Source organism: Rhinopithecus roxellana, chromosome 14, assembly GCF_007565055.1.
Source record: "Rhinopithecus roxellana isolate Shanxi Qingling chromosome 14, ASM756505v1, whole genome shotgun sequence".
NCBI classification, from domain to species: Eukaryota; Metazoa; Chordata; class Mammalia; order Primates; family Cercopithecidae; genus Rhinopithecus; species Rhinopithecus roxellana.
Window position 1 is genome coordinate 61,577,409 of NC_044562.1, and position 72,089 is coordinate 61,649,497.

The following is a 72,089-nucleotide window of genomic DNA, read 5'->3' on the forward strand; positions in this document are numbered from 1 at the left end:
AATGGTCCAGTTCCTCTTTCATTTAGAATGAAATCTTTTCCTGCAGCTCCACCCAGGAGAAAAAATCATGATTCACGTTCAGGATGCACATATGCGGGTCAGGTGGGTGCACACAACATGCTCATTCAAGTCCACTCATTTTTTAAAAAGATGTCCAAAGACTCCTGGCTTCCTGCTATCTCAGTTGACCCAGGAGAATGTCATCAATCATTTACATGAAATAAAATGTCCACCCTGGTTTTAGCTTGTCTTTAGATATTTGAATACAACTACATAATCTTTTCCACTAATTTTGAAAGCTTCCTTTACTTAGAGAAGCAACAGATTCAGAGGAAAGTTACTGCTTTGCTCAGCCACAAATGTGATGCAGATTACTCAAAGTTATCGACTCTAGCAAAAAGGCAAACCCTTACCTTTCTCCAACTGCAGTGATAGCAAGGATTCTCAGGTGAGAGAAAATCCAGGTATGGCGTTTGTTAACAAGGAGGTACTTACTCCACTTCATAGGCTGCCCAGCTAAGAGGCAATAGATGCCTTTCTTCCCCTTGCTTTTCACTGCAGAGTTTAATTGTGGGTTGTTGTAAAAATCCCCCAGACACACTAAAAGCTAGAAGACTCGTGGAAAACTGCTAATCTCTCCAGGAGGTGTATTGGTCCTTGCTGCTATCATTTGGGTGGATGGGGGCAGAGGGGATGAATGCTATCAGGTGAATTCCGTTCTTCCTGCTTTTGCTATAAAAGGTGGAGATGAGTAAGGGGAGGGGAGTCCCGGTAACTGTCCCTAACATAACCAGTGCCTGAACATTCCTTCAAAATCGCCTTGATCAATGGTTATTGAACTTGGCTTCAATGGTATCTGACTGATGGGATCCTCACTCTATCTGAGACCATCTGGACCACCACCAACTGATAGGCACAAGTCGTGTGGCTACTGAGCACTTGGAATGTGGAAGTCCAAATGTGGCTGTGCCACAAGTGTAAAGTACACATGAGATTTCAAAGACATAGTATGAAGGAAAGAATGTAAAATATCTCATTAATATTTTTGCATTGATGACATGTCGAACTAATAATATTTTTGATTGGCTAAATAAGATTGTTGTTAAAATTAATTTTATCTGTTTTTATTTTTCTCCTGTTTACTGTGGTTTCCAGAAGATTTAAAGTTACATATGTGGTGTGTCTTCTAGCTCCACTGGAAAGTGCTGGTCTAGGCAGTTAGATAACTCTTCTTTGTATTGGGTCAAAACTGGCCTTTTCTAACCTTCTTGATCTTGCCTTCTGAAGCAATAAACAAAATTCTTCCACATGACAGTTAATCCAATATCTGAAGACAATCATGATCCCCACCCATCTTTTCTTCTCATGCTTGAACAGCTTTTCCTTTTGCAAACATTCCTTCTAGGACATGTGTTAAAAATTATTTATCCAAAACTTGGAAAATATCAAAATGATTGCTGTTATCTTTCTGAACAATTTCTTTAATAAGCCCAGTTGACCTTCATTGAGCTCTCTCGGGGAGTGTAACTTTGATTTTACAGGGCTGTAAAACATCTGGTTCCTTATCAGTTATGGACAGTTGCTCTGAGTTTCACTTGCAAAAGGTAGAGAGTGAGAAATGTTCTTAGGACCTGAGATGAAAAGCAAAAATACTGCAAATAGATCTCTGGGAATTATGGTGAGGGTGTTAAACTGAGCTTCTTCTCATGCCCCTGCATCTAGCTGCTGGGGACCCAACTCCATATTGGCTGTGGTTCAGTTTAGTGCATATTCCATCACTTGGAAGAAAGCATCCCAGCCAGTCATGCTAGTACAATAGCTGAGCCTTGAATAAGCCATTCCACCATTCTATTAAGCTAGATAGTTCAGTGTAAGGAGAACTTAAAATCAACGAAATGGTCATGCACCCATTGTCACGTTTCCTTGTTCATAAAATGGGTCTCTTGGACTGAGGTGATGCTCTGTAGGATTTACGGTTAATAGATGAGACTTTCATATGTTCTTAGAAGGTGGTACTGGAGAAGGCACTCACAGTTCATGTAAGGCAAACCCATACCTGGAGTAGGTGCCATTTCCAGTAAGGATGTCACGCTGTTCCTATGATAGATGGGGCCAATATAACCAACTAATGGTATCTTCAGTGCTGCCAAGTGGTATCTAGTTTCCTTCTGGAACAGAGTCATCGTTGATAGCTTCACATCACTCTCCAGTGACTCCAGGTCCATCGAGAAAGAAGCAAGATCAGCCTTGGTGATGGAGAACTCACGCTGCCTGGCCCATGAGGCCCTAAACCCCATTCCTGCTACTATTATGACTGTTTATGGGCCCATTGTGCCAACACAGGGATGACTGAAGACAACCCGGCCCACAGGCAAAAGACAAGTTAACTTGTCCACGCGATAGATGACATTTTCCTGTCTGGTGAGTGTTTTCTGGTGGGCATTAATGTGAAACACATAGATTTACTTACTGTGTGCCCACTCCTACAAGTCCATTCATGATCTCTTTCCCAGACCTCTTTGTTTCCAATTTTCTTATCTTTCTCCTTTCAGGCCCCCGATCCACTAGCCTAGCCACTTGCCACTATCTCAAAGTCCATTCTGCTGGCTGCTACTATCTCTGCTCAAAGTGAATGACCAAAAGTATGGCTCAAAAATCCGTCCACTTGGAGTATTTCCCCTCATTGCTATCTTTTATGTCCACCACTGACTGGGTTTGAAATACGTCAGCAGTGCATTTTTTGGCTTGTATCAACGTGTCAAGCTGACCTGTTTGTGAATCAGGCCTGTGTGTTTGCTTCCTCCATCAGCAAGTCAGAAGAAATCTCCCGTAAAACTACATATATGAGTTGAGAGAGAGGTGTAGGTACAACAGAGGTATGGAAGTCTAGGTCACCTGGTTAGCTGTTTGTCATTGTACCTGCTTGGATCTGCTATTAGATTTACCATTTTCACTGACCAATAAATTTCTGCTGCACCCACAGACTTTTAAATCTGAAAATAGCCAGTTATAGCCCACCCATTGAAATCTTAATTTTGTTTTTCTTTGGGAGAAATTCTAGTTAACTCTATTTCATATATGCCAGGTATGTTTTGATGTCTCTTGCTCACTCTTCATACTTTTAATGCCTTGACTTTTAAAAATATTTTAAAAAATTATTTAAACAAAAATTTAAATAGTTTCAGTAAAATGAACATATTGTTAAACATGTTTTAACATACTTAAACATATGAAACATTTTCGTTTTATAATTAAAATTTCACACCCAACATCTTTGAGGCTTTAATTCTATGGCTTTTAATTTATGCTGATTCTTATTCATAATGGCTTACTTATTATGCACTGTTTAGTTTTGGATTGTGAACTCATCTTTCTTGGAACCCTGTCTGTGGCAATTCATTCAGGCATTGAGCTAAATATATTGCCAGATATTTGCTTTTGCTTCTGGCCAACTTTCTGAAGACAGACTTGTGTACTCATATCCCCTTCCCATTACTTCTTACTTGCTCCCCTACTGCAGAATCTTCTGGAAGGGAAGGATTTTTCTCTAGTTCATCTTTCCAGGGTGTTATCTTTAAGATGTACTACTGTATGTGAGTTTACTGATCTTACTTACCTCATCAAACATAAGGTTTTGTCTCCTGCTCCCTTCATATCAGTGGCCCCAAATAACAGAGGTTCTAGGCCATCAAAATTGGTAGGTGCCCCTAGAACAAATGCAGTCTACAGTGCTAGAGTATAGTTGTTTCTGGCCTTTGAGAATGTCCCTATTTTACTGTCAGCTCATCAATGTATACTTAAAAATAACTTTAATACTTCAAATAGCATTTTAGTTGTTCTAGACTGGGACGTTTTCTCCAGACATTTAATTAACTATATTAGCAGAAACAGATGTTAACCTTACATTTTAGCATGCGCACTATTTTAGCATGATCAACACTATTACCTGAGTCTAAAATTAATCTGCATCTTTCCCCCTACATGAACGTTTCAAAGATTTAGGATTAACATACTAGACAATAATAGTTACAAGTTTGGAGTCATCTTGTTTTTAAATGGTTCTAATTTAATAATTATCAATCAAGGGTAGGGATGATGAAAATCTTCAGAAGACTTTTTCAAGTGTTACTACATGTAATGAATGTGTCATATATGTTAATAATATGAAGGCCCAACAATGTTAAGAATTCAGTGTTCTCATTGATGAAATCATCTTCTTTTAAAATTTATTTATTACTGACCTATACATCCAACAAATATATATAAATATATGTACAAAATTATATATATGTATATATTCTAAATTTAGTTTATGTTCTTAAAGGGAAATTTTCTTTTATAACCACAGTAAAATCAACACAATCAGGAAAATCAGCGTACTATAAAATGATCTCATGCAAAGGCTGGAAAACTTTCTATATAGGGTCAAATAGTAAATATTTTAGCCTTTAAAGAACATGTAGTTTGTGTTACAACTACTGAATTCTACTGTCGTAGTGTGAAAGCAGCCACAGAGGATGCATAAATCAATGGGTGTGGCTGTGTTCCAAAAAAAATTTGCAAAAACAAGCATTGACCTGGTTTGGTCCCACAAGCTATAGTTTGCCAACTCCTGATCTAATCTACAGAGTTAATTCTGATTTTGCTAATTTCTCAATCATGTGCGTTATAGCATTGTGTTGAACTGTGCCTCTTTACTTTCCTTTGATCTGGATAGTTTTTCAATCTTTCTTTGTCTTTCATGAAATTGGCATTCCTGAAGAATGCAAGACAGTTGTTTTGTAAAATATCCCTCATTTTGGGTTTGTGTGATGCTTCTTCGTTATTAGATTCAGGATTTACATTTTGGACATGGATACCACAGAATTGAAGTGTTCTCTTCAGTGTTTTGTAGTAGAAAGGACATGATGCTGAAGTGACTCATTACTGTTAAAGTTAACCTGGTTAAAAGGGTCATCCACTAAAATTTTCTTCTTTAGAAAATACTTGTGGGAAGGGAGTTTGGGTCTGTAAATATTCTTAATTCCCAAGCCTTAACCCACTAGTTTAACATCCAGTGATGAACCTTTCCTGTATTAATTATTATCATGATGGTTTCCCAGTGGTGACATTGCAAGTCCATTCATTCTATATCTGTTAGTTGGAACTGTTCTTCAGCCCTATTTATTTGTTTACATCCATATGGAATAATGAATTCTTATGTAATTGAACAGATTATAATCTTTAACTATCATTTATTTTGAAGCTCAATCTGTCACTAATTTGGCCAGAGGGATCCCCTTTCAAGCTGGCTCTAGTGTCCTGTTAGTATGTCTTCCAATTCTTTAAGTTCCTCCTTGCTTTCTGGCACAAGCTGTTTTAAGAGGTTCTCTACTTACAGACCTGAAACCAACCATTTCTCCAAGGAGTCCTGTGTCCTTTGAAAGAAATAGGCTTGGTTTCATTGATTTTCTCTATTATTTGTAAGGTTTTTATGTTGCTTATTTCTGTTCTCATCTTTTCATTTATCTGGGGCTTACTTTGCTCTTCTTTTTCTAAGTTCTTAAGATAGAAGCTTAGATAACTGATTTTACATTTTATTTTAATAAAATAAGCATTTTAAAACATGAATTTCACTCCAAGTAGGGCTTTAATCCCACAAATTTTGTTATGGCTGTTTCGATTTTCATTCATTTCAAAATATTTCCTAGCTATGCTTGTAATTTCTTCTTTGACCCTTGGGTAATTTAGAAGTACATTTTAAAATTGTTGACTATTTGGGGATTTTAAATATATCTCCTGCTATTGATTTCTAATTAAATCCTCACATAATGCATGATTTCTAACCTTTTAAATGTATTGACACTTGCTCTGTGACCCAGCATATGGTTTATCTCTGTGAATGTGTATTCTGCTGTTGTTGGGTGGAGTGTCGATTAGGTCTGCATGGTAATAGTGTTGATCATGTCCTCTATATCCTTATGTATTTTCTGTCTAATGTTCTGTTAATTACTGAAAAAGAAGTATTAAAATCTCCAACTATAATTGTGGCTTTGTTGGTTTCTCTTTTTGGTTCTATCAGTTTTCGATTCATGTATATTTGAAGCTCTGTTGTTGGGTGCATATACATTCCAGATTATTATGTCTTCCTGATGAACAGACCACTTAATTGTTTTGAAAGGTCTGTCTTTATCCTTTGTAACATTCCTTGTCCCAATATTGACTTCATCTGATATCAACATAGCCACTCCATGTTTCTTCTGTTTAGTGTTTCTATGACATATAATTTCATTTATTTTACTTTTAACCTCTTTTTAAGTATAACAGGATTCTTGTACACAGAATAGAATTGGGTCTTGCATTTGTAGTCAGTATAACAACCTCTTTTTGGTTACAGTGCTTGTTGATAGTTGTATGATAGTTTTAAATCTCTCATTATGCTATTTGCTTTCTGTTTGTTTCATCTTTTCTTAGTTCCTTTCCTCCCCACTTCTTGCCTTATTTTGAATGGAATGTTTTTTAAATTATTATTTCATCTATGTCCACTATTGGACTTATTTGTTATATCTATGTTTTCTTTATTGGTAGTTATTCAAAAGCAGTGAGGTCCAGTAGAACTTTCAGTAATTATGGAAATGCTCTGTATTTATGCTCTCAGATATGGTAGCCACATGTGACTAATGAGCATTTGATATGTAGTTGGTGCAACTGAGAAAGTGAATAATTAATTTTATTTCATTTTCATTAATTAAAATTTAAATTTAGTCAGTTGTGGCTAGTGGCCACCATATTGGACATTTCACACTAGGCTTCAATATCTTTACCTTATTATAATTTAACTTTACTGTATTTTACCACTTACTATATAAGACCATTACAAAAGTATATATCTATTTCCCTCTTCAATTCTTTGCACTATTGTTGTCACATATTTTACCTTTACATATTAAAGATCCTACATTATTTTTGCTTCAAATAGCTATCTTTTAAAGCAATGAAAAAATAAAGACATGTTACTCACATACTTACTATTTCTGATGTTCTTTATACATTCATATAGATCTAAATTTACCTGATCTGATTATATTTTTATTTCAGTTGGAAGAACTTCCTTTAACATGTATTTCAGTGCAGATCTCTTGATGATGAACTCAAAGTTTATGTTTGTCAAAAAAAAAAGAGGTTGTTTTTTTCCTTTGATCTTAATTTTTCAGGACGTTTTTACTGGCTTTAGAACTCTAGTTTGACAGTTGTTTTCTTTTAGGCCTTTAAAGATGTCATTCCATTATCTCATTGCTTGCATACTTTCCGATATCTGTAAATTCTTATCTTTCTTTTTATGCAATATATCCCCCCCTACTCTAAGAGACAGCAACTTCTTTAAAATTTTTAAAAAATTTTTTCTTTATCAGTTGTCCAGCAATTTTATCATGTACTTTTGTACGACATATGTTTGTGTTTATTCTAGTTAGGGTTGATTGAACTTCTTGGATCTGTGAGATTATGTACTATTCATCAAATTTGAGAAATTTTTGGCTAATTCTTCAAAAAGTTTTACTTCATATTAGCTTGTGGATACTCTAATCACACTTGTATTAGGCCTCTTGATATTAATCTACAAGCCCACTCATTTTAATTCTTTCTTTTCCTCTAAACTTCATTTTAGATATATCCTGTTCCTTATAATTCATTCATATTTTCTTCTGTAGGATCTATTCTGACATTAATATAGTGCAGAGAAATTTTCATTTCAGATCTTGTATTTTTTTAATCTGTAAAAAAGTTCCACCTTGATCTTTAATATCTCTTATATTTCTCTACTCATTGTGTTTATGTCTTCCTTTACATCCTTAAACACTTAAAGTATAGTTATCATATCTGTTTTCTCATCTCTGTTTGCTATTTCCATCGTTCCTTTCATTTCTGTGTCTGTTTTTAGTAAGTGATTTTTCCTCCTAGTTATAACAATTTTTTGTTCACAAAATGTCTAATAATTTTTTATTTGTTGATGAGCATTGTGAGGTTAGGTTGTAGAATGCTGAATTTTGAAATATGTCTTCAAAGACTGTTGTACTTTTTCTGGCAACCAATTATGTAACTTGTGGATTTAGCCGTTTTGAAGTTCTTTTAAACTTTTGTACAGAAGCTCTATATTTACCTTTAATTTAGGGCTAATTTAGCCCCACTCCTAAGGTGTGGCCCTTCTGGAGTCTCTAGTGAACACTCCATTTAGTCAATGAGGTCTTCTTACTATAAACGAAGGGAATTTGAATGATTTCTAGCTCTTTGTTAATTTTTTTTCTCATAGTTTTCCAGTAGTTGTTCTGTCCTTGGAAGCTATTCTTGCCCACCTCATGGGACTTCACCCTACACAGGAGCAGACTGGTACTCAACCAAAGACTCAAGTAGATGTCTACGCAAAGATGTACAACTATTTCTCTGACTAGTCCCCCACCCTTTATCAAACTCCACCCATAAACATCTTAGCTCCCTCAGCCTTTTGAATCTATGCTCTTCAGTTAGTAAGATTGCCAGGCTCTATTTGAGTTCCACTTCACTGAGCTGCAGCGTTATTTGCCCCCGGGCAGAAAACATAGAAAACTGTAAGGCTTACCTTCTTTGTTCCTCCTCTCTCCAGAATTACATCTAGTATTTCCAGTTGTCTAATGTCAGAAAATAATCATTTCCTATACTGCATGCATTTTTAAAATTTACAGCAGGAGGACAATTCTGAATCCTATTAGTCCATCAGGATGGGCACCCATGGCCATATTCCACTGCAGCCATTCCAGTGCCAAAATTACTGGGCTCTGCGTAGACTTGAGCTGTCTCTGCTGGTTCTCAGGACAGTTCTCTCTGCCAAATCAAATATCCATAGGGGTTGTCAGGTTTTCTGCAGCTAGAATTTCAGAGGTCTGTGGTGAGATCAGGCTGCTCCAAAGTTATTTCACTCACCCCTTCCTTAGGAGCCATTAAGGTCCAGGAAGGAGTACTAGCACCCAGCAGCCATGCACAGCTTTCCCAGCTTCCTCCTCGTTCAACTGCAGTGTCTGCATTGTCTCTCTATCCCTTCTCAATGCCTAAGAAGGTCTATTTGGAGTATGCCAGTGTACTTGATATTAATGATATTCTCTCTCATAGGAGAAGCTCTTCCTGACTGCGTCTAGTCAGCCACCTTGGATCTCTCCTGGTTTCACTTTTCAGTGTTAAGATCCTTGATCCATTATAATTTTTTTCTCATTGAATCTAACTTTATATTTTTCCAGTGGCTAAGGTTTTCCCAGAACCATTTATTAAAACCTACCTGCACCCCAGTGATTGGAGGTACCACATTTATCATGTAGTACATTTGTGTATTTTGGGTCTATTTCTCATCTCTTTATTCTATTCTATTGGCTACTCATGCTCCAATGCCATGCTGCTTTAGATTATGTCTTGTAGGACTCGTGACCTACACTGTCAGCACGTTATACCTTTTCTTTGCTTATTTTTTCACATGAAGTTTATGATGAGATGTTTTAGCTCCATGCAAAAGCTAAAATGCTGTTAAATGTATAAATTAGTTTAGGAAACAACTGACATGTTTATAATATTGAGTTATTCTCCTCAAGAACAAGGAATGTCTTTCCATTTTATCAAGTGGCTTTCAGGAGGGTTTAGAAGCTTTTCATATGGTTTTACATATTTCTTTTAAAATTCATTCTCTCAGATATTTTACCTCCTTTGTATTAGTCCGTTCTGACTCTGCTATAAAGAACTACCTGAGACTGGGTAATTTATAAAGAAAAGAGGTTTAATTGACTCAGTTCCACAGGTTTAACAGGAAGCATGACTGGGAGACCTCAGGAAACTTACAATCATGGCAGAAGGTGAAGGGGAAGCAAGGCACATCTTCCCATGGTGGAGCAGGAGGAGAGAGCACGAAGGGGAAAGTGCTATACACTTTAAAACCATCAGATGTCGTGATAACTCACTCACGATCCCAAGAACAGCAAGGGGGAAACCTGCCCCCACGATCCAATCACCTCCCACCAGGTCCCTCCTCCAATTTGATATAATATTTGGGTAGGGACACAAATCCAAACCATACCAGTTTCTATTGTAAATGAGGTTTTCTTTATATCACATCACTACTCATTTTTTATATAAATGAAGTCTATTTATTTCTACACGTCAATTTATATCTTAAATTTTACTGATTTTATTGTATGAGCACCTCCTCTTTCAAATAAACATTTTACTAAAGTATAGCAATAATATATTACAGATGAGTGTAAATATCACAAGGCTACAGCTCAAAGAACCTTCAAAAAAGAAACACAACAAACAGGTCAAGAAGCAGAACATCATCAGATTATCAGCACCCTAGAAAGAGTTGGTGCCCCTTCCAGTCACTACCTGCATAACAGTATACATTATTTTGACTTCTAATACTGTATTTTAGTTCTGTTACACACACACACACACACAGACATGCACACATACACACACACACACGAAGTCTGATAGTATTCTTTTTTGTCTTTTATTCATCATATTTGTTATGTTCATTCATGTTGTCATTTTTGGTCGCAATCCATTAGCTATCATTGCTGTGGTATATTATTCTATTTTATAACCATACTACAATTAATTTGTCCATTCTAAGTGTAATGGGTTGTTAATAGTTTGGCATTTTTTTGAATAATTATCCCTGAATATGCTAATATATGTGTTTTGCTGATAATATGTAGATATTTCTGTTGAAAATATCCCTAAGAGTTTCCAGGTTATCGAGTATGCATATGTTAAACATACATTTTCCAAAGTAGTTGTATCAACTTACTTTGCCCCCAGGAGTGCAGTGCATGAGTTCCAGTTGCTCCATATCCTCATAAACAATTCATATTTAATATCTTTTTAAATTTTGGCTATGATAGTGTAGATTGTGGCATCACATTAAGATTTTAATTAGTATTTCCATGATAGCTATCGAAAATTAATATTTTTATATATTTATTGGTCATTTTTGATATCCTCTTTGCAGGGTATTCACATCATTAACCATATTTTAAGTTGTTTTATATCTGACTTAAAAATTAATTTGTAGGAGTTCTTTATGTATATTTTCTATACATAAACACAGTATTATCTTCTATATCTATTGAAATTTTCTTCTCCCAGTTGGTAACTTGCCTTTTTATTCTATTAATGGTAGGTAGCTTTTAATAAGTAGTTATGATTAATATAGGCTAATTTAATCTTTACTTGTATGATCAATGTTTTTAGCATTTATCCTAAGTTTGGAAGAATATTCTCCATGTTTTCCTTAAAGGGTTAATAATTTTATGTCTATAATGCACTGGAGTTTAAAACAAACTGTATTTTCTAAGAGATACCAAATTAAATAGCATAATTTATTAAAATAAATAATCCTGTCCCTCCCTGCTCCCTGCATTGCAATGTACCTTTGAAAACAAAGGTCACTTCTGGTGTGACTTTATTTGGGGTCTGTTTGGATCTTTCTATATTCCACTGGTCGCTTTGTTTATCCTTATACCAGTACCAAGGTGTCTTCACTAATGTAGCTTTAAAAGTCTTGATCTCTGGTGATGTAAGTCATCTAATGTCCTTTGTAAAGATTGCATTGGCTATTTGTGGTCTCTTATAGTCATTAATAAATTTTAAATTCAGTTTGTCAATTTCCAGTGAGAAAAATCCCTTTGTAATTTAAACAACAAACACATCAAATATTTAGATCAATATTTGAGTAAGACTTAGGTGTCTTTAATTTTCTTAATGTTTGTAGTTCCTGTGTATGAATCTTGTACATTTCTTAATTTATTTTTAGGTATTGATATGTTTGATGCTACTGGAAACATTATTTTTGTTTCATCTTATATTCATTCATTGTTGTTATATAGAAATACAATGACTTTTGCATGTTTATCTTATATCCAGTAACCTCAATACATTTCATTTTTAATAGTTTGTTAGATTCTTTAGGTTTTCTAAACACAAAATACCATCTATAAATAATACCCAGTTTACTTCCTAATCCCCATGCCTTTGTTTTTCTTACCTTAATGAACTAAGATCTTCAGTACAATTTTGAGTACTATGCAGCTATAAAAAAGGATGAGTTTGTGTCCTTTGTAGGGACATGGATGCAGCTAGAAACCATCATTCTTAGCAAACTATCACAAGAACAGAAAACCAAACACCGCATGTTCTCACTCATAGGTGGGAACTGAACAATGAGATCACTTGTACTCGGGAAGGGGAACATCACACACCGGGGCCTGTCACGGGGAGGGGGGAGGGATTGCATTGGGAGTTATACCTGATGTAAATGACGAGTTGATGGGTGCTGACGAGTTGATGGGTACAGCACACCAACATGGCACAAGTATACATATGTAACAAACCTGCACGTTATGCACATGTACCCTAGAACTTAAAAGTATAATAATAATAATTTTTAAAAAATTTAAAAAAAATTTTGAATACAGGTGATTACAGCAGATAAACCTGTCTTGATCTCAGTACAAAGTAGGAAACTTTCAGTAATTCACCACTATGTGTGAGATCTGCTGTAGGTTTTCCATGGATACTCTTATTAGATTAAGGACACTGTTTTATTTTTATTTAAGAAGAGTTTTTCTTTAAATCATGAGTAAGTGTTGAATTAAATGCTTTTCCTGCATCTCTTTAAATCACTGCATGATCCTTCTCCTTTTTTCTGTTAATGTGGTGAATTACACTCACTTTCTAATATTAAACTGCCTTTTAAATGCTGGAATAAACTCCACTTGGTCATAATAGTCTTTTGAAATATTGATGGATTTGATTTTCTAACATTTGGATATGGATTTTTACATCTATCTTCATGAGTATATTGTTCTGTATTTTTCTCTTAAAATTGTGGCCTCTTTAAGTCAGCTGGCAATTTTTCTACTGTATTCTATTAATTGGAATAAATTGTGTAAAATTATTGCTCTTTCTTAAATGCATGGATAAATTTATCAGTGACCCTATATGGGTGTTGTGTTTTGGAGAGGATTTTAGTAACCAAGTCATTCTCTTTGACAGATAGGTGTAGTCAGATTTATTTCTTGGTTTTATTTCTCTAAGTTGCATTTTTCAAAACATTTGTCCACATAATTTTTTTCTTGGCATAAAATTGCTCACAAAATCCTATTACCAACTTTTTTTTATTTTTTAATTGGTGGGGGGATGAAGTCTCGCTCTGTTGCCCAGGCTGGAGTGCAGTGGGGTGATCTTGGCTCACTGCAACCTCTGCCTCCTGGATTCAAGCAATTCTTGTGCCTCAGCCTCCCAATTAGCTGGGACAATTAGCTTGGGATAGGTGCACGCCAGCATGCCCGGCTAATTTTGTATTTTTTCTTTTATTAGAGATGGGGTTTGGCCATGTTGGCCGGGCTGGTCTTGAACTCCAGGCCTCAAGTGATCCAGCCACCTTGGCCTCCCAAAGTGTTGGGATCACAGGCAAGAGCCACCACACCCAGCCCTACTACCAACTTTTTGCTTTTTCACTACTGCTGTGTGTAATTTGTGTTTTCTCCCTATTATTCTTGCTAGAGACGTAACAATTTTGTTTCTTTTCAAAGCCCCAATCTGTGGTTTTGTTGACTTATTTCTATTAAAATTTTATTTACTATTTCATTGATTTTTGGTCTTAATGTTTCCCTCTAACTTTATTTGAATTTGATTTGTGATTATTGGTTTTCAGCCTCTTTTCTAGTAATTGCTTTTAAGTCTATATGTTATCTCCAATCTTAGCCTTGGATGAATTCCTTAAATATTTCTAATTTATGTTTTCTTCTGTGTCTCATAGGTAATTGAGAAGTATACTACATAATTTCTTTCTTTCCTTGGGACAGGGTCTTACTCTGTTGTCCAGGCTGGAGTGCAGTGGCATAATCACGGCCCACTGCAGCTTTGACCTCCCAAGCTCAAGTGATCCGCCTGCCTCAGCCTCTCAAGTAGCTGGGACCACAGGCATGCACCACCATGCCCAGCTGATTTTTTTTTTTTTTTTTTTTTTGAGACGGAGTCTCGCTCTGTGGCCCGGGCTGGAGTGCAGTGGCCGGATCTCAGCTCACTGCAAGCTCCGCCTCCCGGGTTCACGCCATTCTCTTGCCTCAGCCTCCCGAGTAGCTGGGACTACAGGCGCCTGCCACCTCGCCCGGCTAGTTTTTTGTATTTTTTAAATTATATTTTTGTAGAGACAGGGGTCTATGTTGCCCAGGATGGTCCTGAATTCTGAATTCCGGGGTTCAAGAGATTGTCCTGCCTCAGCCTCATAAAGTGCTAGGATTATGGGTGTGAGCCACCATGCCCAGACAACTACATGATTTCTAAGCAGCTAGAGATTTCCTAGTAATCCATATGGCTTTATTGCTTTCTAGCTTCATCCCACTGTTTTCAGAGAATGCACTCATTTTGATGTCTACTCTTTGGAATGTATTAGGGCTTTATGGGCCTTTATGTCTCCAATTTTGGTAAGTGGTTTACACAGCATAAAATGAATTACATTTTGTCATTGTTGGTTAGTGTTTTATGTATCCCAATTAGATCAAGTCTGTCACCTTTTCTATATTCTTTGTGATACTGTCTGTTCATGCCATCAGCTAATATGAGTGGTATGTCTTCCAGTATGACTATAGATGACTTTTCTCCTTTTAGTTCTGTCAACTTCCACTTGATTATATTTTGAATACTGAATTGCTACATATTCCTGTTGCCTTTTGGACTGATCTCTGTAGAATAATGTCTATATTTGAATATTACAAAAATGTCTATATTCGAATCTGTAGAATCTCAGGTTACATGGGAAAAGGAAATTAAGATAGCAGACAGAACTAGATTGCTAATCAGCTCATCTCAAAATAGACTGATTATCCTGAGTTTCCAGGTGGGGCCAATATAATCACAGGGGTCCTTCAAAGTGGAAGAAAGGAGGCAGAAGAGAGAACCAGAGAGCGAGCAGTGTGAACATAATTCTACCCAATGTTGCTGGCTTTGAAGGTGGAGAAAGAACGGCGTGAGCCAAGAAATGTGGGTGGCCTCTAGAAGCTGGAAAGGGCAAGGTAACAGCTTGTCCCCTAGAGCCTCCAGAAAAATATGCAGCCCTATTGACATAAGCCCAGTGAGACCCATTTCAGATTTCTGAACTGCAGAACTGTAAGGTAATATATCTGTGTTGTTTTAAGCCATTAAGTTTGTGGTAATTTGTTACAGAAGGAAACTATATGCAACCTTTTTCATTAAAAATCACTTTCTATCTCTAATAATGCTTCTTGCCTTGAGGTCGACTTTGTCTAATACAATCACCCTTGGATATTCACAGGGGATATACTTGGCTTCAAGACCGCCGAGTATACAAAATCTGTAGATGAGAGTCCTTTATATAACAGTATTTGCAAATAACCCATACACATTCTCTTGTATACTTTATCTTTAGATTTAATACCTAAAACAATGCAATATATAATTGTTATGCTGTATTTTTTTTAATTTCAAATATTTTTGAGCCACAGTTGGTTGAATCACAGATGTAGAACCCACAGACTTACTTTCAAAGATGCACCAACTTTCTTTTGGTTAGTATTTGCAGTGGTATATCTTTTTCCAACTTTTAAATGTAAGAACACAGGAATATTAAGAGTATCTTTTGTATACAATAGTTAGGATTTTATTTTTCTTTCAACATGTTGTAAATGCCATTTCACTGTCTGGCTTCACCACTACTTCTTTGAAGACAATGCCCCCCCAGTCCTTACTCTGTGCTTTTAATATATTCTCATTGTCTCTGGATTTCAGTAGTTTTACTATTTTTGTCTGGGTGTGGTTTTCTTTGCATAGATCTTCTGTGGGGGTTTTCTGAGCTTTTTGAATCTGTGGCTTGATTTCTCTCATCACTTTCAGAAAATTCTGGGCTGGTACTTCTACTTTTCCACTCTATATTATCTCTCTTCCTTGGATTCCAATTAGATAAATGGTAGATCGCTATGCTGTGTACCACACGTCTCCAACACAATGGCCAGTTAAGTTTCACTGTTTCATTTCTGTACTTCAGCTTAGTATTTTATATTGACCTGTTTTCTAGGAGCAGTTTTACTAATATTCTACTTCTGGTTTATACTTATAAGCAAACACCTTCCCCCATCCACCAACCTGTTTAATGGAGCGCTGACACAGCAAGACTCCAGGAAAATGGAATTGTTTCTCAAGGTTTTTGACTTGCTTTTTGGACTCCCACCCTAGGCAGCTTAGAAATTCACCAAATGTTTTGAAGGGTAAACCGTGTGGTTTAGCCCTCTCAAGTCTCCATTGTTATCACCCCGGCCCTTTGAAAGTGCCCAAATTCCACAGGTGGTTATTCAGCAGCGGACCGCTCACCAGGCAAAGCTTGACTCTTGCTGTGCCCAGTGGAATAAGCAAACACCCGCCACTGACCTGCAAAGAACTGCCACAGATGACCTCATTGTAGCACTCTCAAATCTTAGCTCCGCATTCCACATTGATTTAGGGGCTGATGCCTCTCAAGGGATAAATGTGGGTATCCACCTATTACAGTTATTGACACAGTTCCGAGTTGGCCTCAAGGCCCTTCAACCCAGGAGCACAAATGCTCATATTTACCACCCCCTGACTTTGTCATTTATTTTTCAAGCAAACTCACTAATCCTGTTAAATTTCCCACATTCTGGAACTGGCTGATTCTTAGTGGGATGTTTAACTTGTTCCATTAATTCTCACATTTTATGTAAAGTAGCAGATCTAAAGCTTCAATTATATGTATATATATATGTGTGTGTGTATATATGTATATAATTAAATGCAGGTGCTTTCAACCTGATTCATGTATTATACATTTCCCTTTGATTTGATTAGGTCCTCGATCCCCGCCCCGAGGCAGAATAGCAGAGGTGTATACAGGTATGCAGACAGATCACTTCTGTTTATCTCTGGGAACAAGAGACAGGGAATCAGGAAAAGTAAAACAAGGAAGGAGGAAAAAACAATCGAAGGCTGCGTTAGAGAGCTTATGACCACGGGACACCACAGCTCAATCTTTTTGGGGTTCTTTTTGAGGAAGTAGGTATAGAGCACATCGGAACTAGTCTGCCCTGAGACAAGGAAGAGAGTGTTTATTCCGCGTGTCATGTTCACAACTGCTGAAGGGCTGCCCATGGGGCTAACGCTCTCTTACCCAGGTCTGTGTGGGCATCCTGCTAGTAGTGCCAGGGTAAGTCCCAGAGCAAACTTGTAGAGATATTCAATGGATCCGAAGCACGGTGCTGTCAGGCTATACTTGTACGCAGATTGCTGGCTCAGAAAGAGCCCGAGCACAAAGATAGGCTGATGGATGTACCGGACGTATTTTATGCTCAATCTCATTTTCTTACTCTGTGGTCTCAACAGCACTGATATATATTTCCACGATCCCTTCTTTGTTTCATTCAGAGCTGCAAGTACTGGTTTTCTAATTTTTATCTTTATTAGGTGGAATTTTCCAGCATGAGCTTTTTGACTACCCTACAGGTTCAATTTTTGTGGCTTTAGAGATTGGTAGGATATCAATTTGTCCTGAAAACTGGTAATAAAGGGAAGTGAAATCAAGCACTTAGCTTGCCTTTCTTATACAGTGAACAAGTTATTAAAAATAGACACATATACAAATATTTCATGCTCAAACTGTCTTATTTATTTTTTTTTGAGGCGGAGTCTCGCTCTGTCGCCCGGACTGGAGTGCAGTGGCCGGATCTCAGCTCACTGCAAGCTCCGCCTCCCGGGTTCACGCCATTCTCCTGCCTCAGCCTCCCGAGTAGCTGGGACCACAGGCGCCCGCCACCTCGCCCGGCTAGTTTTTGTATTTTTAGTAGAGATGGGGTTTCACAGGGTTAGCCAGGACGGTCTCGATCTCCTGACCTCGTGATCCACCCACCTCGGCCTCCCAAAGTGCTGGGATTATAGGCTTGAGCCACCGCGCCCGGCCAAACTGTCTTATTTTTACATGGCCTGTAGAAATCCCTTCAAGCTGGCTTGTATAAACCTTTGACAGAATCCCAAGTCTTTAAGAGCTTCCTTGAATCCTGGACGTCTTGTAGCAGATATGAACCTGTATACTTACTGCCGTGGACCTATTCGCTGTCTTGCAAATCAGTTCTTATTCCTTTTAATCGCAAATGAAAATGAAAGAACTCAATCTGGATACTAGTGGTGCCCATGGGCACTGAGCTGTAATTACCCTAGACCTTTTCATGTAGACAGGAGTGGGAGATATTTACTGTTTACAAAGAAAAAGAAAGCATTTAATGAGGTTTTCATGTCAAATTTAAGATGACTGGGGTCTAAGGTTACATGATTACTAATCTATAATATACTTTTAATAATAATGGTATCAAGATTTTGTGAAACTAATCATGAAAAACCACATTCATTAATCTAAGATTTTTTTTTTCTCCTTAGTGTATATCCTACTGACAATGTAAAATTGAAATACTGTGTTTGAGTTATTTGAGATTATTTTTTCTCCACGTAGTAGTTCACTGTCCTCTCTTTCCTCTCTAGGGAACTATTTTATTCATTTTGTATATATCCCCCAATTGCTTCATTTTGAATTATAAGGAAATATGTACATATATATAATTGTAATCATTCTCCTTTTGTTACCCTCAAAATAACCAGATAAACTACATGTGCTTTCTATGTTCTCTCTCTGAAGATCATTCCGGTTTAGTAGAGAGATCTTCACTCCTTTTACACTTGCGTAGTCTACACTGTTGTTTATTCAAACAATTGCCTATTAATGAACATTTGGATTGACTCTAATCTACTTTTAAAAAATAACCAGGAGTACAGTTTGTACTTAATGTCTGGAAGTTAAAAAAACTGGCACTGTCATTCTCTTGACCACTCTACTGATCCTCTGACTTCTTAAATTTCCATTTCCTCAACCGTAAAACAAGGAATTGTAATATGACTTACCTATCCGGGTTAAATAAAATTGCAATTCAAAAAGTATTCCCATATATGTTAAGAAAAACTGAAACAGCCACTAAAATGCATTTAAAATAAATAAATTATGTAATTATCACCACACAGATTCACCATACAGCTCATTTCTATTTAAGAGATTCATACTGAGACAATGACAAAATAGACTGTGTCCACAGAAAGATCGAGAGAGTGAAATTTCCAGAAACTATCTTAGATGAAATAGTTGAAGAATTCAGTTAAATATTTATTGAACAAATGCGGAATAAATGAACTAAGGGCTGTTATAACCTGAAGTTCCAACAAACAACTTCAAATATTCAGAGGGCTGTCACACACAGAATGAAAGACTTGCTCAGTATTTCTCCAAAGGGCAGAACTTGAGCCAAGGGATAAATACAAGGAACCAATGGGCTGCAGGATAGTTGTACAAAGTGTATCATGTATCTTCATAGCTTCTTTGCCCATACAATGCATTCCACACTTGTTTTCCCTTCTAAAAGGAGACAGCACAAGTTAATACATCTCATGAATGTCTTAAATAAGTTGCATTTTCATGGCAAGCCCTCCACTGCCAGCAATGGATATACTCACACTATTGGAAAAAATCTAAAGTCAACAAACTGGTTTAGTATGGAAATAGTCTATTTGTTCCTCAGCTATGTTTCTGTATTTTACATTAGTGGCTCTCAGGAGGTGGGGGTGAAAAGAGAGCATGTTCTCCAAAGAGCGTGACTCATAATCCCCAGGGATCCCGATACTGTGCCTGGGGACAGTCTTGCTTCAAGTCCAAATGAGTCATGACAATTATCAACCAATGGTACAGGTAAGAGTGTGGCATGTGCTGGGGCAGACAAAAGACAGTTGACAAACACTATTCTACATGAAACAAGAAATCTTATTTTATGAGTCACCAGAAAACAAATTAACTGTAATACTGACGGGCTCCATCCAGATTATTAAGTATTACAAAATGAGAACTGTTTCAACAACTATTCAGCATAATGTTTAAGGACGAAATGTATACAGTATATTTTATATTCTATATGTATTTTATCACATACTCAGTAAGGAATGCTGAGGTGCTTAAGCCATCCAATAAACTGAAAATACAAACTTTACATTTCGATATTTGTCAGTATACAGGATTCTGAAGATGAATCTTGAACTCAGTGATAAATCAGTTTTCAAGGAAAGCCACATAATCCGTCAGTCTGGCTAACTGCTGTTCATTGGGTATTGGGGGAACTGGAGCAGGCTCTGTACATTAAAGAAATGAACACACTTCAAGTTAGATACCACTGTAACAAAGCTTTGGCCCCAACACCTATCTCCCCTAATGCCTTCAATTTTTAACAGTAAGTTAACTTTCTTAGATTTGTCCTGGTTTTAGACAAAATCTTACATCATAGAGCCTTGGACATTTTTGAAAAGCAAGTCAAGAAGTCTCAACTTTTATGAGTATGGTTTTACCTAACTGGTAGTAAAGGCATGTCTGATGATGTTGATATTGAAGTATTCTATGTAAAGGTTAAAGACACTTTTATCAAGCGACATCTCGTTTAAAAGATCACAGCTCTTCTTGAAAACATCCCTACTTATGAAACATTAAATTCAAGAAATAATTACCAGGCCTACCATGCCCCAGGCTTCATTGAAGACTATTAAATTGTCAATGAACCAAAAAAAAAAAAAAAAAACCCACAAAGAACCTCAAGGAATTTACACATTCCAACATTGAAGTTGCTACATGTCAGCCTCGGGATGCCTTCTGAATGACAGTGCTGGTGAGCAGCTCTGGCGGGCCTCCCCAACATGAGAGGAAGAAGGCTCTGCAGCTGGCCCAGAGGAGGCAAGCTCTGGGGAGCCCAGTTCCACTCTCATAACCAGATGTATTATTACACATGTGTGAAATTCAACCTCTGTTTACAAGGTAAGAAATAGATACACACTCACACACACACATACATATATATACTACAAAAAAGAAATCAGGAACAATGAGACATTTTAAAAATGTGCATATGAAAATACATACCTGATAAGGGAATAAACTTGTTAAAGGAAACGTCCAGGGCCCCTGCAACTAAATTAAAAAAAAAAAATGTACAGCTCAGTTTACAAAAGTCATTGTAAAGACCTTTCATAGAACATGCGATTTTCAGCACAACATGCATTTATGGCCATTTATTTCTCAAACAGGGATAATAACCGTCCTCTATTATAAGTCTTCATTATGTTACTCTTCCCCACTATCTCACTTGACTGGGATCATGTCTTCCCACTCTTTTTAACTCAAAGGGCTGAGCACATTGAGAATCCTTTACTGTACGTTCAACAATGTCTAAACGTAGGCATTCCGAGTAGGTAGAAGGAAATTTGGGTTGACGTGGATGCAGGCGGGTTTATGGAAGTGGGCATGAAGCCTGGCTCTAAAGACCTGGCAGAAAAGGACACTCCTGGTCAGCAGAAGGAAGAGAAACTATCAGGCAGGAATGAGTGTGGCTCACTTCCAACAGCAAGACTGAGGGGCTGGGAATTCAGATAATGACAAGGGCAGGTCACAGAAATTAAGGCCTTAAAAGGAGGGCTAGAGAAGTTAACTCTGTGAAAGTGGAAGCCACAGGAAAAGTGCCCGTATGACTTGAGAGCAAGCAGAAAAGGGGGGCAGTTGAATATTTAAGCCTTTTTTTTAAATACAGACAACAGTTTGGATATGAAGGATAAGCTCAGTTACAAATGGCTCCATAAGATGGAGATTAATATTTAGTAAAACCTATGGTGTAAGAAGGACCATGAAACACCTATATAAAATCATTTATATACAGGAAATACATTTTTAAGAGTTTAAACTAGCTGATCCCTTTCTACCCTGTCTACTATGCTTTATTTAAAATGTGTTATTTCCATCATTAGAAATAACTGACATTAGAAAATAAATCACGATCTTTAAAAGATTCTTTCTACCCTGTCGACGCTTTATTTAAAATGAGTTATTTCCATTATGTTAGTATAGCAGAATTTTATATCCAATTATCAAAAATCAAAGCCTGAAAACCAGAAGCAGTCTTAGAAGAGTTCAATGCTACATAAATGTGTGAAAGCTCCACCTACCTGGCTTTCTGGGCAGAACCATTCTTGTGGTGGAATCAGCTTGCCATCCTTGTTCTAATATACCTAAAAAAGTATATTATACATAAAGATGCGGAAAGAATAAAACACCCCACAAAATCCAAAACTTGTCCATGACATTAGTTGTACAGAAGACCTGATGTGTTTAGTATAACCCACCATATGCATTTTTACTAGAAAGGTATATCACAAAGAGCATGGAAACTTATTATTGAAATATTTCTGAAACAGGTATCAAAGCCTCATTTTACTCTATTAGGCTGCTATAATCATTAAAAGATGGTTAGTTTTCTGTCAAGAATACATTATAGTATTAACCTAATCAGTATTATTTAAAGCAAACATAAGGAAAACTCATATAGTGCCTTTTGTGATCATCGTATCAGTAATAACAAAAATGGCAATAATAAAAACAGCTTCCATATACAGAAGGTTTACCTGTAGGTATCAGACTACGTGCTTTTATAGGGATCATTTTATGTAACCACCACAACTCTATGAAGTGGGATACAGGGCCATCATTTGACAGGTATGGAAAATGAAGTTGAGGGAATTCAAGTGATTTGTTCTAAGTCACACAGGCACTAGCATCAGGGATGGGTGGTACCAGGATTCACATCCAGGTGGTCAGCTGAGAGTGTGAACTCTGAAGTATTTTATATACAGAAAATAAATGACGGATCAATTTTAAGAGCCAAAAGAATAAATAAAAGTATTTAATAACTTAGTATAAGAACTTTCATTAACCTATCTTTATGTATCTAGAACTATGCTAGGCCCTGGAAATTTAGGATGTGGTGCTTGATGGAGCTCATATTGTAGCTGGAGAATCAAAAATGTCAATCATGGTAAAACAATGCAACAAGGTGTATACAATATTTTTTTTTTTTTTTTTTGAGACGGAGTCTCACTCTGTTGCCCAGGCTGGAGTGCAGTGGCATAGTCTCGGCTCACTGCAACCTCCGCCTGCCAGGTTCAAATGATTCTCCTGCCTCAGCCTCCCAAGCAGCTGGGATTACAGGTGCCTAACACCATGCCCAGCTAATTTTTTGTATTTTTAGTAGAGATGGGTTTTCATCATGTTGGCCAGGCTGGTCTCGAACTCCTGACCTCATGATCCACCTGCCTTGGTCTCTCAAAGTGCTGGGATTACAGGTGTGAGCCACTGCACCCGGCCAGGTGTATACAATATTCTATAGCAACGAGCAAGAGGAAGGATTAGTCTGGGCATCAGCTGAGAAATGAAAATGCGAAGTTACATTTGGAGAGACCAGCAGGTAGGTGTGAGTGGGGAGCAAGCAAGCGCCTAGGGTATGGGTCAGAAATGGCAGGGAAAATGGGCTGAAAAGGGATGTGGGGATGATGCCGCCTTTACCAAATAAGGGCGAAATAAGGATTTCCAGATAGGAGTAAAGAGGCCAATTAAGACATATTTTTGTAATCAACTGTGTGGATATTCACGCATTTGCTTGCCACAGAACTATTAATATGCTTGACTGCAGGGTGCCTGCTGGGTGTTCCACAACACCTGTTTCATATCACCTCTCAAAAAACACGGCCTGGACTCCAAAAGCATATTCTGTTTCAAGCGTTTCAGAGGAGACTGTGAACCTACAATTCACACTTCTATTTTCCATTTTCCTTGTAAAGTAAAAAGTAAGCCAAAAATACCTTTCACAGCCTCTTCTACAGGAAGTCCAACAAAGGCTGCAAAATCATCAGCGATGATTGAAGTATACGCTTGAGAGACCAGGGCGAAGGCACGTCTCCTTGTTGCATCTATTGTGGGAGTGGAGGGTTGGCAAAGAGTGAACCAGGGGAGCAGGTATTTTCAAAACACATCGCTAAATCACACCACTGTCCTTGTCCAGTTTTCACAAGCAAGACCAGATGAACCCAAAGATTTCTGTGCCTATAGATACAAATATATATGTCCAGTATGTAAAGGGGGTTCAAATATTGCTGAATAAAAAAATACATTTCTTGCACTTCTTCTCGGATGAAAACTCTCAGATAATGAAAATCACAAAGATGGAAAAGGGTTACTAAACACAAGGCTCTAACCCTAAGAAAATACAGTTCGGTTTACGCAATGGGGGTATAAATGTACTTATTTTATTCACAAATGCTGGAATCAAAGCAGCAGAAAACTGATTTGTGTAATCAGCTGTCCTTTTCAAAAACGTCTCTAATACAGGACCACACCTGGGAGTCACGGAACAGATCCAGTAACTGGGGCACTCTTCAAGTCTGCATTAAACTCTTGACTGAATTAAGGTTCAAACTCCTAAAATTCCCACCCTGAAAGAATGAGTCTAAGAAGAGACTGCCAAACAACACCAGCAACAAAAACTTTCCTGAAAACGGCATTTAGGATTGTCCCCAGGCTCACATACCCACATAAATCAATTCAGGAGTGATGCGGAGTTAAGCACTGTGGAACCAGCTGGCCTTTCTTCCTGTGCAGTGCTTTGTGGTAATGCAAGAGCTCCTCCACCTGGCTGTCCACATGCTTAGGAAATATTCCTGATCTTACTTTCCATATTTAATAGGCCAGTGGACATATGTAAAACAAACACCCTAACGTATTTAAAATCTTCTCTCCATTCCTGGGACATTGTCAAACTACACCAATTCCCTCAGATACCCTTTGTGCCAAACTAGTCCACTGGCTCTCAGACAAGTCTTACACCTTCTCCCACTGGGGCTTTTGGTTTACGCTGTTCTGTGGCCTGAAATGCCCTCCTGTCTGCTCTCTACCATTCCTAAGTCTGTTTATAATTCATTACGATCTCTGCCCTTCTCTAAACTCAGCAGTATCGTTTACACTTCTACTTTAACAAGCAACTTTCCACCTACGCGGCAGACACTGTTCCACCTACCCGCTTCTTTTCAATTATATTCCAAACTTCTCAACAGGAAGGGCTATCTCTTATCTTGATAGTCCCCCAAACATCTAGCATCTCCAGTGAAATCTATGCCAAATACATGCTTGTTGACGGTATCACAAGGACCAAAATGGGGCACAACTCCAACACTCAGGCTTTGTTTTCTCAGATTCCTTAAAAACTGCTGACACTCCCATGCCTTCCCTTCATACTGAGCCCGACATCCTCTCCAGCTTTCACTCAGCCACTGTCTGTCCGCTCTTCCTTCTGTGGCTTTACACTTATTATTGTGGGTTCCTTCCTTCCTTTAACCAGCCTGTAACCTAACAGACTTTACAACACCAAGAAACGTTTTCTATTAAGGCTGCAGACATTCAATGGAAAAGAACTGAGCCAACAATGGAAAAGAAATATTTTTTTTTAGAGAAACAAAAGTATACACCATAAAACTATATTCATTTGGTAAGCCAACCATATTTCAAAAACATTTACTTCAGTTCAAATATTCTGATCATATTTTTAGAGTGGGGAATAAAACAGGAATACAATAAGAATGGAGGAGATAAACAAAAGGGAGAGAAAAGTAAAAAGATATAACTGGAAAAGGAAAGAAAAACATGCAATGGGAGGCAGAAGTGAGTTGACGAAGCAAAAATAAAGGCTAAGTGTTCTTAGTCTCAGAAGCTGCAATATCCACTTGGCATGAATCACATCTACATTCCAACTAGTCACTCTGTGATCCCCAAGTTGTGAAATCTGTAACCTCAGGCCCCAGAATGACATGCTGGAAAGTGGAATAAATTGAGCCAGCACCTAATATCTGCGGTAGTTGTTGATGGAACACATTTTTGGTGAAAACAGAAATGCTAACAGAACGCAAATTCAGTTGTTCAACAAATATTCAAGTGCCGCTCATCCATCTCTGCCTGTGCTGGAGACAGAAGGGAAGAGGAGCTAGTCACTCCCATCCTTTCGAATCCTCTTGTCTTTCCCAGCCATGCTGTAAGCCAGGGAGGCTGGCCACCAATGCTTGTGGCACCTGAGCTCTCCGGCTTTGGCAAACGGGGGTCTATCAGGTCACAGGCTGGGAAAGAAGGTCAGGGGATTTACTTCCCACATCCCTTCCCTGCCTTGCTCCAGCTGACCTTCTGTATCCATCCTATGGGGCAGCCCCAGAAACACTGGCCCCTCGCCTTGCCCTTTCAGGCCTCAGATGAGAATGGCTACTGTCTCCCTAGTTCCTGGGTACTTCCTCAGCCCTTGTTTCCTGCAAAAATACTTTTTGCTAGCTTCTCTTCAGTTAAGTTATTTTCAGTTTTCTAATAGGACTGTGCCTAATTTAGAATAGAATGGAAAGAGATCTTAGCTAGAAAATAAGTTTCTAATATGTTAAGAAGCAAAATGTTAAATTCATCAGTAAGACCAATCTGTTAAGAGACTATCCTGCCCTGGCTGCATTTTACAAAGGAAACCACAGTACCATTCATGAATCTGGAGATTTGCAAAAGTCTCAGGATATGTTCAGGAATATTGTAGTACTTTAGAATAATGTACATGATTATATATTAACTCATTTATAACCGGAAAAAGTACTACTTCTAACCACATTTCACAAAGGAGGAAAATGAGACACTGAGGAGTCACCCCAGTAAGGGAAAGAATCAGAATTTAAACTCCAGAAGCACGGATCCAGAGTTCAAACTCCCACATGGTATGCTGAATAGCCTTTCCTGGGTCTACTGAACTTCTTTCCAGCAATTCTCATTCTCATGGAATTCAGTGAGAGGAGGCTCTGGGAAGGAGTAAAACTACAGACCCGACCGTGCACAACAGAATGCTTGCTGAATGAGTAAAGAGCCCCAAGCCCAGCCCTGCCAATGAACCCGCTGTGTAACACTGGGAAAAGGCACATGGCCTGTGACCGCACCAGCACAATCACAAGGCTGAATCACAAGGATACTACGAAAGTCCACTGTAACACCAATTCCTCAGGCCTTATATGAAGAGGTTTCCGGTGCTACTTTCTGAAACTGCCCCTGCTATACCTGTGCAATCTTCTTCCACACTCCTCCCTTCCCATCTGCCTGCCTGCCTTAGGATTCTGCTCATTTCATTCACATTTAAAGAAGCTGCCTCCTGTTTTGTCACTTACATTGTTCTGTTTTATGATGCTAAGAATTTTACCATTCCAAGGGAATTATGTACATCTCAGAAACAATCTTTGCTGTCTGCTGCCCTGTAAAGCTGATATCCCTTAGCAAAATGATGAACAGTTATTAAAAAATTCCTGCTCCCTGACTTCCTCCACAGCAGGAGGACATCTAGTGAAGGTGGATATTAACTGTGGAAGTAAGGGTAACAGTAAGAAATAAGAGTACACAACATAAAACAAGATTATACAATTTTATAAAGAGTGAGCCAGGATGACTGGAGGCAAATGTTAAGGGTGGGAGAGCGTAGAGAGGCAGGGAATGAGATTTTACTGTGGGGTCAGTGCTCTGTCACGCCAGGCTTGTGATCTTTCAAAGCAATTAAAAATGCATTTGAGCATCTATGTATTAAACTGATTAGTTACAAAATCCAGAAGCTTAAGACCACACCTATCAAAGGCTAAGGCTGACAAAATTCAAAGAGCAGCCTCTATTGTCACATCTCTACAAACCCATCCCTTAAACTTGTTAGAATATTAAAGATCTCATTTTAACAGCAAAAACAAAAACAAAACAAAACTTAAAACTGACGAGCAGTTTCTATATAGAATTAAGAAACAACAAAGGCACAGGAGCCAATGTAATCTCAACCAACAAAAAATGAAGCAGCATGATGAGGGCAACTGCTCTTTTCACCTATCAAAAGTATCTCCTTCAACACACACCACTGATTTATCACTTCAACACTGCAGCACTTACGGACTAAGTCTCATCTAGTTTCATTTTTAATCACAAAGAAACACTACCTCTAAGTGCTTCCATAATTGGCTGGACCGACTCAGACCACTGGTGAGCGTTGATGGTTGTATAGATCCCAGGGAAATCTCTCTGCCAGATTCTTTGTCCTACTGACCAAATTCCCCCAAGTTCAGAATTTGCCTGTAATAAATATTATTGCCTTAGAGGGTATTCACTCTGTAAATGTACCAATGATTGTATCTTAAAACAAAATACCAGAAATGATACAAAAACTTGTTAGCTACATCATTAAAACCTAATTCAACATTTATTTTAAAAGATGCAATTACTTTTTCAGCCCAATCACTATCAAAAGGGTTTTTAAACACTATGAGCAGTAAGGTAAAATTTATCTGTAGGCCTGATACACATTTTTAATTACAACAGCAAATTAAGGCATGAGAAAGTAGTCCAAAACCATTTCAGAATTAAGCCTGGGGACTAATTAGCTTAAGCATTGTTTTTAAAGATGCTGTCTTTGTATTTCATAGATGTATTATGTACATATATTTAGGTCAAAAGTAATAGCAAAATGGTTAACAATAGAGAATGTCAATCTAAGATGTCACACATTGTAGCCTCTCTAAGGACAGAGTTTCCACTAATATCACTGAAACTTATGTGCATAATTTATAGTTGTTCTTTATTTAGCCAAAGAAGTTGAGGAATATTTCAATCTTACTTAACAGGATGTGTGAGAAAAAAAAAAAAAAAGTAAAAATACTAATCTGATCTCTTGATGAATATTGACAATGAACAAAAGTTCAGATGAATTCTTGGTAATATCCTGAGAATGTTAAAAATTTCACTTTACGCTCATGTTAGACACATGGAATCATCTGACATTAAAATTTTACTTCATTCCACTTTGGAAGAACCTTTTCACAGGCTATTTCTTCTAATCTCCCATCCAAAATAAGAAATTTAAAATCCTAATTAGCAAAAATAATCTTATTGCTGTGAATCATTCTTAGAATATTCTTGTAAACAATGGCAGTTTCAAAATAAGTACCATTACAAGAAGCAACATAAACCGGTTGAAAACCACCTCGGCTGCTTCCGCCACCTCCAGGACCTTCCTTCATCTAAACTGGCTCAACTGTTTAACTAGGGAAGCTGCACATAGAAGTGTCTCAAGAAATCTAATCAGTAGGAACTGGGCACAAATTCTACATCATCCCAGCAAAATTCAAATTTCTGACTAGAGGACTCGGAAGATTTATTTTGAATCCTTAATACTAGTTTGATGACTATTTCTAGGACGTCATACAGAAAACAGAAACTTATAAAAGGTTGCCATTTAAGGGAATGTCATTACATTAAAGCAGTAAGGCAGGTTTAAAGGATACTTACAGATTTTATAGCAGGTGGTATTCTTTTCCAAAGATATCTTGCATTATTCCTAATTTACGCCACCACAAAGAAGAATCATCAATTAAAAACATAATCATCTCCGTAAATGTTAAAAACTCTCAGGTCCCAAGGCAAACATTCAGAAGTAGACTTTATGTAACACAAAGTCAAATTTAGTGTTATATGAATTTGTTTTGGGGAAACAATAGTTTTCCAGATAAAAAGGACATGAAATATTTTTACCAAAGTAATATTTTGCCATTTCTAGTGAACTTTTTCAAAATAATAATCCATATCCTAAATTAAGGCAACAGCACACTAAAAACACGAGGACGTATAGAACGGCCCAAATGATTTATTCGGATATAAAAGTAAACAAACTTATGTACTATGAAGGCTCCAGCATTTCCTGACAATAAGCACGGTGCACAACACTTCTCTCCCTGTCACAGTCCCTCCTACCAGTGGGTACAAAGCTTCCGAGGCAGGAGTTTGTATGGGTTTGGAGGCTTGAACTATGACAAACATATAAGGATAGTTTTACAAAAAATAAAAAAAAAAACCTTACATGTGTAATAAAAATTTCAATTTAGTTTTTAGAAAGATATAAAGGAAAGGTTTTGGAACAATTTAAAACAAAATTTTATCAGGAATGATCAGTGAGTCTACAGGAGAACTACAGGAGATTTTTTTTTTTTTTTTTTTTTTTTTTGCAGTTATGCTTTCTTTTTGAGACAGGGTCTCACTTTGGTCGCCCAGGCTGCAGTGCAGTGGCACAATATCGGCTCACTGCAGCCTCGACTTTCTGGGCTCAGGTAATTCTCCCCACCTCAGCCTCCCGGGTAGCTGGGATTAGAGGCACGCGCAACCACATCCAGCTAATTTTTTGTATTTTTAGAACAGATAGGGTTTCACTATAATCCCCAGGCTGGTCTCAAACTCCTGGACTCAAGCCATCCACTTGCCTCAGTCTCCCAGAGTGCTGGGATTACAGGCGTGTGCCACCATGCCCGGCCTAGCATAGTTACGCTTTCTGACTTTTCCATGTGAACGTGAAATAGGAATAATTAAAAATAAAAAAAAACTTTCAAGAACTCTCATACATGTTTATAATGAATCTCTTGGCTGCAATCTTCTCTTTCCACTTCTTTCGTTTTATTAATATGAAGTAAATAGAGATCATAAAAGTATTTTAAAAAGACAAAGATTAAATGAATTTACTGACATAGTTTCTCATAATAAATTGAAATGTTTTCTAGAAAGTATATATAAGACAATGACGACCTAATCATAATTCATTAAGCTATGATTCAATACGAAATAGATGTAATAGCTATTACAATAAAAGAGGTAGCTCGTTGTGCCTATGTTTGGTGGTGCTACTTCAGGGCAGAAATATTTCCATATAACTTTTGAGAAACCTGCTGCTCTTGGCTTTAGGTTAAACGTACTTACATGTCATTATGGAGCAAATATAAAGCTAGAAGCTGACCATACACTGGGGGTGTAGCAATTCCTCCAGGGGCCTAGAAGGCCAAAAATGAAAACCAAACAAAACAACACAAAATTTAAAAAACCTCATTTACCCTTTAACTTTCATTTTTGAAATAATATTTTACAAATGCTAATTAAAAAGCCTTTTTAGTCTAAGATTATAAATAATCTTATAGTCCTAGTATAGATTTAGAAACAGCTTAGAAAAGTATTAAACACGAAAATCCTGAGTATTAAGTTTATATTCTTCATCAGCTTTGATTTATCTCCCTTTGGGCCTGTTTCTCTATACATTCAAGAATATGTAAGCGGATCCCCTTCCCCAGTTCTCAAATTCCCATTTAAATGATCTTACTAGTATAAGAAACAATTTCGACAGATTCCTGAAGCATTCTGATTCTGCCCATTACATCAAGCGTCCTGAATAAGAGACAGAAAATCACCACAGCTGCGTTGCAAAGACAATTCTTTCAATTTTAACTCAACTGGGAAGTATCTATTGTCTATTAGTGAGCTGCTTCTTCTGGATGTTGTCTCCTTTAGTTACTTTTAAAACTAATGATATAAACGCTTTTTAAGTGTCTAAGAAAAACGTTAACTTTAACAGCTGCATAACTTTCATTTGTCTTACTAAAGACAAAACGGTAAGCTTACTTGACATGACGAGAAAGGCTCTGTGAGTGAAGAAAAGGTTACAATGGTCACGTCTTTCTTGGTGTGTGTGTGCGCTTTGGGGTGTGTGTGTTGGTGTGTGTATAAAAAGATATTTGATAAAATCCACATTACTACTCTCTCCCAACCCGATACTGGGAATGAAAGACGTCTAATTAATATGAGCTTATGGGTAGGTGCTGGAACAAAGATGCACAGGGTTTTCGGGATCACAAGCTGAAGACATATAACAAAAAGGTCCGGTGAGTTAGGGGAGACCGGGCCCGGTCGCAGCAGGCCGCGACGGTCAGGGCTCCACACGTCCACCTCCCGCGCCCGCCCCGCGAGCTCCCAAAGCCCGCGAGCCTCAGACCCCGTTACCCTGGAAACTGGTGCAGCCCCGGGGCCTAAGACTACTCCGCAGTTTCTCCCAGGGAACGCAAAGGGCTACCTCGAGCTCCTGGTTCTCGCACTGATCCAGCAACTTTTTGAAACTGAAGGCACTTTCCGCCATCACCGCCACTGGCATCTTCCCGGCCGGTCTCGCCGCCGCACCTTCCGGACAGCCAAACCCCAGACCGCCCCTCGGGCGTCGCGCCCGCGATGACGTTTAAAGCCGCCGTTGCCGCCGAGCGCCCCTGCGTACCAGACCGTCAGTTCCGGGGCGCCGTCAGACATTGCCGCGGCCGGGATAGGGCGCCGCCGTTCTGGCCGGCTCTCTCGGTGCCCTGGAGGACCTGGCCGGCTTCGCTGGAAGCTGTGCTCAGAGCGCACGGCCGCCCCCTGGCAGGGAGGAGTTCATCGCACTTTTGAGGGTTCTTCACGAAGACATCCAATATAGAGAAAACAACAGCAACGGCAACGCATTTTTAAATACGAAAATTGCTGGGAACACGACGGATCCTGCAGCTGCTCGGCTGTCCTGGTCAAGTCAGTGACCCTAGGGCTCCGCTCCGTGCCCTGCACACCGTAGCCGCTCACGAAACGTTCGTGAGTTCCCCGCTTTGAGGAGAGAAGCTTAAAAACTCAGAATGTAAGGTTTGAGTCTCCCCAAACCTGCTTGTTGGGTAGCGTCCCCCGCCCGGGCTCGCCCCGCACACCCCCCAACTCTGGAGCCACGCTTCTCTAGCCGGGACCCTGCCTCCTTCCGGGCTATTCTCGGAACCGCAGCCAGAGGGAATTTTTTTTTCTTTCCTGAAACGTAGAGCAGATCTGGTTACTCTTATGCACAACGCCCTAAAATCCAGGGCCCTTCCCATCGCTCAGAATTTACATCTAATTCTCAGCTCTCCCCCGGCTTGCTGTAGCCATCCTGGCCTCTTTAGTTTTAGTTTCGCACAGCGCTGATGGTTAGCGAACATTATATATTGCATATTGTTTATTAACATATTTGTTTTTTACATCCCTCACTAGACCCCCAGGAAAGAGGCTTTGATTGTTCCCTGCTGCAAGGCTGGCTGCATAATTTGTGGGGCTCAGAGAAAAGTGCAGAGCTTCCTTGTTCAAAAAAACAGAAGGAAAGTGACTTTAAGGTCATAAAATATAAAACTTTCTCTTTCCTCTCAGTTTCTCCCTTTTCATAGTGTTTTTATGGGTTATCTAATATCATTCCAAGAAAAATTTAGATTTAAATTGTTAGCATGAAGTCTACCATTCATCTTGACGTTGTGCAATGCCAGTTTTAAATACTAATATAAGTGCACTGAACTCATATGTGGAATCACAGAAATGATACAATTTGTACTTCATAGCTTATACATGCATATGTATTTTGTTTTTTACCAGAACCACGCTGCACAAAGTGAACTTACCTGTTTTCATCGCACTTTATATGCATGAATTCTGCCTCCACTCTCGACCTGGGACTCACTCATGAGTAAGGAAGGACTGAAAGGCAAAAGGACTATGGACTGGCCTTTTGGCATAATCAGGTGTTTAATATAAAGAAGTGCACGAATAAGAAAAGATATGATATGTGTGATGGTTAATACTGAGCGTCAACTTGATTGGATTGAAGGATGCAAAGTATTGATCCTGGGTGTGTCCATGAGGGTGTTGCCAAAGGAGATCGACATTTGAGTCAGTGGGCTGGGAAAGGCAGATCCACTGTTAATCTAGATGGTCACCATCTAATCAGATACCAGCACAGCTAGAAATATAAAGCAGGCAGAAAAATGGGAAAAGAGTGACTGGCCTACCCTCCCAACCTCCCAGCCTACATCTTTCTCCTGTGCTGGGTGCTTCCTGCCCTGGAACATTGGCACTCCAAGTTCTTCAGTTTGGGACTCGGACTGGCTCTCCTTGCTCCTCAGCTTGAAGACAGCCTATTGTGGGACTTGTGATCATGTGAGTTAATACTTAATAAACTCTTCTCCTTCTCTAGATAGATAGATAGATAGATAGATAGATAGATAGATAGAAAGAAAGAGATATATATCCTATTAGTTCTGTCCCTCTAGAGAACCCTAACACAATATGGTTCCTTCATGTTTCTTAAGACATCATTGCCTTCTTTCTGCCTTCGAAACAAGTTTAGCCTCTAAGGGGAAAAGTGTGGCCTTTCAGGGCTCAGCACCCAGCTCACTCAGTTGTAGATACAGCACGAATACCTTGTGCTCACTTTGAGTCTTGCTGGCCTTGCAACATCAGGGGTCCACAGGGAATTCAGTGTGCATGGTGCATTGTGAATGCTGTATGGAACATCAGTGGCCACACGTAGAGACCTGTTTCCCTGGCTCATGCTCCATTGTCTTAATGGACCTCACTTACAAACCACAAGTTTACAGATAAAATTATTAAGCATTTCAAGACAGAAACAGCCATCTTTGATTATTTTTGTGTAATCCACAACATCTCTGTGTGGAAATGATTGTTTAGTAATTCCCTGAATGGAATGTAAGAAAAAAAAAACACTACGGTGTTCCTCATGGAACTGCCAACATTAAATAGAAGGGCACATAAGCAGTTAGCAGAACTAGAGAGATCTTGGAGGAATAAAGCAACAGAGTTTCATCCATGGCTGCAAGGAAGGAAGGACTGAGGGTAGTATGATTGTCAGATCATTTGACAGAACTATGAAGAGCAGGATTTTGAAGCTTGTAATACTGGTCTCTAACCCTTTTGGGGCAAAGAAATATTCAATAGAAACCCTGCTTGGCAATTTGATCATTTAAAGGGAAAACTATAATGTGAAAGCTTTGGCAGGTGCTTTGGGCCTATAAGAGGTGGAAACCTACAAAGGTGGCTCTTTGCTGAATAGAAAATCCTGGTGAGGCTTTTGATACATATCACAGGTTAGAGGTGGAGATGGGGAGTCACTTAAAGGACCAAGCTGTTCTTTAGAAGACCAGTACGGGAATTTGGGAGTTGGAGCCTGAGTGCCAGAAAGGGTAGGAAGAGAGTCCTTGCGGGGCAGAGAGGAGTCTCTGGGAGCAGTTGGGGTCTAAGGTGAGACCCTGGTCTGGACACCGGAAACTCCAAGTGGCAGTGAAGCACTGAAGTGTCTTCAGGGCTATGATGGTTGACATTCAGTTTTAAGTTGTCATTGTACTGTGCTGGCGCCACCTTTCCCCCCAGACTTTTGATGGTAAATGGGAGAAGTGAAAGGGTACAGGAAAGGGCAGCGTGGCGTAAAAGGCTGTCATCTCTGGAGGTGTGACTCAGAAGAGGGATCGAGACTGGGAGGAAACAAGAAAGTCAATGAGAAGCACCCACAGGGACCCTCTATTCCTGGAGATGCTGACGCTGGAGTGGGAAGGACTGCGTTTCTCTCTGCTCTTGCAATGAGGGATGGGGTCAGCATGCTGAAGGGAGGCATGCACTCCGAAAGCTGGAGGATGGGGGTCTCAGACCCGTTACTGCCCCTGGTCTTCCCCTTGTGCAGGCAGACCCTTTTTCCATAACTCTTCTCTGGGAGAAGCACAGTGATGGAGGAGGTTGGAAATTGTACCAGGATGGCTGATACAGTTTGGGTGTTTGTCCCCTCCAAGTCTCGTGTTGAAATGTGATCCCCAGTGTTGGAGGGGGCCTCATGGGAGGTGATTGGATCATGGGGATGGATCTCTCACGAATGGCTTAGTGCCATCCACTTGGTGATGAGTGAGTTTTCACTCCGACAGTTCACATGACATCTGGTTGTTTAAAAGAACACGAAATCTCCTCCCTCTGTCTTGTTCCCTGTCTTGCCATGTGACGTGTCTGCTCTGCCTTCACCTTCCACCATAATTGGAAATGTACTGAAGCTTCACCAGAAGCAAAAGCCAGCACTATGCCTCCTGGACAGCCAACAGAATCAGGAGCCAAAATACACCTGTTTTCCCATAAATTACCCAGTCTCAGGTATTTCTTTTTTTTTTTTTTTTTTTTTTTGAGGCGGAGTCTCGCTCTGTCGCCCGGACTGGAGTGCAGTGGCCGGATCTCAGCTCACCGCAAGCTCTGCCTCCCGGGTTTACACCCTTCTCCTGCCTCAGCCTCCCGAGTAGCTGGGACTACAGGCGCCCGCCACCTCGCCCGGCTAGTTTTTTGTATTTTTTAGTAGAGACGGGGTTTCACCGTGTTAGCCAGGATGGTCTCGATCTCCTGACCTCGTGATCCGCCCATCTCGGCCTCCCAAAGTGCTGGGATTACAGGCTTGAGCCACCGCGCCCGGCCTAAGTATTTCTTTATAGTAACGCAAAAATGGACTAGCACAATGGCTAACTCAAAACTCTGAAATTTGATGTTTTTTGGTCCTATTTTCTACCCTTTCAAAGTTTTCTGCTCCATTTGCTCCTGGGGATTATAGAGTCATTTAGTATGAGTAAGGTCCCTGAAGAAGTGATGTCACAGGGCCTCAGGTGTGCTCCCACCAGTTTCACACTGGTTGCCCATTTGCTTTGGGATCACAGTTTCCATAGTTGGGTCTACGGCTACATGATCTGTCTGATTCATGTCATGAAGAAACCACAGCAAGCGTTTCTCAAGTGGCCCATCTCCCCTCCTGGGGCTCTTGGGCCCATGCACCTGCTCTTGAAGCTCTGGGGTATGGATAAGTCGGCCAGTGTGGGGCAAAGCATAGGAGAGGAGAACAGAGGATGAGCCCTGGTCACCTCTGTGCTCAAAACACTCCCATTGTGTCAGTCAGGATTGCAGCAAGAAACATGGAATGCTCAGTGTATTCATCTGTTTTCATACCATTATAAAGAAATACCCAAGAGTGGATCATTTATACAGGAAAGACGTTTGCTAGACTCACAGTTCTGCATGGCTGAGGAGGCCTCAGAAACTTACAATCATGGCAGAAGGGGAATCAGGTACATCTTACATGGAGGCAGGTGAGAGAAGAGCAAAGGAGGAATTCTCAAACACTTATAAAACCGTCAGATCTCGGCCAGGTGCGGTGGCTCACGCCTGTAATCCCAGCACTTTGGGAGGCTGAGATGGGCGGATCATGAGGTCAGGAGATTGAGACTATCCTGGCTAACACGATGAAACCCCATCTCTACTAAAAATACAAAAAATTAGCTGGGCATGGTGGTAGGCACCTGTATTCCCAGCTACTCAGGAGGCTGAGGCAGGAGAACCCCTGGAACCTGGGAGGTGGGGTTGCAGTGAGCCGAGATCACACCACTGCACTCCAGCCTGGGCAACAGAGCGAGACTCCGTCAAAAAAAAACAAAAAACAAAAAACAAAACACCAAAAAACTGTCAGATCTCATAAGAACTCACTATCACGAGAATAAGAGAATAGCAGGGGGCAACCGCCCTCATGATCCAGTCACCTCCCTCCCTTGACACATGAAGATTACAATTCGAGATGAGATTTGGGTGGGGACACAGAGCCAAACCATATCTCAGATTGGGCAATTTGAGGAAAATTTAATAAAATGGCTATTTACAAAGATATTGGAAAACTACAAAGGATAGCACCCCAGGGCTCATCATTACCACCCCTAGAGTTTAAAAAGTACGTGAAGGGGAGTTCTACTTCTGTGGACACACTCCCCACTGAAACAGCCATCATTGAAGAAAATGATTTCTAAGAAAACTTAAAAGTTTCTGGAAATTATCTTAAAGGTATATAAAAAATGAAAAAACAATTCAATAAAATATATCACAACTTGGTAAGAACAGAGAGAGTGTGTGGCATTTGAGCTGCAACCTGCTCCTTCCCACCCCACACCTAGCTCAGCTTGATAGAAGCTCCACTGTGGGTGGATGTGGTCAAGAAGATGGGGCTCACTCTCCCTTCTTCTCTCAAACAAGGGATAAGGTGTCTCACAAGAAGGCAAAGGATGCAAGCATTTCTCATCCACTCCAACTCCAAGTTTAAGGCCAAATTCCAGATAAGTATGGCCAAGAAGCAGGAGGCTCCCTTCCTTCACTAAGCTCCCACTCATGGATGGAGACTATACACTAGGTATAACAGGCCCGGAAGCAGGGGTCCTAATTGCCTTCACTCCAGCTTGCTTTCTAGGGTAAACATATATTATGTGTACAGTAGAAAAGCTGAGAAGACCAAAGGCTACCACTCCTGCCATGTGCCAGAGTAATGACCGTGGCATCCAAAAATCAATCAGTGTAATAAGCCATATCAACAGAATAATGGATCAAAACACACGTTCATCTCAATAGATGCAGAATACATTTATAAAACAAAATCCAACTTTTTTAAGTAATAAAAACACTTAATGAACTAGGGAGAGAAGGGAATGTCTTCAAAATAATAAAAGGCACTTATGTAAAACCTGCAATTAACATTACATTTAATGGTCAAAGACTGATGGCTTTTCTCTATGATCAGGAGGAAGACAAGAAAGTCTGCTTTTGCCATTTTTATTCAACAATGTACTACAGGTTCTAGCCAGGGAAATTAGAGAAGAAAAATAAATGAAAAGCGTCCAGATTGGAAAGGAAGTAGTAAAGCTGTATCTATTAAAGATGACATGATCTTGTATATGAGAAATCCACCAAAAAACAAACAAAAAAAAAAACAGGTAGAACTAATTGTGAAAGGAAAAGAAATCTTTGGATCCCAAACTTACTAAGCCAAAGGGAAAAGTCAAGCTGGAAAGTGGGTCATGCAAGCCTGCCTCCCATTTTGTTTCCTAAATAAGATGGCTATACCCATGAAAAGCTACACACCTCCTCTGTGGGCCCCAAGATCTTTACCCTAAAGCATTTCTGTTAAAGTTCACCATGACAATGTAAATTAATAGCTTATCTTCACAGGTGCGAGGACATAGGACAGAACTCAAAGCTATCTCTCTGCCCACCTGAGACAAATTCATATCTAATTTTTTCCTCTGCCCTATCATCTATGCTATCTTAAGTAAAAATGTATATTCACAGAGCCAAAGACATGAATGACTCCTTTCCTCTAACCCACTCTTATATGAAAATTGTGCATTTCTCAATATCCCACCCTTTCCCCCTTAAACATTGAAGCTCTCAAAGATCATCTCTCGAGAAAGGCATAGACCTGTCTCTCAGGCACATCCTTAACTTTGGCAAATAAACCTCCTTAAAATGATTGAGACTTGCCTTGGTCATTTACCTTGATTGACATACTATTGGGTCCAGCGAGGTTGCAGGATACAAAATCAACATGCAAATATCAATTTTATTTCTGTACATTAGCAATGAATAAACCAAATGTGAAATTAAGAAAACAATTTCACCTGTTGTATTAGTCCATTCTCACACTACTATTAGTATAAAGAACTGCCCAAGACTGGGTAATTTGTGAAGGAAAGAGATTTAATTTACTCAGTTCTGCATATCTGGGGAGGCCTCTGTAAACGTACAATCATGGCAGAAGGTGAAAAGGAAGCACAGACCTTCACATGGCAGCAGGAAAGAGACAGCTAGCCAGAGCAGGGAAAACTGCCTTATAAAACCCATCAGATGGCTGGGCACGGTGGCTCACGCCTGTAATCCCAGCACTTTGAGAGGCCGAGGTGGGTGGATCACCTGAGGTCAGGAGTTCGAGAACAGCCTGGCCAATATGGCGAAACACCTGTCTCTACTAAAAATACAAAAAAATTAGCTGGGTGTGGTGGCACGTGCCTGTAGTCCCAGCTACTTGGGAGGCTGAGGCACCAGAATCACTTGAACCCGGGAGACGGAGGTTGCACTGAACCGAGGTCATTCCACTGCCCTCCAGCCTGGGTGACAGAGACTCCGTCTCAACAAACAAACAAACAAACAAAACAACAACAGCAAAATAAAAACCATCAGATACCTTGAGAACTCACTATCACAAGAACAGCATGGAGGTAACTGCCCCCATGATTCAGTCACCTCCCACCAGGTCCCTCCTATGACACATGGGGATTATGGGAACTACAAATCAAGATGAGATTTGGGTGGGGACCCAGCCATACCATATCACCTGTAATAGTATGAAAAAGAATAAAATACTTAGAAATAAATATAAAGAAGTGTAAAACTTAAACTCTGAAAACTGCTTAACATTGTTGAAGGAAATTAAAGACCTAGGTAAATGGAAGACATCCCTTGTTCATGGAGTGGAAGACTTTATATTATGATTGCAATACTAAAATTGACGAGCTCATCCTAAAATTCATATAAAAACTTAAGGAACACAGAATACCCCCAAACAATCTTGAAAACAAAGAACTATGAGGACTCATACTTTCTGATATCAAAACCCACTGTTAAGCTACAATAATAAACATTGGATAGACATTTCGGTAAATGGATAATAAGAATTGACATAAAGATCAATGGAATAGAATTGAGGATCCAGAAATAAGCCCTTGCATTGATAATTGATTTTCAACCAAGGTATCAAGACCATTCAGTGGGGGAAAGAACAGTCTTCTCAACAAATGATGGTTGAATGACTGTATATCCACATGCAAAAAAATGAAGTTGGACCTCTATCTCACACTACCTACAAAAATTAACTCAAAATAGATCTAGGACCTAACTGTAAGAGTTAAGACTATAATAGTCTTAGAAAAAAATAGGATAAATCTTTATGTCTCGGCATTAAGCACTGATTTCTTAGATATGACACTGAAAGCACAAGGAACAAAAGAAAAAAATCGATAAATTGGACATTATCAAACTTAAAAACTTTTGTTCTTCAAAAGACACCATCAAAAAGTGGAAAGAACCAAGAATGGAAGAATATTTTTACAAGTCACATGCCAGACAAAAGACTTGAATTTAAAATTTAAAATATATTGATAACTCTTAAAACTCAAAAAGGCAAATAACTTGATGTTAAGATGGAGTAAGGATTTGCTCAGACGTCTCTCCAAAGAAGACAGACGTCCAAACACACATGAAAAGATGTTTTACGTCATTAGTCATCAGGCAGATGCAAATCAAAGCCACAGTGTGATAGCACTTCACACCTACTTGGGTGGTTATAATAAAAAGACAGCAGCAAGTGTTGGTGAGGATTTGGAGAAACTAGAGCCCTTATGCCCTGCTGAAGGACTATACCATGGTGCTGCTTTGGAAAATCGTCTGGTAACTCCTCAAAAGTTTTCAGAGTTGCCATATGATGTAGCAGTCCACTCGTAGGTATATTATATCGGTATATTCCACTTTCATTCCAAGAGAAAGGAAAACGTATATCCCCACAAACACTTGTAAATGAATGTTCATAGCAAGCTTAATTCATCATAGCCGAAAAGAAGAAAAACCCAAATGTTCGTCAACTGGCGAATGACTAAATAAAATGTGGTATATCCATACAACAAAATATTGTTCACCCATAACGAGGAATGCAGTGCTGATAAATGCTGCAATATGGTTAACTCTTGAAAACATATATTAAGTGAAAGAAGACAGATGCACAAAGCCCATATTGTATTATTTTATTTACATGAAGTGTCCAGAGTAGCAAGTCCATAGAGAGAAGTAGATTGGTGATTGCCATGGGCTGGGATGTTCAGGGGAAATAGGAAATGACTGCTAATGTATCTGGGGTTTCTTTTTGGCGTGATGAAAATATTATTATTTTACAGTCTCACTCTGTTGCCCAGGCCGGAGTGCAGTGGCACGATCTCGTCTCACTGCAACCTCCACCTCTCAGGTTCAAGTGATTCTCGTGGCTCAGCCTCCCAAGTAGCTGGGATTACAGGCATGCACCACCACGCCTGGCTAATTTTTTGTATTTTTAGTAGAGACAGGGTTTTGCCGTGTTGCCCAGGCTGGTCTGTAACTCCTGAGCTCAGGCAATTTGCCCACCTCAGCCTCCCAAAGTGATGAAAATATTTTAAACTTCTGTTGTGGTGATGTTGTACAATTGTAAACTTTCAGTGGGTGAATTCTTATAAGAGAAATGGAGGAAATATGTAGTAGAGCCCAGCAAAGACTGTTTGGCTGGGACTCTGATCTTTCATTGAAGGGCCAGCCAGGCAGTGAGGGAATGAGGAGTCAATACTCAGAGAACCTTCCTCCCCTCTCTCCCTCTGATCTCCTGCTGGGGCTCCCCATTGGCTGAGCGCAGCTGGAAGCCGAGGGCAGGAAGTCTGCAGCAGTTGCTTATACACCTGGCCTTCTGAGGCATAATGGGGAGGAGAGCATGGAGAGTGGATGGGTGGGACAAATGGAAGACACTCAGTGCACCTAGTGTGGTGACAGTGTGGTTGGGGCCCCAGCGATGGTAGAGTGGCCTCTGTGCTACAGGGCATGTGTCCCCAACCCCCGGAAGCCCCATGCAGGAAGGTCACCTACAGAAGAGAGGAATGTGACATTAGCCCCTGCCAAACCCTCAAGAAGAAAAGTCAACATAGATCATTTGCAGCCATGAAGTGTATCAGGTTTAGAGTCCAGCCAGGCAGGCAGGCGAGAGGTGGAGTTCGTGGATATCAGTGAGCAGGATTTCCACATGGATCACCTGGCTGGAGGCAGCAGGACTTGAGGCTAGAGGATGGGCCCCAGGCAATGACGATGGCTCTGCCAACAAGGATCTGTGTCAGTTACTGGAAAGCAGCTGTAGAAATAGGCTGGCCCTGAACCAGCCCTCCTGGTGGCCAGGAGTCCTGGCTTTCTGCTCAGGGTGGAAACCTACCCTGCCCCACAGCATAGGTGGCTGACTCTTTGAGCAGGGGCCCCTGGGGTGAGAAGAACAGATAGGGAAAGAATGGGAGACATTTATTATTATTCCTGAGGCATTGAACTCTCAGCAGACTAGAGGAGATTACTAATTCTGATGAGTTCTCCTCTGGAAGAACTGGAGTTTGGGGGGTGCTGCCATTGGACCACTGCCACTAGACATTCATATCCATGACCAGCGAATTTTCCAGTGGATCTCTTGGCAACGTCATCCCCAGTGGCAGTAGATGCTACCAGTTTGGAAAGGCAGGTAGCAGTACACAATGAGAGCAATGAAACAGTCTTAGCCTTGGACTTAGTATTCTGGCTCTGGGAAGTTATCCTGAGGAAGTTATTAAAAAGAGGAAATAAGCTACAGCTAAAGATGGGACAGCAGCATAAAGTACAATAGCTATTAAATTCATAAATATCAAGTCTATATAAAAGTAGTGTTTCTGAAATAACTTTGAAAAAACATGAAAAATAATATTGTATATACCTCTTGGTTATTATATATCACAATCCAGACTAGATTCATGGATTCATGGGGAAATGTTGAAAGGGAACATGGAAATTAACATTGCGATAAACTTAAAGAGCTAGATTATGGGTGAAAAATATCTCCTTATAATATTATAAAATCAATGAAGATTTTGTTCTTCTAATCTCAGACAACTTTCACAATTCAAACTTTAAAAACAGGACACCTTTCTTTCTTTTTTTTCCTCCTTTTTACTAATGCTTGTGTTGGCAAGTGAATAATAAAAGAGAACATTTTTGCAAAACTTCAGAAGGGCCCTGGAGCTAAGGGCAAATACCTGTTAAGGGAAGTTTGGAGGAATAAAGAAAAGCCGCGAAAAATGATGGCAGTGGTAGAGGCAAAGGCAACGGGGTTATAAATAAAGCATGGAGGAAGAGCACAGGCACGCAGCGACCCAAGAACAGAGCGATGGTGCTTCCAGAGCGGGGTGGCTTCCAGGCACATGACATCATTGAAGGCCGCTCTCACACTCATTAGCTGTTTCCTGAGTCAGGACATGTGTCGTGGCTAACGGCGTGAGTGGAAATATAGAACAGGTCATTATGCTTTTGATTTCTAGTTTTATTTTAATTCTGTGAGCTCAGTGAAGCTTGGTGTATTATGAGCACTGCACATAGCATGTGTTCCATAAATGTTTGTTGAATGAATGCTAAGTGTGCTCCTTTTTCTTTCATTTATTCCCTGAGAACAGGATCTCGCCTTGCTTTTTTGCCTTCCTTGTTTTCCATCCACCCTTGCTCTTTTCCTTTTGCCTTCTATGACTCAAGCAGTAGGGTGTTGTATGAGCCTGTTCTCGCACTGCTATAAACAAATACCTGAGACTGGACGATTTATTTTAAAAAGAGGTTTAATTGGTTCACGGTTCCACAGGCTGTAGAGGAAGCATGATTCTGGCATCTGCTTGGATTCTGGGGAAGCTTCAGGAAACTTACAATCATGGCAGAAGGCAAAGGGGGAACAGGTGTCTCTCATGGTGGGAGCAGGAGCAAGAGAGAGTGAAGAGATGCCACACGCTTTTAAACACCCAGATTTCAGGAGAACTCACTCACTATCGCAGGAACACCACCAAGGCAAGGGTGCTAAACCATTCATGAGAAACCCGCCCCTGTGATGCAACCACCTCCCACCAGGCCCCAGTTCCAACACTGGGGATTACAATCAGACATGAGATTTGGTGGGACACAGATCCAAAGCATATCAGATGGGCTGATGCTTTCAGCTCCCATGGCAATTCTGACAAAGAGGACAAAAGCATGTCCAGATGCTGCTCTCCCATCATAACTTGCTCTCTCAGATCTCAGTTCAGGGGCTGGGCCAAGAGAGCCTGGGCCAGGAGAGCCAGGGACAGGACAGCCATGTTGACCTCCAAGGAGTCCCCTTCTCTCCTTGTAGTTGCTCTCCCCAGTATCATCTGATATATCTGCCTGAGACATCTGTTCTCTGTTCTGCAATACTTCCTACTTGTTTATGCTGATTACTTCTATCTTCCGCATTCTTCCATGCCTAGAGAATCACCCAGAACCCTATCCGTTCCCACTGGGTTCCGGCTCTAGTACTCTTATCTCATTCTCTTGGATTTTCTCCTGTTGTGTTAGGTCATTTCCTCCATGCCCAGCCTTTTGGCATAGTTTTCTTGTGTGCAGGCAGCCCTCTTAGAAGCAGAAACTGCAAATTCATGGCATGAATCCTGCCACTACCCCAGATGCTGACCATGGCAGACATCACTAGTCAATCACAGCCAACTTTCCCGTCGAGCCTGGGCATGGCTTCAGAGTCCTCCCAACAAATAACTTCAGCCTGCTTCTACCAAAAGATCAGAGTGGGTGTGCAAGAAGAAACCTGTTGGCATTTCTGTGCTAAAATGAAGGCTGCTGCCAAGCTACTTGCCCCAGATTTCTTGTGGTTGCCACGTCCCGTGTGCTTGATCAGGGGCCCTAATCCTGAGCATTGTCCATCCCTTGCCTCTCCTGCCTTCTGCTTACTCAGAGCTCTCCAGCTCCCAGTACACTTTGCACCCAAGCCCGTCTGTATCACAGTGACTCCCCAAGCCTAGTCCAGTTCTTATACTAGCGACACACATTGATTTCAGAGCTCAGAGCATCTCAGCGTAGCCTTATGTCAGAGTCACCAAAGTCACCTTAGGTTAATGTGAGCCTCCCGCCGGTGGACTCTTCCCACAGTGCCTAGCCCAGCCACCTTGAAAACAGTATGTGATCAATAAGCTTCCTCAAAGGGATGATTTACACTTTCCTAGAAAAACTAGGCTTTGGAGTTGCCTAATGGAAAGCCAATATTCAGTGAGAAAAGAAACATAACAATGTTGGGAATCAAAAAGAGTTAATCATGTATTTTGAGGGACCCAAGCAGAGACAGTCATGTTTTTCCTAGGCTGTTTATAGCGGTATGTTTGAGAGCCCAGGCTTGAGAATCCTGGCACTGACCGCGTGACTTTAGGCAAGGCCATAGCCCCTCTCTGAGTCTATGCCTGCACCTGTAAAACTATAGTTAACAGCCAGGCTGCAAAGTAAGGCTGTCTTAAGCATTGCAGTAGATTATTCTTGGCTCAAGACATGGGCAAATAAATGGTGATTTTTGTTACTTATAGGAATGCCAGGTTGGGATGTCCCACAACCTTATTCATACAGGGTTGTAAGACATGTCTTTTCTACCTTTGATAGTGGAAATCAAGCATTATACTTAACTTGAGGGAATGCAGTCTTGGGAAATAATTTCCAATGTTCTTCCCTCCAAAGTAGAGGTGAGAGGGTCAAGCCAGACAGGGACGTCTGGAGACCTTCGGTGCAATCTCAGTCTTTCCCACCAGGGGGCGGTGTGGCACCGTGCAGGATCCTAAATTCCCCACTGGCTGAGGGAACGCAGACAGGTCTTGGGTTGGGCATAACTTCCTCCTCTCTGTATTTTTCCTTTTCCCCAAAATTAGTTTTTAAGTGGCAGCCCCTTTAAGTGTGCTTTCAGGGAGTCCCTTTCCAGGTGCTGTATGTTAATGTCTAAGTCTTGCCTGGCTTCCTTGGGCTGCATCCGCTTCTTGGCTCCATCCTGAATTAGGTGGTCCAAGCCTAGTGGACCTCGTCCTTGCCCCTGAGGCTGGGGGAAAGGTCATGATCAGCCTGAAGCATCCTTGGGAAAACTGGATGAAGTTCCTGGGAGAGTCGGAGGGGAAGGTATCAGGAAGGCTTTTCTCTGGGCACCCCTGTGTCTTTGCACTGGGAAGGGCGTTCTGCAGGGAGCACAGTCCAGTCCCTACAGAAATGCCAGGGGCTTCTACTGCAGCTTCCCGGGGAAAGATTTTTTGTTCATCATCACTTTCCACAGCATTCATGGCCTTCTTAAAGGGGTGTGTGAGTCCCAGGGGTACTGAGTCCCTGGCCTCTATAGAAAACCTCCATGGCCATAGGAGGGGCCGACAGGAACCAGCTTGAGGCTGTTGCATATCTTGGAAAATGCCTGTCTGATAAGAGTTGAGGATGCTTTTTAAACTGGATTTGGCTGGATTTGAATGACCATTTATTTTTTATTTATTTATTTTATTTTTTTTGAGACGGAGTCTCGCTCTGTCGTCCGGGCTGGAGTGCAGTGGCCGGATCTCAGCTCACTGCAAGCTCCGCCTCCCGGGTTTACGCCATTCTCCTGCCTCAGGCTCCCCAGTAGCTGGGACTACAGGCGCCCGCCACCTCGCCCGTCTAGTTTTTTTTGTATTTTTTAGTAGAGACGGGGTTTCACCGTGTTAGCCAGGATGGTCTCGATCTCCTGACCCTGACCTCGTGATCCACCCGTCTCGGCCTCCCAAAGTGCTGGGATTACAGGCTTGAGCCACCGCGCCCGGCCATGACCATTTATTAAGCTACCTCATTTGATTCATCTGCAATACTCATGACACCAAATGAAGAACCGAGGCTCAGAGAAGTCAGATAACTATCCCAAGGTCACACAACTCTCAGGGATTTAAACTCAGGGCTCTCTGACTCCAAAGCCCATGTTCTCAGCAGCATTGCACAGATTGAGGAGGCCCCACAGCACCAATAAGTGTTCACCCCAGTTATGTCCAAACTCCTGGGGATCAGTTCCAGAGGCAGCCTGGAAATGGCTTTATACCCAGTCACAGCAGAATATCTGAGGCCACACTGTGAATCCATGTTCTTCCTGAGAACCCTTTCAATTTCAAATGGCCTCCACGCTGGGATGCACTCTGCCTACTTCCCCATTCCAAGTTCTACTCATTCCCACCCATGTCTGTTCTTCTCTTTCCAGGAGCCATTTTCTTATTAAGCACCTACTGAGTGCCAGACACTTTACTAACTGCCGGGATACAGTGGCAAATACATTCAGCCCTCACACTGGAGTGAAACATATTGCCTTGAGGAATGCCTTTAGTTCTCTTGGGGTTTTCTAGAATTTACTAGTCTATTTCTATGTCAATTAAGATTGCATATCAATCCCAAAACTTAGCAGATTAATACAACAGACATGGGTTATCTGATGCTTTTTGTGGTTCAGGAATCCTTGTGTACCTTAGTTGTGTTCTGTCTATCAGAGTCACTCACAAGACTGTGATTAAGGTGTTGTCTGGGACTGTGGTCTCATCTCAAGGCTCAACTGGGGAAGGATCCCTTTCCAAGATCACTTATATGGTTGTTGGTAGGATTCATTGTACCCTTCCCCAGCAGGATTTCTGCTGATATTCTGGGGGAAGGGTACACAAAATGGTGCTGATGAAAAAGAGTCAAACTCTGTAAAATATTTGAAGAGATTTATTCTGAGCCAAATGTGAGGATCATGACCTGTGACACAGCCCCAGGAGGTCCTGAGAACATGGGCCCAAAGTGGTTGGGTTTTATACATTTTAGAAAAACATGAGACATCAATCAATACAGGTAAGATATGCATTTGTTTGGTCTGGAAAAGTAGGACAACTCAAAGCTCGGTGGGGGTGTGCTTATAGATCATACATAGATGAAAAGATTTTCTGATTGGCAATTGATTATTACATTACCTAAAGACCTGGAATCAACAGAAAGCAGTAACCAGGTTAAGATAAGGAGCTGTGGAGATCAAGGTTCTTATTATGGAGAATAGATGGTATATGTCTCTTATTAGGTCTTAAAAGGTGCAAACTCTCAGTTAATTCTCTCCTGGATCAGGAAAAGATGTGAAAAGGGGAGATGATTCTGTATAGAATGTAGATTTTTCCCACGTGAAACAGCTTTCCAGGGCTATTAAAAATACGTCAAAGGAATATTTTGGGGTAAAATGCTTTGATTTCTTTCAGTGCCTGCTATCTGTCATGTGATGGTATACTAGAGTCAGGTTATTTTATTGCTACAAAGAGTCTGTTTTGTCTATCTTAATATTCCTGTTTTAATGTTAATGCTGGCTAGTTGTGCCTGAATTCCAAAGGGAGGAGAATATAATCCGGCATGTCTGAACCCCCTTCCCATTATGGCCTGAACCAGTTATTCAGGTTTACTTTGGAGTGCCCTTAGCTGAGAGGGGGCTTCAATTCAGTCAGTTGGGGGGCTTAGAATTTTAGTTTTGGTTTACCAAGGTTTCAGCTGTGGTGGTAGTTATTTCTTCCCTAAATTAGGTGATAGGTACATGGGTCATCATTGTCTTGCTCTTTGAACTTTTTTGTGTGTCTTTTTATATTTCATAATGAATGTTTTTAAATGAAAGTATTTAAAAAAATAAACCTTATGGTATTTGTGCATGACTAGGGAGACACATCAATGGAACAGAATAGAAAGTCTAGAAATAACTCAAGTACATATGGAAATTTAATATATGATAAAGATGACATTTCAAGTGCTGGAAAAGTGATTGGCTTTTTGATAAATGATACAGAGAAAATTAAACATATCTCACATGATACACAATAAACTCTAAATGAATTAGAAATGTAAGCGTAAAAGATGACATCAAACAGGTGCTTGGAGGCAACATGAGTGAGTTCACCTATGGGGAAAAGTTTTCTCATTATGACTCAAAAAATCCAGATGAGATGCCAAGAAAGAAAAAACAAGCAAAATTGGACATATAAACATTGCAAAGAAATCTATTGTCTTAGTTCATTTTCTGTTGTCTATAACAGAATACCTGAAACTGGGTAGTTTTTACAGAAAAGAAATTTATTTCTTACGGTTATGGAGGCTGAGAAGTCGAAGGTCAAGGGGCTGCATCTTAGGAGGGCCTTCTCGCTGTTGGGGACTTTCTGCAGAGGCCCAGGTTGGGGCAGGACATCACATGGTGATGGGGCTGAGTGTGCTAGCTCAGTTTTTTCCTCTTCTTCTTGTAAAGTCACCATTAAGCCATTAATCCATGAATGGATCAATCTATTTAAGAGGGAAGAGCCTTAATGACCCAATCATCTCTTAAAAGCCCCACTTCTCAGTACTGCCACATTAGGGATTAAGTTTCAGTGTGGGTTTGGAGAGGACAAATATTCAAACCATAGCACCTATGTATACAAAAAAATGCCATAGCTACTGCTTTTAAAAACAGTGGAAAGTAGCTGCAATGTATATCAGAGACACTGGGTTAATTTCACTAATAAAGAATTCTTAAAGATGAGGAAAGACAAGTGAGGAACTACCATGCTGATGACAGCATAGTTTTTGAAACTCTCTGAGTCCCCCCATAAGAATAGATAGAAACCTAGATACAGAATCAGAAAGCCATGGATGATATAAACAATAAAGCTAGGTCACAAGGCATTCTTAGGAACATCAAAATATAAGTAGATGGGAATAAACCATTAACAGCCTGAAGACTTGTAAGTTTGTGTATCTGTGCAAGAAATAACATAAGAAAGCAACAGGACCAAGAAGGGGAGAACCCCAAGGCAGCCAAAAGTTTTCACCATAAAGCATAGAAAGATGATTTGAGCACAACAGCTGAAGCTGAGAGGGGCATTGCCAACTTTAGTAGCAGTGATTGCAGTTGTCGCTGCTAAAGTTTGAAGGGACCAGGGCTGTCTAGACCCTGTTGACCCTCAAAAGTACCTACGAGGGCTTTCTTCCAGGACAGGGCCCCATGCCCAGAAGAAACTTCTAGGGGTGGAATAAACAGTTTGAAGAAAAGAGGCAGTTGAGAAACAGGAAAGAGAAGGTTCAGATTCGGCTGGAAGAAGGAAACAGCCAGGAAGTTTCTGAAGCCAAGCTGCCATGTTTTTAAAACACATCACAAAAATGCACAGCAGAGGGAGCTCTGTGGAGTCAGAAGAGTTGGTGAGCCATGATTCTTTCTAAATGGTCATTGAAACGACATCACATAAAAATGAACAACAGAAACGGATTAATAGAAAATCCCATACAAGTTCTATATAAAAAACTGAGGAAAAGAGACCAAAAAAACCCACTAGAAAGATGGACAAACACATGAACAGATTTTCCCCCACCAATGGACAAATGAATACGTAAGAAAAAAATGCTCATCTTTATCCATAAAAAAAATAAAAGACAGAGATGTTGGTTTTCACATATCAGACTGGCAAACATTCAAAAGCTTGACCACAAGCTGCATTGCTATGGCTCTGGGGACAAAGCTGTTCCCTTTCATCCTTGGGGGAGAGCAACATGGTACTATTCCATGAAGGGGAGCTTGACACCATATAACCACCGTATGCATGCATTTCCTGTAAGAGGTTGAAGAGTGTTTCCCCCAACTTCAAGCTCACCTGGAACCTATGAAGGTAACCTCATTTACTTATAGGGTCTTTGCAGAAGTAATCAAGTTAAGATGAGGTGATACTGAATTAGGGTGGATATTAAGCCCAATATGACTGGTGTTGTTATAGGAACTAAAAAACAGACACAGACACACAGGGAGATGTTCATGTGATGACAGGGGCAGAGGATGGCGTCTACAAGCCAAGGAATGCCAAGGATTGCTGGCAACACCAGAGACTGGAACAAGCAAGGAAGGATTCTTCCCTGTAAAGTTCCTGGAGAGTACAACCTGGCTGACTCCTTGATTTTGGAATTCTAGTCTCCAGAGCTGTGAGAGAATAAGTTTCTGTTATTTTTAACCACAAAGTTTGTGGCACTCTGTTACGGCAGCCTCAGGTAACAAATACATTTACCCTTTGGCCCAACAATCCTCTTCTCAAAAATAGCAATTACACTTGTATTCACTAAGTCATTATATGTAATTGAAAACAGGCTAATTGCTGAGACATAGAAGATTGGTTGAACCATGGCACATTCTCTCAATAGAGTGCTATACAGCTTTAAAAAGGAGTGAACAACATCATCATCAGCTGTGAAAAATTGACTCCAAAGATGGTGCCCTGTGCACGTGCAGCTAATCACATCAAGAGCCTGAGCTGACCTTGCATTTTACTTTGCCCAGCAGAATGTAGAAGTGAATTCAGTTCTTTAAGAAAACTAGTCTCTAGAAGGACTGACAACTGCTACCTTCTCTCTCAGATATTCTATGAAAGATGAGGGAAGATACGGAATATGGCCAGTGCATCTGTAGGGGTGGAGAGAAAGCGTTCCTTCCACCCTCTCTGAAGTTTCACTGAAATGACTGACAATAGACAGATTCATAGGAGAAAAATGGCTTACACATTTATTACGGTGCATATGGCCATGGAAGCCCTACAAATAGGAGACTCAAAGAAGGGCCAGATGGTTGAGGCTTATATACCGTCTACATAGGGGACAGGGAAGTGGCAGACTGTAGGACATTTTAGAGGGGTAGTAAATGATTTCTAAGGAAAATGAGTGAGCCCAAAGAATAGATAATAGCCTAGGACAAAGTTCCTCTGAGTTCTGGGGCAGGTGGCAGGAGGGTGAGGGGCAGAAGAACCACGCTGTGAACAAAGGTTGTCTTTTTCGCAGATAAAGTCTCCCAGGTAATCTCTTAGAGCTGTCCTCAGAAGAACAGATGAAAAGTCTGTCTGGCATGGTGATGATTCCAGTCTCTTCTCTAGTAGCTAATCTTTCCTGGTTATTTGATGAGATTCCTAGGAAGGGTATCTAAATTACATTTCCGGCCAGGTACAGTGGCGAAACTTATTCAGACAGAGAAATTCCCTCCTGGTGCTTCAGGAAAGAAGAGGATCAGATAGACTAGACAGGGGGATGAAGGGAGACTGGAGAGAGACCTTAGTTCTAAAGCTTATTTCTGAGGCCTTTTAATTTCCTTTAACTCAAAAACCCTCAGCATACCAAAGTGCCATATTTTTGAGGTACTGTTTTCTGAGCCTCAACTCATCCAAGAATGTCTTGGAGGTATCATGGTCAAGGACATTGAAAACATGGTCTCTTTGGCAAGTCTAACCCAGAGGGAAAACAGAAAAGCCCCTGACTCTCCTGGCCAGGGGTGAGGAATGTGGTGGGGGCCTTTAAGATTATGTAAGGCCTGGCTGGGCAGGATGGCTCACACCTGTAATCCTAGCACTTTGGGAGGCCGAGGTGGGCAGATCATGAGGTCAGGAGACTGAGACCAACCTGGCCAACATAGTGAAACCTGTCTCTATTAAAAATACAAAAATTAGCCAGGCATTGTGGCATGTGCCTGTAATCCCAGCTACTCAGGAGGCTGAGGCAGGAGAATCACTTGAACCCAGGAGGTGGAGGCTGCAGTGAGCTGAGATCACACCACTGCACTCCAGCCTGGGTGACAGAGCGAGACTCTGTCTCAAAATAAATAAATAAATAAATAAATAAATAAATAAATAAATAAATAAGTCCTTCATTCCCACTCTGTACCATCCACAATGACCTTGTGGTTGGAAATTGGTTCTCGGGAGGCCGTCCACAGGCAGGAATGGACTGATGGGAGGTGTCTGGTCAATTTGGGAACTGACCTGGGTCTTCAGCTGCCACCGTCTGCTGAGGTTCTGTCTCAAGCCTCTCTGAAGGGCCCTGTCACACCCAGCCCTCCAGCCTGTGAAGTCAAGGTGACTACATTTAGTTTTCCTTCCCAGAAGGCTCTGGGAACATTCCACATGATTTGAATTCTTTGAAGAATTCAATCATTGGTGACGTAATTTGGGTGGATAGTAAAACACTGTTCCATTTGCCCAAAGGAAGAGAAAAGTGCTCATGTTTTTACAAACATAATAACTTCCTTTTAGAGCTACTTCTTTTGCAGTAGTCTGTGAGCAGAACTTTGTGGTAAATGACTTTTCTGATATCCACCAGCAAATCCTGTGGCCCACCCACACACATGCCAGCTTAGATGACTATTGATGTAACGTTTTCACTTCCCTATCAAGGGGGCAAAGCAGGGTGAAGTTTTGAAATCTGAGATGATTGATAACATGCTCTGGTGAAACAGATGGTCTTCAATGGAATATGATACTGATATTAATTACGGGATTGGAAAATAAAGTTCTTGACAGCAAGTGAGTAGGCCAAAGTGGCATTATGCATACAAGTATAGGATTTTGATGATTTTGCTGTTTGATTAAATAGCAATCTCATTGCAGAATTTAAATGTGATTGCTCCTATCCTAGAGCCCTGTTCTCCTAAAGGGAGGTCAGTAGCTGGTTGTGTAATAAGGATTCTGGTTGGCCTTTGTGGCAGGTTCCTCAAAAGAGTCTCTAAACCTTAGGATTACCTCGCCCGGTAATCTAATCTGCTTTCTTTCTGTCAGTGGAGCTGGAAGGAGCCCAGAGGCCAGTGAAGATTAGCCCAGCCTTGAAGACATGGGCTCCACCGCGCAGCAAGCAGGCCCCAGTGGTCTCTGCTCTGCCTGGAGGGGGAAAAGGGTGGGGATGCATTTTGGGCCTGAAGCTTACACCCCAGTGCTTCCCTGAGAAGCCCCGATGCTATGGGCCAAGATAGGGTCCCGGCTGCAGTCGGGTTTCCTGCGTGGGCTCACGTGACGTCACAGAGCTGGTGTGTCCTTGTCCATGGTTGACCCAGTTTCCTCGAGGTTGGCTCCCTCTCAGACAGGCCCTCCGCCCAGTACTGCAGCAGCGACAGCCTCGCGTCTTCTCAGGCTAGTCCGGCAGGAAGGAGGGAGAGGCTCTTTCTGGGGAGTCCCAGCCCCGGCAGTGTCATGTGCCCACGTGGACCAATCACTGCGGCGAGGGTAGTGAGATGCTCTGATTGGCTTAGACCTAGGTCAGGTAATCGACCCTGCCCAGAGTCGATTACTGGGCTTAGAGGCAGGGCGGGGTGTTTCCCAACTTAAGTGTGGATGGAGTTACCAAGAGAATGCGTTTTAGGAGTCAAGATCAGCAGATGACGACCAACGTTTGTAGAGTGGTCACTGCCTGCAATACGGATAATGGTGTCCGACCTCTGGGTTGTTGAGCGAGTTCAATGAATTAATGCATGTAAAGTACTTAGAACCGTGCCTGGTGCACAGCAAGCTCTCAGCAAATGTCCACTGTTTGCCAAGCAGCAGTCTCAGCACCTCTTGCACCATATTGCTTCATCCTTACAGCAGCCCCATCAAGTGGGTGCTGTTTTCTCCGCTTTCCAAATGAGGAAACCAAGGCTCAGAGGGGTTATGTAACTTACCTGGGGTCACACAACTAGTGAGGGATGGAGTCAAGATGTCAACCAGGACAGTTTGACCTCAGAGTGTGGGTGCTTAACCCTTCCACAGTGCTACTGCAAGAGGGATGCCCATTTTGTATAGATGCCCGTTCTATATATTAGAGCCAATGGCAGTAGGCTGGACGGAAGTGTATTTAAAGCACCCCATAATAAAATAGTATAAATAGGATTCTCCCAGTGGTCAATTTTCACTCTAGTTTTAATTTGGAAACCCTTTAAAACTACATTAGTGCTTTTCAGATACAATTCTGAAACATGAGGACTAGTAATACCTTCGTGTCATCCCAGCGAGCTGAAAGAGTTAATGTAGCTTCCAAGACTTTGTAACTTACAACCAGGGAGGAACTTACATGCTGGGAAAGTGTAATTCAATGAATAATGGGAATCTGGATTAATTCCCAAATAAAGTTGTTATCATAAGGATTATGAAGAGGGGGAAAAGACATTTAGCAGAATCTCCAGGGGCAGATATTAGACATGAAAATCAAACTTTGCAGTGCTTTAAATGTTATTTATCATGTCTTTTTCTTTTCTGCGTCCGGCGTCTGGAGCCCCAGGCCTGTGATCATATTGTTGTAAATGGACAGGATCACAAGTGGCTGCTCTCACGTGGAAGTAAGGGCAGGGAAAGGCAAATGAGGCACAGATGAGACAGGAATGTGTTCTGCGTTTATGAACACAGAACACAGGATGTAGATGGTATGCCCAGTTCAAGTTCAGCACTGAAAACCCTTTTCTGGGAGCTTAACATCAGGATTTTTTCATCATGTCAATCAGAGGAGACTGGGAAGTTAAACAGAGTAGTCCTGCCTCCCCTTGACTTACATCCCAGGATCAGTGGGGCTTAACTGTGTGTGAACTGGGGTGACGAGATGTCAGCTTTGTTCGTCCCCTGCAGGGGGTGCTGGTCAACTCCAGGAGGAACCTTCAGCCAAGGGCCATGGGGGGGTTGCCTCCCATCTAAACAGAAGCCAAAACAACTGCCATCATGAGCTCAGTCAGGGTCAGCATGTGCCATGCTATCACTGCGTGCGGTTTCAGGGAGGTCCTTAATGACTCTAGTAATTCCTTCCAGCAGGTTGCAAATCCTGAGATTCCTTCAAAACTAGTCCATTGGAGGCCAGGCACGGTGGCTCATGCCTATAATCCCACCACTTTGGGAGGCCGCGGTGGGTGGATCACATGAGGCCAGGAGCTTGAGACCAGCCTCGCCAACAAGGCGAAACCCGGTTTCTACTAAAAATACAAAAATTAGTGGGGTATGGTGGTGCACGTCTGTAATCCCAGGGAACCCAGGGAACTGAGTTCAACCAGCAACCTAACGGAGCTGGGACGGGCCTTCCCCAGAGCTCCAGGAAGGGATGCAACTTGCCGATACTTCGATTTGAGTCCAGTGAGATCTGTACTGAAGTAATGACCTGCAGAACATATCATAAACTTGTGCTGTTTTAAACCACAATGTTTATGGCAATTAGTTACAGCAATCAAAGATTCACACAGGGGTGCAGGGGAAAGCTGTGCCTGCCTCAGACCCCATAGCCTGAGCCCTTTGGCGAGGGGACTGTGGGCAGAGCGTGATGGAGCAGTTTTCGGGTATGCCCAGGTTCCCAGGTATGATGCCTAGTGGGCGACAGGGCATTTTGCTTACCTTGGTATGGAGCACAGCCTGGCCACAGCAAGGACAGGTGCTCCACACCCTGGGGTCCTCAGGAGTCTGCCCCGAATGTTCTCCCAGAGGGCATCTGCAGCCATGGTGGAAGGGGGTGCAGCCCTCCTTGGCTCTGTGACCAGCAGGTGGTAACAAAGAGAGTTCAAGGAAAGATGCCCAGAGATGCATCTAACTGGAGGCCTTGGTGGGGCAGCTTGGCTGCTGCTTTACATGGGAGGAGTTAGAAGCTTGTAGAACTTGAGTATCTACAGCAAGCTGATTGTGTTAGGGAAATTCAAGATAAACAAGCACATTTTCAACCTCTGTGAGCCTCGGTATCCTCATCTGTACAATGGGAAAATAATCGTTCCCAAAACTTACTATGAGAATGAATTAAACACCAAGAGTCCAAGTGCCTGCTTATACCCAGTGCATGCAGCCACCTCGTTCCGGTTCCTTCCTCTATCTCCTCGTCTTGTTCTCTGACTGTGCTTTATTTTGGGATGACACCCCGGCTCTACCTGTTTGCTTCAGGCCTTGGCAGAGCTTATCGCAGCGCTCCACGAGGCACCTTTGGTCGTCCAACGTGGAGCTACGCCAGCATCTGCAGTCGCTTTGGCTGAGACGCCTCCACTGCCCCCGGGTGCAGAATGGATCCTCATGTGGCGGGATGCGGAATTTCCCAGGGGGTGGGGCAACGCTTTCCTTGCTCCAGGCGTTTATGGTTGAAGTTGACTGTGATTGTAGACTAGGGGTGGCGGGCTGCTGGGAAGGTTCCTGTTCTGGGGATTGGCCAGACCCACTATATTATGCCAAAAAAATCCCAGCAAGTTGCTGAAGGGGGATGTAGGAGTGAGGAGAGAGAAATTTTGAGCAAAATGGGCATATGGAGGGACTGTGTGGGTGGGCACTGTGTAGGGCAATGGTCCCCCAGGGGTGGCCCCAGAGAGACCGTGTGGGTGGCACAGCAGCTGTAATAAGACACCTGGGCCTTGGGCTCAGGCCAGCAACTTAATGTTCAGTCTTATTTCCAGAAAGTGGGACAAGCCTACTGGGGCAAGCCTGAGATGGGTCTGAGCCCTCGAGTGGGAAGGTTCTGGTAGGGTGGGATGTGGGCACGATGGAGCAGACGTAGGAGGCTGGGGAGGAGAGGCCAGCCCAAGTGTGGTAACCAGGTTTCAGCAAGCCTGGGACCCTGACATCGTGTTCTTGGGAAATGCAAAAAGCAGACCACAAGGTGGTGCTCACCACAAAAGAATTCCAGGACCAGTGAAAACCCGGAGAGTGCCAGCTTTTTATTCACCCCGGATTTACAAAAACAGCAATATGGACAAAAGACATTTGAGGCTCTCCTGGGCATGCTTTCCCTTTTCTTCTTTTATGGTGTTTTTCTAGTTTGTTTCGGGCAAGTTCGCCCTTCATTATTGGGAAGTCTTGTTCAGAACAGTTGGTGTCTTCACAGTGACTGCAAGCACTAATGAATACACACAAACACACACGCACGCCCTGCAATAGGTGGCTTTCTAGATCGATACCCCCACCCCAGGGTACTGAGAGGGGTAAAGCCAGAGTCCGGCAGGGCGTCCTTCAGGATGTGACCTGTGACTTTGTCATTGTCCTGAAATTCTCAGGATAGGGAAGATTTCAGTTTGATGCGAAAAATATTCTATTTCTATAACACATATTTTTGCCTTTTTTGTACCGCATGATTCTCCATCGTCTCTCACTTTCCCCACACACTATTACATGCGTCATTAACTCTCAAGGTCCTGCCAAGACAAGCAGCTCCCCTTCAGCTGTTGAGAGCGATATGGGACTCACCCTGCCCAGCGCATTGCCGTGAGGACACTAGGTGAAGGAGCCCAGGCCTTGTGAACTTTGCATACAAGAGTGTTTTGTATCCGTGTAGAAACTCACATGAACAGCAAAGTATCATAGTTTTTTCCCTCTTCTGTCTCTTGGTGTATTGTATATGTGTGAATGTGTGTAAATAAAATACTAATTTCAGTGCAGTCTGAGATATCCTCACTGAATCCCGCCCACCTCTCTCGGCCAGGCTGATTCAAGGGAGCCCTGCCTGGCATCCTTCCTGCTCCGCCAGCCATCACGAGGCCATGTTCCATGAGCTCCATTTCCACGACTGGCCCGTCTGGGTATCACAGTTCCAACCAGAATGCGTGTTTGGTCCCTGGGGCTTCTGGATAACTTGGAGCTTTGTAAGAACTCCAGAAGGATTTCTTCTGAAGAACCAAACCCCTGTTTCATAGGCGACACACAGTTTGCTCCTTTCAACACGCACACGAAACACACATTCATGAAACAGCAAACGAGAGCAGCCTCGGCATGATCTGAGAGTCTGACGATCCCTTCCTCACCAGAGGAGGGCTCAAAACCATGTTTCACATCCTCGGATTCTGGGGCGCAGCCCTCAGGGACAGCTTGGGGTTGAGGCCAGAACACAGCAGGCAGGGCCCAGAGCTTCTCCCCTGACCCCACCTGGCACAGGGCTCAGAGCCGGCGGGGCTGGTCAAGGGTTGCTTTTCCGGTGTGGTTTGCTCGTTTTCTTTTGCTGTTCTTGTTCCTGCTCTCACCTGCACCATCTGCTCTGTCCCTGCTCCTCAAGGCTTTCAAGATCAAGATGCTTATTGTCGAGAACTGTCTTCCTTTCAAAAATGGCTTTTACAGTTCTGGCCTCCAAATGCAGGACTTTACCTACACTGCTACATCATTCAACATTTAAAAAACAAAACAAAAGTAGTTCACATGATTATAATTTTTCCATTTGCTAATGGGCAAATGAGAGTTGAAAGTGCAACTGCCTGCAGAACCCCTTGACAAAATCTGCAGAGAAAAGGTTTCTTTTCTGTTTTTGGGCAGGAACTAGAAAATGCTGTGCCTCATGGCTCCTGTAGATGCTCCTCCACCACTGAGCTGGGCTTGGCTTTACAGTGGGCTCATGGGTTCCATTTAAAATATGAACCCTCAGCAGAAACTAGAATTTCAGATGGATGTAGAGTTTCCTACGGCTGTTGCTTCGCCTGTCATCTGGAGAAAGCTGCCTGTACAGTCTTTCCAGCTTTCCACAGATAAAGGTGAAAACAATGCAAGAGGAAAACAGAGATGACGACCTTTCCTTAAGGCAGACACTGGGAAGAAGGGATGCCTGAGAGGAGCCAAAGGACCCCGATGCCATGAATGGCCTCAGTGTGAAACACAGAGGGCCTCAGTTTGTGTCCCAGCACAGAGACCACCTACACAAAGTTTTGTTCTTGTTTGTGTTTTTAACTTTTCCCCTGTCCCCGATGGCGACACCTGTGCCTGTGCTCCATCGCCTGTGCTCCATTCCTTGGATGCTTCTGTGAGTTGAGCAGAACGCCTTTCTTCTCATTTCCATCAGTCACCTCTCTTTGCTCTCAGCCCACTCACTTCCCCATCTTCTACACCTCAGCCAAGATGCACCATCACAGAGACAGGAAGGAGGGGCTGCCGAGGACCCCAGGAACGCGGCCTCAGGAGTCACCATGCAGATGAAGAAGGGAGGCGCCCTCACATTCGGGCAGCCTGGGAACCGGGATGTGTTCCATGCGGTGACAGCTTCCAGCGCCCTGAAGCCATGATGGCGGAGGAGGCAAGGCAAGACCCCTCCTGCAGAACAGCCATCCACAGGGACGATCTGGCGAGGAGTAGGAATCAGGTAGTTTTACCCCAGGTCCCCTAAGAAGCAGGCAAAGAAATGGATCAAATAGGCAACCATTTCATCAGGGAAAATGCCTAAGAGAAACTGGGGAGAAGCTGGGTGGAACTGGAATAGCCTTCAGACTGTGGTGTGAGTCTGACCCCAGTGAAGGAGAGAGGAGGGATGGTTGCGAGCAGGTGGCCCTGGGAAAGTTCTGCAAAGCCACGGGGCATCCTCAAGCCTGAACCAGAAGACCCAGCCCCAACCTCTCCCCAGAGTGGACCTGCCTTGCTCAGCCACTGGCTGGGAGCAGCCTGTGGGAAACGTGGCTCCATGCAAATATTTAACAGTCAGTAAGCCACAGCTGAGGAAGCATGGCCACACAACCGTGTTAGTCCGTTCTCACACTGTTACAGAAAAATACCTGAGACTGGGTAATGTATAAAGAAAAGAGGTTGAATCGGCTTACAGTTCCACAGGCTGTACAGGAAGCGTGGCAACATCTACTTCTGGGGTGGCCTCCGGGAGTTTTTACCCATGGTGGAGGCAGTGAGGGAGCAGGCGTCTCACCTGGCAGAAGCAGGAGGAAGAGAGAGAGCGGGGAGGTGCCACACTTTTTTTTTTTTTTTTTTAAAGAAGACTTGCTCTGTCACCCAGGCTGGAGTGCAGTGGCATGATCTCAGCTCACTGCAACCATTCCCTCCTGAATTCAAGCGATTCTCCTGCCTCAGCCTCCTGAATAGCTGGGATTACAGGCACACGCCACTACACCCAGCTAATTCTTTTATTTTTAGTAGAGATGGGGTTTCACCATTTTGGCTAGGCTGGTTTCAAACTCCTGACTGCAAGTGATCCACCTGCCTCGGCCTCCCAAAGTGTTGGGATTACAGGTGTGAGCCACTGCTCCCAGCCTACACACTTTTATACAACCAGATCTTGTGAAAACTCTGTCACTGTACAGTACCAACGGCAGACGGTAGTAAACCATTCATGAGAACTCTGCCTCCATGATCCACTCACCTCCCCTAGGTCCTCCCCAACACTGGAGATTACAATTCAGCATGAGATTTGGTCAGGGACACAGAGGCAAATCATATCAACAACTGTTTGAAAAGTCATATGCAATGGAAGAGGGAAATCATGGGAAATAATATAAAAGGAATTCTTTTCAGCAATGAAATCTGCTGACACCAAGATAAATACATATATACATGCATATATATATATACACACACATATAAATATATATTTAATATGAAGTCTGCTTCAAACCCAAACAATAGAGAGATGGATTTATGCATACCTGAAAATGAGCACTATACCTCTATTAAATAGGTAATATTGAAAAATACTCAATGGCATAGAACAGTGTTCTGAAATGAAAATAACAGGCGAAAAACAGTAAATACAAAGTAAAATGTCATGTTTCATAAAACTTCTTACCAGTGGTTCTCTCTGTGTGACGGGATTACAGATGATTTTTGTGTTTTACTATTTTCTTAAAAAAAGGAATACATGTTGTTTTGTACCTTTAAGAGATTTTAAGAGCACCATGGCATGGGTCTGGCTCTCCTAGTGTGTCAAGGTGCCTGCCTCTCCTCCGTGGGGTTGCAGGTCAGCACTGCTGGGGGAGTGGAGTCTGTGTTCCTTCCCTACGCCGCTGCCTCCGCTGCGATGAAGTTTACCAGGGAGCCCCCAGCCACTGGGGACTGGGGTCTTATTGTCCCTCTGCTCCTCCTCTAGGCAGAAATGTGAGCGCCTCCAGAATTGACATCTCCCGGGGATGGGATTGAGAGACGGGGGAGGCAGGGTATGCCAGCCTACCTGAGCTCACAGCCCTTGCCGACTCCTCTGGATAGGGGCTGCGCTGGGCTTCATGTTACCCACCTTGGGGTCAACCAGTGCTGCCCCCAGCATGGTTTGCAGCAGTCGCCTTCTGCTTGCCAAATCTCCAATAGCCCCCTCCCTCTGCAGGCTGCCCAGCCCCCCGAAAACACGCTGGGCAGGTTCTCCCAGGTTGTACTCCAAGCTGAGCACAGATGCATGTGATGTCCCCACTGCCAGCACTGTTAAATTAAACCATGTCCAAGGACCCACAACACCCCAACACCTAGGTATTAAGCAGATTCGTTGGAATGCAAGTCCAGTGAATGCATTCCCGTCCTGTCACATGACTCCGTGAGGTTCTATAAACAAAGACCCTAATATGTTAACTACTCTTTTGGGTTATAATGTAATCTCCCTGCCAGTGGTCTGGATTTTTAAAAAATGGATTATTTCATCTCTAAGGTTTTTGGCCCCTGTCTTTTCTGACCATAGGGGAAAAAGTCTGGCAGAAGCAAGCCTTGGCTGGCCATGTACACCTCATTCCATGCCATTCCAACTGTCACTGTGCTCCCAGGCTCACATAGTAAGAACCAGTTTTCCCGCTTCATGATTTTGCAGCTTAATGGGATGGATATGGTATGGCTTAATTAGAGGCCTAGTCTCATTTTGACAGTCTTTTGTGCGCACTACATATTCTAGCCGCTATCATTATTACTGGAAAAGTAAAAGTGGACATTGGCAATGGGTTGGCCTCCACAAAAAGCCGTGATAATCAAACTGTACAAACCAAGCTAGGAACGCCTAGACAAGTTTATTCTAAAGCATTAGCTCATACTGTTGGACAGCTGTCTTTTGGCTAAAACTGGGGGAAACATCAATTAAATTCCTATTTTAGGGGTCAAAGTTATAGATTATTAATGAAAGCACTGAGTTGTACTTACTATATCTATCACCAGAAAGAAAATAATTTAGCTTCTAGACAGGCACAATCGCAGACGTACACGGAGGCTGGAAGACGGTGCACCCTGTTGAGATACATGTCTCATCCAGTCCGCCACATGCAGCCGGAACCAGGCCACTGCCTGGGTGTCCCTTCTGTCCTGTCCTCCTCCCTCTTCTCTCTTGTCCCCACATTCCTTCCAGAGTTTCCCATACATGGATCGCTCTCAGGCTCCCTTCCATTGGGGGCCAGAGGTTCTCACAGAGCACAGAGAAGGAGACCATTGGCCCCTGGGACCATCAGGGGAATGATCTAGAAGTCAAGCAAATGTTCTAACCCTTCAGGGTCTTCAAGGTGAGTCACTTGGGATGAACCAAACATTTCTCATGCACACAATGGCTCTCTCATAATCATGATGTTGCATTCTGCTTGCAAAGTCTCCCTTTCTTTACTCTGTGTTACTGAAGATCCTCTTCCTACCAGGGATGAGAGAGTGAAGGGAACAAAAGGTTGGCTGAGAGGACAAGTCCATTCGTCCACCTCATACTCCCACTGTGATTGCACGCGCCGCCCTCATCTCTATCCTCACTTTTTCCCAGTCAACTTGTACCCAACTGTTCCAGGGAGATTACAAGGGAAGAAGGCTGAGGTAGAGAGCAGGGCCTCTATACATTTAAGCTCATAGAGATACAGAGCATATGAAGATATGGGAATTCAGAGAAGTTTCATCCAACAGAAATATAATATAAGTCACATAGTAACTTTGAGTTTTCCAGTAGCTATATTAAAAACAGAAAATATAAAACAGGTAAAATTAATTTTAATACTATAACTTATTTAACCCAATATATCCAACATGTTATTTTGTCATGTAACCAATTACATGATGAGCTTATTAATGAGATATTTTATAGTTTTCCTACCAAATCTTTAAAATCCTGTGTGTATTTTCTACTTATTTTACATCTCAAGGCATATGCTAAATTTTCATCAAAACTACTTGATCTATATTTAAATTTCATAAGATTTGCAGTTAAAAACTTAAATTCACACACTCAAGTGTCCCCAAAGATACTTCAAAGTTTTCCAATAACTGAATCAAGTCCCAGTTTTAATTTACAATTAAAGTAAAATTAAAATTAAAAATTTAGTTTTTCAGTTGCCCTAGTCACACTTGAAATACTCAGTAGTCACGGGTGGCTAGTGGCAGCCACGTTGAGCATGTGGATTCAGAATCTATGTGTATTATGTTTCCAAGGATTGTAAAGTAACAGCAGCAGCAGCACTTGAATGTGATACAAACAAATAGGAAGCCTCAGGAAGACTCCTCGCAGAACTGTCAGCCTGTGGAGTTGTTTCCCCACGAGAGTTTGGAGTTAGAAAGAGGTATCCAAATCTGGGAGGTTCAATTCCTAAAGTTCTTTGTCCCAGAACTGCTCCCTTGAATTGCATAGATCCCATGACAAGCTCAGCGTGCAGCTTTCCCACTCATTGCTCCATCAGCTCCTAACTCACTTGACTGAAGACTTACCTCACTTTAGATTGCATGACCTCTGAGGGCAGCAGCCATTTTTAACCTCTGATGCTGTGGGTGACTAGCCCATATTGCTTTCGGGTCACTAAACTTCTTGCACAATTTGAATTTTTATATGAAAATTGGGGTAGACAAGAAAGCTTTCTGGCAGAGCAGATAACTGTCTTGGAGTTAACTGTGCCTGCTCTTGTTCATTGAACATGTATGTGTTTGTAACTGAAAACCAAGAGGTAGCAGAAGTACCTCTTTCATGCAGAAATGGTTCACTCCTGAATACTGATACAACAGTTTTCCCGTCAGTCCTGCCTCAGTTGCTGTCAAAACAAATCAGTCCTCAATAACTGTTATAAGTGTGTTCAAGGCCCTCTTGGCTTTAAGGTGTTGGTTACTGATGGTAGAGAGAGGGTTGAAAATTGAGGTGCTACAGCTGCTCCCCAGTGAGAGGTATACCGTCTGCTCAGGTTGGGCAGGCAGTGTGAGTCATTTCCAAGTTACCTTTTCTGCCTCCTGTGTGTGTATGTGTGAGTGTGTGTGTGTGTGAGTGTGTGTGTGTGAGAGTGTGTGTGTGTGTATATATGCTTGTGTGTGTGTGTGTATGTGTGTGTGAGAATGTGTGTGTATGTGTGTGTGTATGTGTGTGTATATATGTGTGTGTGAGAATGTGTGTGTATGTGTGTGAGTGTGTGTGTGTGAGTGTGTGTGTGTATATGTGTGTGTGTATGTGTGTGTGTGTGAGAATGTGTGTGTATGGGTGTGAGTGAGTGAGTGTATGCGTGTGTGTGTATGTGAGTGTGTGTGTGTATGTGTGTGTGTATATGTGTGTGTGTGAGTGTGTGTGTGTGTGAAAGAAAGCCCTATGTGCCTGCAGGCCCATTGATAATCCAATACCCCCAAGTTAGCGACTATCACCCCACAGTCTCCTTCCCGAGAGCAGATGACAGCGCTCGTCACTGATCCAAACTCCTGAGAATCTCCTGGGATCCAGAGGGTGATGGTTTTTTCTCCAGTTCTTCCTGTGTTTTGTGCCAGTTCCCACCACAGCACAGCAAGGTGATGAGAGACCCCAATAAAAGCTTGTGCTTTCTCATCCTTCAAAAATCATGCCTCAGATTTTTAATTTTGAGGACAAGCATAATTTTGACTCTAATTGGTTTCAGGCTTCAATCAGTGACATGACTCATAATCAGGATCCTTGAGTGCAAACTCGCAATCCCATCCCCTAGCCCCAGGCTTCCTTTTCCAGCATCTGTGGGAATCCTTTTGTCCTTGATCTTTACTGTAAGGTATTTTGAAGATTTTGATGTATTAACTCCTCAGCCATCTCCCTCCCATAATTTTCATTTTTTTTCCTGGAATGAACCTTTAGTCTTTTGCAAAATTCCCTTCCCTTCATGGGTGTAACCCTCTGGGCCAGGGAGAGTTCTGGGCCCCTTTTAGCATTTATTGCCATAGGTGCCAGTTACCTCCCCATTTGCTCTCAGATTTTTAAATAAACACACAGGTTGCTCAGGTCGATTTGAATTTCAGAAAAACAATGGATAAATGTTTGTATAACTGAGTACCAAATATCGCATGAGGCATAGTTATGATAAAAATTTTTCATTGTTTATCTGATATTCAAACTGGGCATTTGTGTTTGATCTGGCAACCTCACTCTTTGGATTGATCCCTGCGCTTCCCTACTCTGATCACCATCACATGAGATGCTCCCTCTCAGCGACCTTGCCCTTCAGATCCTGGATAAATTTGGTTGAGGCTGGTGGGCCAGAGGCCAGGAAGAGCCAGGCTGCATCTCCTTTCTGTTCTTCTTGTGGAGTCCCCAGCCACAACTGAGTGTCTTCATGGCTCGGGCCCTGCCTGGATTTTCCTGCCTCTGTTGCAGTTTTCACTTGGTGACCTGGATCCCCGGGTGCTGCCAGGATGTTCCTCCCTGTACCCGCCCAGCACTGAGATGGTGGCAGCAGCTGCCCACTCTGCTAGTCTTCCCATTGTCTGCCATCCCCTGTTTAGAGACTCCACTTGCCCAGTACCTGTTTAAGCAATTTCCTGTATTAGATTTCATCTATTTGAAATGTCGAGTGTGGCTGTTGTTTCCCTGAATAACCCTTGATTGAGAATGGCTTTGCTATTTATTTCTCCAGTTCTCAGAGCCCCCTCATCCTTCTTCCTTCAGTCTGTCAAACACTGTCTTTGCCTGTTTCCTCTCTTGTTTTCTCCTCAACTGCCTTTGCTTGTAAAGGCGGATCTGTCATAGGCCATACACAAATAAGGTGTTATCAGTATTAAAGTGCCAAAATTTCCTTCTTTATAAATATCTAAGATGCAAGCCTGTGAAACAATGACACCATCCCTCACCTGCAGTCCAATATTGTCATCAGAAAAGTTTAGTCATGATTCTTGAGGAGAAAAGGAAGGGTTGGGATGGGAGCGAATCCACCTGGCTCTGTTTTCACCATGGAGTGTGCATCCGATCAGCTTGTGTGAAACAGAAGAAAGGCTGCACTGTCCTGCTGCAGAGCAATGAGCGGGGCTAACGTTCAGTCTTCGACTCCTGTTCCTTCCCAGAGAGGGGCATCCACATATCTGCTCCTCACCAATCCACAACTATAAAATGAAACCACATTTTCAGTTAATAATGAGATGTTAATGTCATGAGAGATGCCTAATAATTTAATTGCCAAAAAAAGCCCTTCTCAAATTATTTCCAAGTAACATTGACAAGTATCAGAGACAGCTGCCCCGTGTGTTCAGGAGTGGGCCCCGCGATCATCCAGCGAGTCTCCTGGTCATGCCATTCTGCTGCCTCTGCCTCAGTGACTCTCGCGAGGACATGGCTCCACAGGGCCCAGCTGGGATCTGCCTTGGGTGCACAGCATCCTCCATGGCCCACTTTGACTGTGGAATACACTTGCCCTTAATTCTTCAAAGCATAGCAATGATCAGCCTGTAGCTTCAAAACTGTATGGAAATTTGTGAGTTAATGGAAGGGGAAAGTATTACAAGAAATGCATATGTTACCTTCAGAGCCTGCCGGCTGAAGGCTTCCTCTCCCTGTTCCACATGGCAGGAGCCTGTGGACTCCATTGGTGAATTTTCAAAACATCTGTTTACCTTTGAGTCCAAACCAGATTGGCAAAGGCTCCCACAAACAAATTATGCAATTCCTTACTTTTTGTCCCTAGATTGGCCTCTTCCTGTCACATGTGACACTGGGACCACGGACTCTCATCAAGAGAAACATGACATTTCTCACAGGGGTGTAGACTAGCCCCCCAAGGTAATCATGCAACAGCCCTAACAGCAATTCATGCACTGGGGTGTTCGTGAATTAATATTAAATAATATTACAGAATGGACAGCAAGGGAATTCAGTGCCTTCTTACATCACCCTGAGAGTGGAGCCTGCAAATCCTCCTGAGTCTTTGGGGTTCTCTATTCCTGTTATCCTTGAACAAGAAAATGTGCACATGTACACACACACACACACACACACACGCACACACCACTAATTTCCCTGAAAGCACAAGAATGAGCAGTAATAGATATGCACAGGTCAGTCTAAATGAGTATTTATCAAAACAGATTTTTCTATTTTGCAGATGCGAATTTAGAACTCTGCCTACATCTTAAAAAAACCTCTCCAATAACCACCCACAACAATTTACCTCCTTAGAATTATATTATTGGGTGTTTCCTTCTTAGAAGAAGGTTTTCTTTTTCCTGAGGAAGACGCCTCTGTGAGCTATTTAATTATGCAAATGTGAGCAAGGATGGTGAGCAGGGTGATGGTAAGCCCGAAAGGCAAATTCAAATATCTATTCTCGACAGTAGAAGCTGCTCATAACCTAAATAACAGATATTTTAAATTAAGAAATAATTGGGAGAAATAAAAATATATAGTGAGTATTCTTTTAGCCAACCATCAGCTCTAAGTAATGCTAATATACTAACATATTTAGATGTTTGTTTGATGTTTTTATTTTAAATAAGACATTATAGATAAAGTTCAAACCCCATTTTATTATCCCCTGGTCCTCTCCTCCAATTTTCTCTTTCCTGATGCATCACCTCCCCTATGTTGGCTTAGGTGTTTCTCATACATATGTTTATGTTTCTCTATATAAAACTGGTATACAGCATACCTTTGCATGTTTTGAAATTAAGTAAACTGTTTCAGACAGAATACACTTTTCTTCAAATTGGATTATTTTTACTCAATATTTAATTTCAAGATCTGTGTTACTGCATATAATCCTAATAATCTAGTTCATTTATGAAAGCTGCACTATTCTATCAAATGCACTTGCTTTTCCAGACAAAATGAAGTGATGGGGATTTTATTTACCTTCCTCCCCAAAACAATCAAAACACAGACAAAATATGTGATATAATGTTTTCAAGTCACTGGAGATCAAACAATGAAGGGCAGTGAACTCTCTGTGATAGCAAATGAACAATAATGAGGCCTCCAGTTGCTCAGCCTGTCTTCCTTGATAGTGTTTCTAGGCTCCTATTCAGAGAAGGGGGAACCCAGGCAGAGCTCAGTGGAGTCCCTGAGTTGAGGAGACAGAACTGAGAGTATAGAGAAATCCAGGAGGCAGGAGCTCACAGGACAGAATGCCAGCAAGGAGAGCGCTGTACAGAAAGAATGATCGGGAGGCAGGCAGAGGGTGTGGAGGGTCACCACTGAGGGTTCTGGTGAGTACTCATGATCACATGGAAACCTCCCAACTTTGGGGAAAGAACCACCCAAAAAGACTGGAAGTAACTGGAGCTGACCAGGGCCTGAGAACAGCGCCTGTTTCTATTAGCTAGACTGAAGAGCTTCATGATTCACAGGACATTTGGTTTGAATACACAGAGAGGCTTCCCTTAATCAGTGGAGAATAAGTAGAAATAGAGTCAGCATTGCTGTGGTCCTACCTAGAAGATCTTAAAAGCCAGACTCAAAAGGATCAATCCATTTCCAGTAACTTAATTACATCCCAGAATAAAGCCTCAATAATATTGAAAGGACTACAGCAGCTTTCAATACTCCATACCAGGCATTCAGAGAAGCAGAAGAATATAACCCTTAATGGAGAGGTCAGTCCATCAAAATTGACCCAGAACTGGCACCAATGTTAAAATTAGCAGACAAGGACATTAAAATATCAGTATAATAACTGTATTCCATATGTTCAAAAAGTTAAATAGAAGCATGGGAGATATAAAAATGACACAAGACAAACTCCTAGAGATGAAAAAATACAACGTATAAGACAAAAAATAAATTATAGGATTAGCAACATATTAGACACTGCGGAAGAAAAGCTTGGTAAATTTTAAGATCTAGTAATAGAAACTATCTAAAATGAAACAGAGGGAAAAGTACAGAAAAAAAAAAACTCCAGAACATCAGTAAGCTGTGAAATCATGTCAGGTGGTTTAATATATATGTAATTGGAATCACCAAATGGAAGGGGGCAGAAAAAACATTTAAATAGATAATGGCCAAAATTTTCCAAATTTGATGAACATTATAAACCCATAGATCCGATAAGCTCAGAGAACCTTAAGTAAATGACACCAAAGCACATACTAACCAAATTGCCTAAAACCATTGACTAAGAGAACATCTTAAAAGCAGTCATACAAAAAAAGACAAAAGGAAAAGACAGACAAAATAAAGAGGAGGGAAGATAAGGGTGACAGCAGATTTCTCAGAAGAAACAATGCAAGTGAGAAGCCATTGGAGCTGCATTTTAAAAGTACTGAAAGAAAAAATGGCCAATCTTGAATTCTGTACCCAATGAAAATATTTTTCAAAAACAAAGGTGAATAAAGACTTTTTTCAGATTTGAAAAGCAATTCCATCAAGTGACTATATTAAAATTTGCCCCTCCGTTTTTCTATTGATGGACATTTAGGTGGTTTTCGTTGTTGTTGTTTGTTGGACAGCACTGAAATGAGCATCATACACACATTACTTTTTGTTCACATGAGAGTTTTTCTAGAATAGGCATCCAAAGGGAGAATTGTTGGGTAACAAGGGATGTGTATCTTCCGTTTTTGCCAAGGTACATACCAAGTGTCTGGAAAGCGTGAGCACTGGTATTATCAGATTAAAATGTTTGCTTTTCTAATGGGCCTGTTTCTGGATGTTCTGTTCTGTTGCACTGGTCTCTTTGTCTATCATGGGACTAATATTAGGCTGTTTAAATTGTATAGTTTCACAATAGCAATTGCACAAGACCCTCTGAATCAGTTTGCTAGGGCTGCCATTATAAACCCTATTGTAGTAGGGCTGCCATAAAAAACAGAAATTTCTAAACAGCAGTCGTTTATTTTCTCACAGTTGTGGAGGCTAGAAGTTCAAGATCAAGGTGTTGGCTGGGTTGGCTTTTTTTCTGAGGGCCATGAAGGTAGGATCTGTTCCAGGCCTCTCTTCTTAGCTTGTAGATGGCCTTCTCCCTGTGTCTTTACATCATCTCCTCTCTGTATTCTGTTTGTGAATTTCTCTTATAAAATTCATTAATATTGGATTAGCCCCACCCCATCATGACCACAATTTTAACTTAACTTCTGCAAAGACCCTATCTCCAAATGCAGTTACATTCTGAGGTATTAGGGGTTAGAACTTGAACACAGGAAATTCGAGGGAATGCAATTCAGCCCATAATACCCTCTGTCTTAGTTTTTCATCAAAAGTGAATTTTAGAATCAGTTTCTCAAGTTTCACAAAGAAAAGCCCACCAGGACTGTAAGTGAGAATTGCATTGGATTGATTAGGGGAGAAATGACGTATTTGTGACATCGTGCCTTCTCTTTCATAATCATGCAGGTCTGTCATTTGTTCAGGGATTCTTTTATGTCTTTCAGTAAAGTTTAAATTTTACTCCTAATGGCCATGTATTAATTTCTTCCCCCTGGCTTATTACCATAGAACCTCCATACCTAGGGGGTTCACACAGCCTTTTTGAAAGCTCCTGCACTCAAACTTCTGGCTCCTGTATAAATTTTTCTATCCTTATTTCTCACGACTCACTGCCTCAAACTCTTCACTTCAACAACACCAAAATTCTTGAGGTTTCTCAAACATACCATGTTAAATCACACCTCTGTGCTTTTTCATGTTCCCTCTGCCATTCATCTATCTATTACCTATTAAAAGATGAGGTACATTAAAGACTCAGCCTAGACAAAACCTCCTCCAGGAATCCAACCTCAGCCAAGACCACCACCCAACCAATAGAGTTAGGTAGCTTTCTTCTCTGCTCTTCTAGCATGTGACTGCAGTGCCACAGCATTTTCTCAATGTCTCTATAATGCTAGAGACATTTAGAAATGGTGTTGTATCTCATTCAAATTTGGATACCATCAAACGGTAGCACAGTGCCTGGAATATAAGAAGTGATTCCAAATATTGCTAGAATAAGTGGATAAAATAAACCAGAATAGCAATTGGTTAATTTTTTCATAAGTGATATTTCCATGTTAGAGGTTGCTAGCTGGAACCTCCTTCTCAGGATTAGTGGACCTGGGAATGAGAGGGATATGGAAGTGGGGAAGTGAACATGGTTTCAGGAAGAATCTCGGTGGACATGGTGAACAATTCTTAATAGAAAGCAGCTAATGAGTAGCCCCAGCGTTGGTGTCTGCCTTATTTAACATCTCTCGTTCTTGGAAAGCCTTGGATAAAGGCCACCAGGTCTATCGACTTCTCCATTGCCTCACAGTTTCTTTCAGACTCAAGAGCAGTCTTCGTAACTGTGGTTACAATCTCTGTTGCTGCATTGCTGAGATTACAAATAGCCCCTGAGCAACGACACCATGGACGCTCCCAGGAGGACCCAGGCCGGATTTCTAGACCCTCTCTTTCCCCAAGCCTCAGAGGATTTTCT

General features: G+C 41.6%; 1 protein-coding gene and 1 long non-coding RNA gene across 3 annotated transcripts; one reads left to right on the forward strand and one right to left on the reverse strand.

Moving 5' to 3' along the window:
• Nucleotides 1-19,210: 19,210 nt before the first annotated feature.
• Nucleotides 19,211-32,631, reverse strand: COPS8 (COP9 signalosome subunit 8). Of its 2 annotated transcripts, XM_010357925.2 has the most exons (9): nucleotides 31,902-32,500; nucleotides 31,155-31,219; nucleotides 30,761-30,831; nucleotides 29,306-29,354; nucleotides 27,961-28,093; nucleotides 23,788-23,895; nucleotides 22,099-22,161; nucleotides 21,023-21,070; nucleotides 19,211-20,244 (listed from the first exon to the last, which is right to left on the reverse strand). In XM_010357925.2, coding segments are annotated over exons 3-9 (483 nt in total). In that variant the 5' UTR covers nucleotides 30,763-30,831; nucleotides 31,155-31,219; nucleotides 31,902-32,500; the 3' UTR covers nucleotides 19,211-20,164. The 2 variants fall into 2 exon arrangements, with proteins under 2 accessions (XP_010356227.1, XP_010356226.1); XM_010357924.2 differs by lacking the exon at nucleotides 31,155-31,219 and having other exon boundaries at nucleotides 31,902-32,631.
• LOC115893204 lies at nucleotides 32,345-58,963 on the forward strand. The gene is made up of 3 exons (XR_004053172.1): nucleotides 32,345-32,483; nucleotides 33,236-33,796; nucleotides 58,286-58,963. It is a non-coding gene; the product is annotated as an uncharacterized LOC115893204 (long non-coding RNA).
• Nucleotides 58,964-72,089: the final 13,126 nt, after the last annotated feature.

What these genes read in the sequence shown, in the direction of transcription:
- COPS8 (XM_010357924.2), bottom strand. Translation starts at nt 31,979, where the DNA reads ATGCCAGTGGCGGTGATGGCGGAAAGTGCCTTCAGTTTCAAAAAGTTG. An exon ending in GCGAGAACCAGGAGCTCGAG is followed by an intron (nt 30,832 to 31,901) that starts GTAGCCCTTTGC and finishes TTGGCCTTCTAG; the next exon opens with GCCCCTGGAGGAATTGCTAC. An exon ending in GGTTCTGCCCAGAAAGCCAG is followed by an intron (nt 21,071 to 22,098) that starts GTAGGTGGAGCT and finishes TTTTTAATTTAG; the next exon opens with TTGCAGGGGCCCTGGACGTT.